General features: G+C 44.0%; 1 protein-coding gene across 1 annotated transcript; it reads left to right on the forward strand.

Annotated features, from left to right (window-relative positions):
• Nucleotides 1–33,846: 33,846 nt before the first annotated feature.
• Nucleotides 33,847–58,345, forward strand: MANSC4 (MANSC domain containing 4). The gene is made up of 3 exons (XM_086952805.1): nt 33,847–34,336; nt 49,616–49,750; nt 57,080–58,345. Exons 1-3 carry the CDS (start codon nt 34,081–34,083, stop codon nt 57,769–57,771), a joined length of 1,083 nt encoding a protein of 360 aa, XP_086808931.1. The 5' UTR covers nt 33,847–34,080; the 3' UTR covers nt 57,772–58,345.
• The last annotated feature ends 13,744 nt before the right edge of the window (nt 58,346–72,089 follow it).

The following is a 72,089-nucleotide window of genomic DNA, read 5'->3' on the forward strand; positions in this document are numbered from 1 at the left end:
GCCGGTCCGCAAAAAAACATGCATCAGATATAGCTGACCTCATCCTGAACAAGGAAATTGATGTAACAATCCTGACAGAAACGTGGCTAACGGAATCATCATCACCTTGTATGGACCTACTTGTACCCCCGCAGTACAATATAGTGAGACTGGATAGACCAAAAAAGAAAGGTGGTGGGATAGCATGCATCTATAGATCGGAGTTAGAGGTAATCCAAGAACTAACAGATCCACGCGGATATTGCGAACACCTAAATCTCAAAATTAGATCAGCAGAGAATCAAAGATGCAACCTGCATGCGATCTACCACCCTCCAGGCAATAATACATCCTTCATAGATCAGCTAATGGAAATCACTACCAACTTCAATCCCGAAGCTAACAACATTGTTCTAGGAGACTTTAATTTACACTGGAACGATAGTGATGACAAACAGGTCAATGCTCTTAAAGATCTTCTAGTGGAGCTAAACCTTAACCAAGCATGCACACAACCGACACACGAGAAGGGAGCCACGTTAGACTGGATAATTTCAAAGACGAACAATACCTCAATAACAGCAATTGAGCCATGCGACTGGTCAGATCACCATGTCATAACCTTCCTGATAAACACTATGAAGAATACCAGAACCAGTCAACCTACCAGACACAAGAAATGGATGCGAGATACCAAAGAGCTGAATATGAAATTACTAAGAAAAAGCTGTGAGAAGAACCTAAACCCACCAAACAAGATGCTGAAAGTAGAGGAACTTACGAATCATTATACTACAACAGTATCAAACATTGTCAATACCACGATGCCATTAAAGCTGAAAAGAACAACAGAGAAGATCAAAAATCCATGGTTTAGTGGAACATTGAATGAAGAAAGGCGGAAGCTCAGACAGGCGGAAAGAAAATGGAGACAACACCCATCAACGCACGAACTGAATACCCTTAGGAGAATCCGGAGCGGGTACAATAAAAAGGTCCTAAACTCAAAAAAGGAATTTATTAGATCGGAACTAGATAATGCCAAAAATAGGCCGCGGAAACTATTCGAGATTTTAAAACAGCAATCTAATAAAGTGGCCAAAACTGCCCAAGAAACGACAAAAACTCAACTAAGTTGTGAAGAGTTCGCATCTTTCTTCACTAACAAGGCTAATACTCTGGAAAGAGAGCTTAGGAACAATGAAGCTGACAATATTGATAATACAGACAACCGTACACCGCAAACAGTTATTATCACCTCGGAAATCACCCATAACACAAAAAACATGGCGCATTGGGATAACTTCGAGATACTGGACCAAAACACCATCGCCAAAACACTATCGGACATCAAACCCAACAACCACTATAACGATCCACTCCCATCAAAGTGCATCAAAGAAATAAATCATATTGTGATTCCCATATGGACGAAAATAATAAACGCCTCCCTATCCCAAGGAACCCTGCCTGATTGCCTAAAAACGGGTCAAGTGGTTCCCATCATCAAAAAACCCACAGCGGACCCAGCAGATCCAAATAACTTTCGCCCTGTGACCAACATCCCTATTCTTGCCAAAATAATTGAAAAATGTGTTCAAAACCAATTAAGCCAACACATCACGAACTTCTCACTACTAGACGATTGTCAGTCAGGATTCAGAACAGGACATAGCACAGAGACAGCGATCCTACATATTGTCGATGATGCACTACAGGCGTTAGACCTTAATCAGACATGTCTTCTTATCCTCCTAGACCTATCATCAGCATTTGATACGGTAAATCATGAAAAATTATTGAACAGGCTTCATAACAGGATGGGATTGGCAGGAAATGTGCTAAAATGGTTTGAATCTTTCCTTCAGAATAGAACACAAAGATTCCTGGTCAATCAGTCACTCTCAACATCAAGTCCTAATTCAATTGGAGTACCGCAAGGCTCTACGCTATCTCCATCACTATTTAACCTATACATTGAACCTCTCACAGAAATCCTTCGAAATTCAAAGATATCCTACCACATGTATGCGGATGATACGCAGATTTACATCAAGATAACATCCATGGAGGACGTCAAGAGAATGAATGAAGCCTTAAAAATATCGTTACAATGGCTAGCAGACAATCATTTGAAGCTGAACGCACAAAAAACAGAATTTCTATTAATCACACCACCAAATAAACACACAGAAGGGAAAGAATGGTGCAATATGATCACAGCATTAAACTGCACCCCTACACTTGTTGGATCTGCAAAATCATTAGGAATCACACTTGATGAGAACCTAAACATGAAAGGCCACATCAAAGCTATGGCAAAAAGCGCACGCTATCACCTGAACTACATCAGAAAAATGAAACCATTCATATCCACGACGGATCTCAAAATGGCAGTACAATCACTTGTCATTTCAAGGATTGAATATGGATGTACAACGCTAGCAGGGCTCCCAAAAATTTCAACAGCACCACTAAAGGCATGTCTCAATGCAGCTGCAAGACTGATAACAGGATCGAGAAAATTTGACCACATATCACCACACCTGAAAGCATTAAACTGGCTACCTTACGAAGCCAGAATCCAGCTAAAAATGGCATGCATAACCCACAAAGCGCTACACCACAACACACCTAAGTATCTGGCTCAGAAAATTAAAATCTCCGGAGGAAGCAGACCGGCCAGGAGTGCAAAGGAGCTGCTACTGAGACCAGCCATCTTCAAGAAGAAGAAATCGTACGACAGAGCATTCTCAGGAGCAGCACCAAGTATCTGGAATTCACTTCCGCCAAGCATAAGAAAAATTACAGACACTACATCCTTCAAGAGGGAAATAAATAGGTTCCTTCCATAGGTCGGACCGAGGTCAAAAGAACACTTGATAAAGGAGTGAAAACAAAAGCTACACAAACCATAAGCATTTGGGTATCATTGATTCTAGACCATTCATTTCAGCCATATTCAAACATATATACTATCTATTATATATTACATATATAAGTATTAATGTAAACATCGGAATATGACATACCATGTATATACTTACTATATGACGTCTAATGTATAATGTCTATCTATTGCTTTTGTTTGTACCTACCTCTTTACATTGAACGATTTTACAAACTTTTGTCTATAGCTACCTCACATAATGTAAAGCGCTCTGATACCTAAGGGTCTTGTTCGCGCTATAGAAAACTTTAAATAAATAAATAAATAAATAGATTCACTCAGGACCTCCGAGAATTGAACAAAATAGTCTTGCCATCTTTCCCAGTGGTCCCAAACCCAGCGACAATATTATCTAATATACCTGTGTGGGCTACGACTTTCACTGTGATGGATCTTAGCTCTGCCTTCTTCACCATCCCCTTGCACCCTGACAGCCAACACTTCTTCTCCTTCAGTTTCAGACAAAAAAGATTTTGTTGGACACGGCTGGTTCAGGGCTATACAGAGTCACCATCCATTTTCACACATGCCTTAAAAACAGATTTAGACTCCCTGGTACTAAAGGAGGGGTCCGCACTTATCCAGTACATTGACGATTTGCTATTGGCCTCACCTTCAAAGGAGGCTTGTGTAAAGGACACCATCGCTGTCCTATGCCACTTAGCATTAAAGGGATACAAAGTCTCCCCAAAGAAGTTACAGTTTTGCCTCACCTCTGTGAAATACTTAGGCCATGAGTTAACAGAAGGAACAAGAAAACTGTTGCCAGACAGAATCTCGACAATAACACATTTTCCCAGACCCCGCACTCAGAAGGAAGTTAGAGCTTTCTTAGGAGTTGCAGGATACTGTCGCCATTGGATACCAAACTTCTCTCTCATTGCAAAACCTCTACAGGCACTGACACACAAAGGCATACCTGACACTGTGCCCTGGTCACAAGAATGCGAGGCAGCCTTCAATGCGCTAAAAAGGGAATTAGAAGAAGCACCAGCATTAGGCATACCAGACTATGGGAAAGACTTTCATTTGTTCTGCCACGAGAAGGGGGGGTGCTCAACGGGGGTCTTGGCTCAGAAACATGGAGCTTTCTACCGCCCCGTGGCATACTATTCTGCCACACTAGACCCAGTGGCTGCAGGGCTCCCACCGTGTCTGAAAGCAGTAGCTGCTGCATCACTCGCCGTGGAACAGTCAGACAACTTAGTGCTAGGACACACACTAGTGCTACATGTGCCCCACGCCGTGGACACACTTCTGACATCCACTAAGACACAGCACCTCACAAATGCACGCCTCACCAGGTATGAGTTGGTACTCCTGACACCACACATTATCATCAAGAGGTGTACCACTTTGAACCCTGCGTGCTTGCTACCCACGCAGCATGAGCTGGAGGACTTTGATTCAGATGATTCCTTTCATGATTGCGCATTGGCAATAGACAGGCACACTAAGATACGACCAGACCTGAAAGACACACCGCTCCCAGATGCTCAAGGAGATCTATTTGTAGATGGGTCATGTTTAAGGGATGACACAGGAGTACTACAAGCATCCTATGCGGTGGGCACAGCAACTAAATTGTTGGAAGGAGGGAGACTGACAGCAGCAAAAAGTGCACAAGCAGCTGAACTTGTGGCACTCACCAGAGCATGTGCATGGGCTGAAGGGAAGAAAGTAAATATATACACGGACAGTCAGTACGCATTTGGGGTGGTCCACGATTTTGGCCAGTTATGGGCAATAAGGGGGTTCCTTACATCAGCAGGCCAGCAAATACAGCATGCACAATTGATTTGTGACCTCCTCCAAGCACTGCTATTACCTTGCAAGGTTGCCATAATAAAATGTGCTGCCCACACTTCATCAAAAGACCCCATCTCCAGAGGCAATGCTTTCATTGACCAAGAAGCAAAGAGAATAGCGCTTACAGGTTGCGAGCGAGCTATGGTACAACTAGTAGGCAACAAGGCAGACATAGAAGAGGGTAAGGGTTCACTGCATTTTGATCCAATACGTATTCAGAGGGAGGCAGCTGACAGTGAAAGAGAGGAGTGGAAACAACAGAGATGCAAACAAACTGAAGAGGGGCTATGGGTAGGACCTAATGGCAGGATATGCTTGCCTTCAACCATGCTCCCTTCAATGAGTAGGTTGTTCCATGGACCCTCACACGTGGGGCGTGATGGCATGGTCAGGTTATTCTCCCAGTGTTGGTACAACACGAAATTCCGCCAGACAGCAGAGAGGCTGTGCAAGCAGTGTGCTGTCTGTGCGCAGTACAACACTGGAAAAGGTATCCCAACTGCGCCTCGCCACTTTCCACCCCCCCATGGACCATTTGAAAGCCTTCAGCTTGATTTTATAGACATGCCCCCCACCCAGTCATATAAGTTCGTTTTGGTAATCGTTTGTATGTTTAGCAAATGGGTAGAGGCCTATCCCACCAAAAATTGTGATGCCCAGAGCGTGGCAAAGTGTTTACTTAAAGAGCTATTACCCAGATTCGGGGTACCTTCCGTCCTGGCATCCGACAATGGTCCTGCATTCATTTCCAACGTCATAAAGGGGCTGTGCAAGGGACTGGCCATAAAACAAAGGCTACACTGCGCCTATCACCCGCCAGCGGCAGGGGCTGTCGAGCGCAGAAATGGAATTTTGAAAAATAAAATTGCAAAGATCTGTGCGTCAACTGACCTTTCGTGGGTAGACGCGCTGCCTCTCGCACTTTTAGCAATGAGATGTACGCCAGACAGAATAACAAAGTTAAGCCCCCATGAGATCATATTTGGCCGACCCATGCAAATACCAGGGCATATGTCAACAGCCCCCCTGTCAGTAATGGACGACTTATTGCTATGTTACTGTAAAGAGTTAACACATGTCTTACGTTACCTCCACTGCCAGGTGCTGACGTCCCTTCCAGATGCAGTGACACCGCCACCCCATGACCTAAAGGCTGGTGACTGGATTTGGATCAAAGCCCACACACGGAGGAACTGCTTGCAGCCGAGGTGGAAGGGGCCAAGGCAGGTCATCCTCACGACGGCCACAGCTGTGAAGTGTGAAGGCGTAGCTTCGTGGATTCATGCATCACACACGAAGAAAGTAACGGACGGAGAAAGGACGCAACCGATTCAGGTAGCAGCCGCCGAGCCCAGCAAGGGATACCACCTTCGCTCCCACAGCAAACAGAAACATGATCAAGGAAGTTAATGATCAACGGACTGCTGGCTAAATGCAATGCTCCTGACAAATAGACTTCGATCTGTGTCAATACAAGCCTGCGGACAACGGTCCAGGATACAATTAACTATTTTATGTCCGGGAAAAGACATAACTGCAACTCTGACCCTCCTGGTGCCGAGGCCTCTATTGCTTAGTGAGCTAATACGTTTGATTTTCAATGACATTTCCTTTCCGGCGAGCCAAGAGCAAATTCCTGAGCAAGAGTTAACAGACCTACGTTTTGACATTCTCAATAGTTCTATTTTTGCGATACAGAGTTCTGGTTCTAGCATTATTCAAAACCTTGAACACCATCCATTGTGCCGCTTTTGCAACAGAAATCACTGGTCCTAGACCTGTTTGAGACATTGAAAACTGAGAGAAGAGCAGTGGGTAAATGCTTGACTCTAAGGGCAAGCCAGCATAGCGCCAAGTGGACCAAGAATAAATTTAGGGCCTATTCACAAGACCGAGTGGACCAAGAATAAATTCAGGGCCTATTCACAAGAAGATTGCATAGCATAGGAAAGGGAGAGATTTGTACAGAGTCATGCAGTCCACTGAGAGACATACATGTAATTGGAGAGCAGTGATTCTTGCAATATTGTTACCAGTTCCAGCGGTTATAGTGACAGCAATTATAATAACATATTCTAATGAGCTTGAAATACCACACCTCAATGGAAGGGTGGGGGATGGTAGTGATGGAACTGAGCCAACAAAAACACCAAGGGACTATGAACAAAATATAACAATGAACATTAATGGTGTGGGGTGGATGTGAATAAAGGGGACAAAGAAGGATTGTGGGATACCTACGAAGGGAACCAATATGTGGAAATGTTGAAACTGTATGTGACAATTTTGAATATATCTGACTGCTATGTTTGCACACACCTGCCCACAGACACCACACATAGTTTAAAGTACAACGTCCTGCCATTATCCAAATATGTAGGCTGTGTCCTCTTGCGAGACATGTTACAAAGTCAACACGGCATGTTTGCGTCAGTATCGATAGGTACACCCTCATCTGAGATACTGACTGTTGATCCCAGCGGCAGCAATGGCTATAGCTATAGCAGGAGGACAACAGACCCCCCTCCCAGACCTAAGAGGATCCCTTGTATGAATATGCAGCCAACTAAAGGAGACTTAGAGATGCTAAAGGGATTTGACAGGGCGTCCAGAAACAAGGAATGGAAGGGCAGAGCAGGTTGGGATGACATAGAAACAGGCCACTTGAAAATACCAAGGTTCAGGGTAGGGAAAGTTCCAGCCCCCTCCTGCATCCTCAAGGAAGAAGTAGTAACACCCAAGAGAGTGCCGGTTCTTCCAAAGGGGGCTACCAGAACATGCACCCTTTCAGAACTGCTGTCCAAAGACAATTGGAAGGAGTGCATCTCATTTGGATGTACCTTCGAGGAGGTCGCTCAAGGAGAGCAGGCCCTATTTGATTGTGAGGACAGGATAAACAAGATAAAAGGCATACCACCCATAAAGACAGTTCCCCAGATTTACATGGGAATGAGCAGCTGTAACCACACAACCAGACTAACTTGAGTTAGGAGTTGTGACGAGCCGTCACCAGGTCTGGTAGGTTACAAAGGCCTTTTCTTTGTTTGTGGTCCATGGGCATACTTCTACCTGCCCCCAGGATGGTATGGAAGTTGCTACTTAGCCTCCATCATCCCAAAAATGACCCACTTCACAAAATTAGTGCCAGCAGAAAAACCAAAGATGACACTGGTGAGGGCCAAGAGAACGGCCGCTTGAGTAGACCACGTGTTAACAGGTGTTGGGGCAATGGTTCCAATACTAGGCAATGTCTATACTTCAGAACGGATACACCAGTTGTCCAGGATGATTGAAGATCTAGCAGACTCTACCACTGACGCCTTAGGAAATATAACAGAAGAGCTCACCTCCATGAGGGCTGTCGTAATTCAAAACCGGATTGCTCTCGATATGATTCTGGCCAAGGAGGGAGGAGTCTGTTCCGTCCTCCATGAGGCATCTTCCCCAGCATCTTCCCTGGCTCAGAGCCAATGCTGTGTATTTATTCCGGATAACAGTGGGAATATAATAAAAGCCATTAAAAAAATTAAAGATATAAGAGATGAGGCCCACGGGATACACACAGGTAGTCTATGGGAAGATGTGATTAAGTGGTTCACAGGCTGCGGCTCATGGATACTTGAGGCAGTTATAATAGTGATAGCAGCTCTTTTGACACTGTGCCTTCTGATAAGAATATGCCCATCTTGTTGTGCAGCAATTTTTAGGTCCTGCGCCAACTGCATATTCAGGAAAGGTGATTCACCACACCACACTCACAAGGATGAGGATGAGGATGAGGAACAGGAGATGATAAAGATGAATGACTTCTGAGTAACATATGATTTAGTATCAGATTTGGGGATGACGAAGCAGACATTTATATGATACCAAATACATATGTTTTCAGGCCTATAGTCTTCTTTGAACCACTAAAGAAAGACACCAGCAGAAATCCACAGAGTGGTCGCACGCTCCATTCTGTGTGTCAGTCAGCTGCAACGTGCAGAGCGAACGCAAGGCTTCCGAGAAATGACATGCCAGCTTCCAGCTTTTAGCTTGCTATTGCCAAACCTCATATCTTTCAGTAAAAGATGTCGACATGACCTGCCCTAGCTGGTCAAATACGTGCAAAACCCACGTACACTAGAAACGCAGATTTCACCTTTATGGAAAAACCCAATTCTGCTCCCGTAGATGACACGTGGGTAATGTAGGCACACTTTAGAGCCTTAAAAGGGTATCACACCATATGTGCACTTCACTGATTGGTCTAGCAGGTCATAGCCTGATCCAGATTACGTATGCTATGATGCCCATCCTGTGGGGGCATATACCTATAAAATGTCTCTGCACTGTCATACCAATTGGGCATTCAGTGAGCTTTGCTGAGGTCTCCGTGTGCACGTATCTTGCATTGTGATTACTTTCTAATTGGGTTCCCAATAAATCTTGCATACTCAAACATGCTGAGAGCGAATTGTTTATTTTATTGTTGTCATTGATCTTTTATTCTTGCAGTTAAACATTGAGGCTTCTACAGAACTAGGAGAAGCCGTCCAGCGGAGTGGCGGGAACGAGGGCGGAGTTCCTTTGACACTACGCGTAGTTTTGGGTTGTTTGATCACGTGTCCGAAATACCATAAAGAGTGAAGAAATACTTGACCCTTCGCAACGATCATGTATTGGCCTTAGATTGTCAACAATACAATTTTGTCGGAGTGTAAATGTTAATTCAAGGAAGAAGTATTAAACCCCGTATGTCCAACCTAATTAAGAAAAGGAATATTGGATGAATCCTAGTCCAAGCCATAGTCGTGCAACACTCAGCCATGAGGTTGTAGACGATTTTAGTTATGCACAAATGTAGTCAGGTTTACAAAGGGTGTGTGTGTATCAATATTTTATACATTCAGTTAAAAACTAAGTAAGAGGCCATCAAGGCACTCCATGTAATTCAAAATCAAATGAAATCCGATCACTTTAAACTAAGCTTTTTGGGAAGAACCGTGCAATTCTCAAAACATGAGATTGTAGATGGATTATATCCAAAAAGTGGATTACATTAACACAAGATATCTTACAGGTGACAAGGAATAAATATTAATTACTTATTTGTTGACAGTAAGTGACCTGTTGAGTGAAAAGGTCGAGCATAGATTTGGGCACTTCTCGGGCACGAGAGTGAAGCCGAGGAACAGTATCTTAGTTCATACACAGTAATCTCAAAGGAAGATACTACAGAAGTTACATTATTAGCCAAGTGCTGCCAATTGAGACAGAACCCCGGAGGCTGGGAGGGCAACAGAGGGAAGTCCCAGAAACTGGTAACATTCCGTCCCGAAGCACACGGAGAGATATCAACCCGAAGGAACACCTACAGATGGTGAACCCAGTTGCCATCCCACAAACAATCCCAGGACCAGATGGACCACACCCCAACTTGCCCGTAACCAACCCTGTGATTAACATCTCCAGCTATGACCTAAAAGAAGAGGAAGAGAAAGTTCTGGGCAGAGGCCTTTCGTTTGTCCCGACAGCTCCAGTCAATAAATTCCTACTAAAGACGGAACTATATCGTTTCTTCAGGAAAATAAGACTCAAGTTCTTCTTCCGTAATCAAACTACTCGACAGCCTAGTTCCACCACTGGATTACGGGAACCCTCTACTTTCTTCCCCCCTACCTACGCGATGAGCCACAAAATATTGGCTTTTGAAGAGATTGTGACCTCTGCAGTAGAAAAAACTTTGGACTTGCGCAAATTTTCCAAGTTTAATCTAAGTCAAGGGGAGAAAAGGGCCCTAACTGGACTTAGTACTAACAAAGAGGTTGTCATCAAACCCGCCGATAAGGGCGGGGCAATTGTTATCCAAAATCTCACCCAATACAAACAGGAGATATACAAACAATTGACTGACGGAGTTAGCTATCGCAAACTCACTAGTGATCCTTCCCGTGACCTTGCCAACAACATCTTATCTATAACACAGAAAGGTCTGGAGTCTGTCTTCTTGAGCGAACAAGAATTTAGATTTCTGAATCAGAAATTTCCAAGATTAGCGACGATATATGCACTTCCAAAAGTACATAAAAACCTAGAAAATCCCCCGGGTAGGCCAATCGTCTCAGGTTGTGGGTCAATGCTCGAACCGTTGTGCAAGTATGTTGACTTCTTCCTGAAGCCTATTGCACTCCAAACTAGAACTTATCTACGAGACACCACCCAAACCATTAACCTCATTGATGAGAGACCTTTTGATCCCATAAAAGAACTTTTGGTAACCTGCGATATAGTGTCGCTGTACACCAGCATACCACAAATGGACGCACTAGAAGTCATGCGGTTAGCCTTGGATAAAAGACCAGCCCCTGTTGCGGTGCCCACGGACTTCATCATTGAACTGTTGAGCATTGCTATGATGAAAAATTTCTTCATTTCTTCATTTTTCAGGATAAATTCTTCTTACAAACAAAGGGAGTGGCTATGGGGGCTACTTTTGCCCCGAATCTGGCAATTATCTTCATGGACCACTTTGAGCGACAATTTATTTTTGCCAGTAACAACCCATTCCAGAAGATTCTTACTCTTTGGGTAAGATACATTGACGACGTCCTGTGTATCTGGGATGGTAACGAAGAACAGTTGTGTGCTTTCCATACATGGTTGAATTTGTGCAACCCCAACATCCAGTTCACCCTGGAATCCAGCAATGTGAGCATCCCCTACTTAGACATCACTATATATGTCAATGATGATCGACTACAGACAACCCTGTACAGGAAGCCCACTGAGCGAAATTCTCTCCTGCAATATGGTAGCCCCCACCCTAGGGGCCTAAAAGACAATTTACCTATTGGCCAATTCCTTAGGGTTAGGAGAAATTGTTCAACTAGAAGCAACTACATCCAAGAATCCGAGGTTTTGTGTGATCGCCTTATCACTCGCGGATACCTGGCTCGGATGGTCAAACGAGCCAGAAAACGTGCCTGGTACAACCCACGGGATATCCTGCTGAATCCAGAGATAACCAACAAAGGGGAGATGGACCGCATAGTCTGCGTCACTACCTTCTCTACCCGCAGTAATGAGATTAAGCAAATCATCAATAGGAACTGGCATCTTGTGGCAGAAGAGATAGAACACTTGAACCCACCTCTCCATTCTTTCAAAAGGGCCAAGAACATACGAGATATGGTAGTTCACTCTTATTTGGAACCTGCAAGTCAACCCACCATTACTACCTTATGGAACTTACCCAATCTGGTAGGGCACTATAGATGTGGGACATGTACCGCCTGTGACACAACTATTCAGACAAAAAGTTTTGAACATGGACAACGCACATTTCACCTGAAACATTACACCAATTGTAACACGGCCAGTGTAATTTACATCATTCTGTGCCCTTGTAAACAGATATATGTCGGCCAGACTCAGCAAAAGGTGAAAGCGAGGATCTCATCCCATAGCAGCAGAATAAGATGCAAGGTGACAGGGGCACCCTTGGTGGACCACTGGCAAAAAAGTGGAGACCTAGTAAGTGATCTGAGGTGGCTGGTTGTGGAAAAGTAACCGTAGGTAGGAGGGGGGGGCAATGTAATGACCATACTGAACACACGCGAAGCAAAATGGATGTCACTTTTGGATACCATTAAAAATGGCCTCAATGAACAAGACAGTAGCCTGTCTCAATTGGCAGCACTTGGCTAATAATGTAACTTCTGTAGTATCTTCCTTTGAGATTACTGTGTATGAACTAAGATACTGTTCCTCGGCTTCACTCTCGTGCCAGAGAAGTGCCCGAGTCTATGTTCGACCTTTTCACTCAACAGGTCACTTACTGTCAACAAATAAGTAATTAATATTTATTCCTTGTCACCTGTAAGATATCTTGTGTTAATGTAATCCACTTTTTGGATATAATCCATCTACAATCTCATGTTTTGAGAATTGCACGGTTCTTCCCAAAAAGCTTCGTTTAAAGTGATCGGATTTCATTTGATTTTGAATTACATGGAGTGCCTTGATGGCCTCTTACTTAGTTTTTAACTGAATGTATAAAATATTGATACACACACACACTTTGTAAACCTGACTACATTTGTGCATAACTAAAATCGTCTACAACCTCATGGCTGAGTGTTGCACGACTATGGCTTAGACTAGGATTCATCCAATATTCCTTTTCTTAATTAGGTTGGACATACGGGGTTTAATACTTCTTCCTTGAATTAACATTTACACTCCGACAAAATTGTATTGTTGACAATCTAAGGCCAATACATGATCGTTGCGAAGGGTGAAGTATTTCTTCACTCTTTATGGTATTTCGGACACGTGATCAAACAACCCAAAACTACGCGTAATGTCAAAGGAACTCCGCCCTCGTTCCCGCCACTCTGCTGGACGGCTTCTCCTAGTTCGACTAACCATAAGTCTCCCCCTCCCTTGCTGATCAGGAAGCATGGTCTGGATTGTTGTAAGAAGCCGATTCCGGCTATGAGTAACGGATCTGCTTTCCGTTTTTGTTTTCCCACACAGCGACTAACGTTCGAGACATGTTAAGCAGCTTTACCCCGTCCGGTCCTTTCTATTTTTAGGATTACGTAAGTGGTTTCCCGTTTTATTCGAGGTCCATTGTAGACTAATTTCTGAATGAGCCAGTCCAATAAGTAATTAAAACCTTCTTTACCCTGTTTTGCAGTACCGCACGCAACTATCTGAAACCAGTTTATCCATCCTTCCCAATCCATATTAGTAAGTGCTGACAACTCTCAGAATATAAGGTTTGGTACGTTACTCTAGCACACCATTCCATTGGCCAGTCTCACTATCTTTTGCCCACAGTGTTTTTTCGCTTGAACTGATATCTCCTGGTAATTTGATGTAGCCATTGGTTTAATATAACCCCTGAGGACCATGTTTAGGATATGTGCCATTCGTTTCTACAGTTTGTTTCTGTAGATATCCCAGGCTTTCTTTGCTTTTAACAAAGGTGAGCATAACGGACATGTGTGTGCCGGTTTGAATCATTTAACCATCATTTATCCAGCCTGACCTTGTAGAAAAAGAGAGCGACATGCTAGTGTCAATGCCCGGATGGCTAGCGCAAGTCGCCTATTAGTTTCCATTCTGAATAATTACCAAAAAAAGAGACGGGCGCTGGGAGCAGGAATCACAAGAACAGAGTTTATTTCTCATGAGGAGAGCCAGTCATTTCAGACACGAAACAAGGTGTCATCGGGAGGTGCTCTAACAAGTGAGCTGAGACTCGGTCTTTTATACCTTACAAAACACTTGGCATTACAATCAGGGCATTGTGACACAAAGAAAAGACATCCCTATAATCCTCGTGTCAATCCTACCCCACATATGTTATCAATAGAGACCCTTGAACTGTAGATAAGAGAGGGGGCAATGACGCAGCTGAATGTTCCGCTGATTATTAGGATGTGTGCGCCTGATCGTAGCCCAGGGGGTGGGAAAGCCAGGATCAATAGTGGGTCCTTTGAAGGGGAGTGACTTCATACAATAAAGTGCAGTAAATGATATCCTCTGGCTCAGGCGATGGCCTCGGACATGTGTGGTCAGTCGGACTCGGGGAAGGGGTCATCAAAGGAGTGGCATTCATGCCGCGTGGACAATCGAGCGCGGAGGGAGTGCTTTGTCAATAGAGGGGCATTCATGGAGGGAAAGGAGGTGTTGGTCAGGCGCGGCCGTGACTCCCAAGGACAGGGTCTTGCAGAAGAAGGTTTATGACTTGTCCATGTGAGGGAGAAGGAGGGGGTCAGGGTGCGCGCAGGGACAGAGTCGCACAGAGAGAGAGAGAGGTCTTATGACCCGTACATGAGAGAACGGGGACAGTCAGATACAGCTGGGGTGGGGGTTATGTCAGCTGAGGCGAAGGATGCTTTTTCAAGAGGGAAATGGGGGGTTTTGCGTGGGTCAAGCAGAAGGGCTGCCATTCGGGGCAGGGTCGCGCAAAAGGGAGAGGGTTTCATGGTTTGTGCACGAGAGAGAGTTCGAATACACGCAGAAGGGAAGCCGGTGAGCCTAATCTTAGGCGGGCAAAAGGCCAGGGTGCCTAAAATGGCTGTCATGTACACAGGAGTACAGGCCTTTGCTGGCAGTGGGATGTAGTTAATGCTTTACGGTATTCATGGTACGTGCAGGGAGAGGAGTGGGAAAAAGGGAAATGAATGCTGTTTATGTACATCAAGTTCTTCAATTTCCACAGTCGCCCCTTTTTACATTACAGCGTTCATTTTCGTAATCGATGATGGTACATATAAACAGGTGCCGTCAAAGAATTAGCAGTTGTCAATACTAACATATGGCAAATAATCATGGACAGTTGAGGTGTTTGGCAGAATGCGGCACATAGGAGATTGCATTTCGTCGAGTTCCTATCATTTTCAAAGCACTACATAGCATAAATGTTTCTGACTAAAAAATGTGACCAATGAACATCTCGACCAAGCAGTCGAGGGCGGAATTCAGTTCAATATACAAGATCTCTTCGTCACAGTGTCTTTTAGCAGTGAGCCATCACTGGTAGGCTCTAGTCCGTGTACTTTCGTTGGTGCTGTGGAGCACCGGCGGTGGAGCTATAGGTCCAGCTCGGGTCTATCCTTACGCGTTGCAGGGTGCGGTCAGTCCTCTGCTGTTAGACCACAGTCCTGTTCCCTAAACATTCCTTTCAGCGGTGCCTTATGCTCGGCACCCATATTTCCGTGGCAACACCCTATTCCCAGTTGAATGCAGTTCTTCCTTTTGGCTTTCCTTTTGGCAATAAGTCACGTGGAAAAGAGTGGGTGTGTGGTTCAAATAGTCGATAGGAGAGAGAGTGGAGTTGGGTCAGAGTTCCTGGGACACACAAAAGGGACCAAGGGAGCAAAGGATAACAAGCAGGCAGGCCCATTAATCGGGCCCAAAGAAGGGGGACGGAGACTCCAGGCACACGTGGTTTAGCAGACGGAGGGCTTCAGGGCAGCCCATCAAGCTTCATTTTCCACGTTTGAAATTGCTGTCTCGTCCCGTATCTTGTTGCTCTGCGGCTCCACCCTTGGTTGAGGTCACACGTGTCTCAAGATCTGCAGCTAGGCTGTACGCCACGTCCGACCCTCCTCCTCCGGTGATCGTGAATCTTTGAATAGGTACAAAACAAGCTTTTAGAGAACTGACAGACGAAGACATTTATGCATGTGAATTCCTCCCTTAATTCTACGCGTTTGGGAGATACGCTCATCGGTCACAGTCAGAGGCCTATTACCAAGTAGTGCATATGTCGGCATTCCTACTGAGTTCATGCCAAGTTTATTCATCGTCCCATTTATAATTCAAGTGAGGACAAAATAATATTCCCATCAACTGTGCATTTCATCATGTTCGACATTTTCGGAACATTTCCCCTCAGGGCTGGCTAACCTTATCAAACAGGGCGGGGGCGCTATCATCGAGAGTCAGGTAAAACAAGTCTTTCTCGAGGGACTCATGGTCATCATGTTTATACCTGGGACAGCAGCTGGGGTCTATCAATGGGGCGGGGACGCTTCGGGCATTCGCGCTTGGGTGCAAAAGGGGTGGGGTAATCTGGGCATTGGGGGTCAAGCTGGACGTTGGCGTTCGTCTCTGATGAACAGAAAAATAAGGTGCCATTGACATACAGTTCCCCTATAAAGGCCGGATTGGGGGACCTTAGTCGTCTTACCTGTCCTTTCTTTCTCAGCCAATTCGAGTTCATTTATTTTGCAGAAAGGAGAGGTAGTAATATGGCGAGGTACAATCATTTTAGTTTTGGTCAATTTCGCTGAACACCTTCGTGTTCAATAATTACCCAATCAGACTGGTGCCTGTGAGGCACGATTTTACCATAAGAAGGAAGATGAAATAAGGAGACTCTCCTAGAGTGAGAGTTGTCCGCAATCTAAACGAGCCATTTGGTACACGCAGGACATGTAGTGAGAGAGAGAGAGAGAGAGAGAGAGAGAGAGAGAGAGAGAGAGAGAGAGAGGGGGAGAGAGAGAGAGAGAGAGAGAGAGAGAGGGGGGGAGAGAGTGAGGGAGAGGGATAGAGGAAGGGAGAGACGTGTACAAAAATAGGTCATTTGGTGCGTTCACAACACAGAACAGTAGGGGGTTAGGTAACGGAGGGACGTAAACAAAGAAAGAACACAAATCCCTACAGTACACACACACACACACTCAGACGAAGGAAGACAGTACATGTATTACATACATAAGACATTCACAACAAAAACATAAAACAATAGTTGGCCAACGAGATCTATATGTTTTTATATCCTACTTATCTTTTACTATCCTATTTACCTACGTGCTTAGCTCTGTCTACCTTTCCCTCCCTTTTCCCTCTCGCCTGTTATCTTTTCGAGCGTTCTCAATTGCCAATACTTACACCTCGATCAGTCGATCAGAAATTAACCTGGTTGCGCTATTTACCCATGGTTGGATCTTAAACCATTTTTCAGTTCCTTCCTTTGGTGGGAAGTACTCCGGGCTGAGGCAACGGCAAGTATTGATCGGGAGAACAGTCGGACAGCTTGGCTAGATCTATAAGAGTATGAGAAGGGGGAAGCAGTACATTTTTGAACATCAGCAACATTTCTAATTCCCCAGATTGGTGCAGTCTTGGTAACCCTTACCCGTGCACTTCTCTTTCGTCCTTTCCCTACCTAGTCAAACGTCTAGTTACATTCTTTAACGTGTTATTTCGAGTCAATTTTCGTCATACAGTACCCGTCAAGTCTCTATGTCAGTCCATCCTCCCAGTTGCTATGTTCTGAGGAGATACAGTCATGTCAAGTCTACGTCTTTTTAAGAACTTATTGTCATAAGGACCATGCTCATATTCCCTTCTTCCCTTTCTCATCGGTGGTTCGGTCATCGTCCTTCCATACTTCAGCCAAGGTTCCGACGTGACCTGCAGAAGGGAGGAGAAGAAGGAGGGGGGGGGGTGCAGCATTCAAACCACATCAGCGCGCACAAATCCGGAAATGTTTTTACCTACCACATACTCGACCTATCTCCACATAGTGCATTTCTTTACCATCTCGGCGTTTAAGCCCAGAGGGACCAGTAAGGTCAGATAGATAATTATTGACGATCTGCGTATCTACATGAGTTACTTGGTCGCAACCCCTTTCGCAAGGGTGGCGGTCAGGTGGCATTTCTGTGGTGTCGCTTCAAGTGCGTCTAAAACATTTTTCCAGCTGCCTGTGACGCATAATGTAGCTTGCTATTTTTTACCTTCAGCTTTCATCATACTTATTCTTCGCTCACAGTAGAAAAAGATCCAAAACTCATTAATGCAACCGCTACAACTATGCTTTCTTTTTCAAAATACTTTTAATAAAAAAAGTGTTGATGTATAAATACAGGCCTACAACCCAGTGGACCGGCCACGGAGCAGATTGGAACTGTACATAGGAAGAACAAAGTTGGTGGCAGTTCATTGCATAAAGTGCGGCAGTGCAATAAAATCGTATAAAACTTTACCACAGAGCAAGCATGATGCATGTCGAGTATTCAGTCAAAAAATAAATTAATTCATTATCCAGATGCTCGTTCACTGTCTAAATTACACCAATTCATTGTTCCCATTCATAATCAGTACCCACCCTAAATCAGTTCATTGTCCAAACACGTGATCAATATCGGTATTGCTTTTCTTCTATAAGCACATAATCACTATCCATCTTATCGACTTTCATTCGCAAAAAATGCATACATATCTCAGAGCATCAATATTCGAGCAATCCGGGTGAACAGGGAGTTCGAAAGTTCCGTTTCGTGTATCGGCGCCATTTTGGGCGAGGTCAGGCAGGTTTCGGTATAGTCAGAATGTCTCCAATGACTCATGGTTGGACCAGAACCTTCCGTTGGCAGTTCAAAATGTTTTTCGCAATGTGGTAACAGTCTAACAAATAGACCATCAGTCAAAGAGTGGGGAGGGCAACAACAAGTTTCCTACCGGGTCATTCTGGTGTTCCACCGGAACTGAACAAGTCTGTACTTTGGCTGTGTTTTAGCCATTTCCAAACTGAGGCTGGCGCCGGCAGGAGTGTGTCGATGTCGCGGGTCCCAATGAGGGGGGACGGGGGCACCCATGCAGAGGGGTCGGGGGCCCCCCGGCTCTTATAGAATCTTCAAGGTTGAGGAGTGACAGCATGGGGCATGTGCCCGCCCGGGCAAAAGACCGCTTTTCGATGTGGACCCTCTTTAAGTAAGAGCGTTGGGGTGTCGCTGGAAGCCTCCACCTGGAGGGAGGTGGGGGAGGCTCGTTCGCGCCACCTCCCCCTTCCAGCGACCCCTCGCCGATCCTCGGCTCCGCCGTTTCGATATTGGCCGTGCCGGCTATTGAAGACGGGGGGGGGGTGGTCGGTGGCTGAGGCAAGACAGCCCCCCCCCTTCTTGACATGTGGCGGGACTACCTTCAACTCTCCAGGAATTTGACATGTGGCGGGACTACCTGTAACTATCCAGGCGTCGGCATGTGGCGGGACTACTTGCACTTGTCCAGGCGTTGACATGTGGCGGGACTACATGTAAGCGCCGCCGTTCTTGTTCTTGGCTTCGGCCTTCTTCGCGGGCCGGACCAGGCGAGAGACAGAGGGGGGGGGTGGTCGGTGGCTGAGGCAAGACAGCCCCCCCCCCCGTGGCCTGCAGGGCAGCAGAAGAGGAGAGAAGGAGAGGCCATCACCGTTTTCTGGGCCGTCCGCCCCACAGCCTCCCCTTCCGACTGCGTCCAGGCGAGCCCCGCATGCCTCGAGGCCTCGCCTACCGGATGGGCGTATCCGCGGACCTGTGGCACTTCGGGAGTTTCCGGAATGGGGGTAGGTACCTATTGATTTGTATCTATTTCATGTGACCGTTATTTGGGCGTGATGGGCAATGAGGCAGACATGTTTAGGGCAGGAATAGGCAACGGAACCTAGTTACCTCGTGGCTTGCCTGCTGTCAAACTTGTCTTCCCTCGCCATTTTTATGTTTCTTATTACGGGTTATTTCCAACGTTTCTTATTTTATTTTTAGCGAAGTTGATAACTCCTCAGTGGCCTACTGATTTCGCTCAACTCCTTTTCTTGTATTTTTATGCCATAACCTATTATAAGCTATAGCGACTAGTCCACACTTAATGAACAGGTCCTTATTAGGTGTGCCTTCCAGTGGAGCTGGATGGTTCGACTCTAATAAATGGTCCGGGCTAAACAGGCTACCAACCAATGGGGAGAAGATAGGCATGACGGATTACAACGGGGACAAAAGTCTGCAATACCTATCTTATCACGGCGGGCAAAGACTAGGCAGAATATTTCTATTCTCCGTTGTTTGCAGGCGGTGAATACCTCAAACGAACCAATACCGAACAATCAATGTTCGGCCAATCAAGCAATCAGTGGGGAGAATAAGTGGGCACGAAAAGTTATCGTTACCTACTCTTTCTCTACCTGCAAAGAGAGACCTTGTTCCTCCCCGTTTGCAGACAGAGAATCTCCAGACAATAATCCACGAACGGTAGTTCGGGAAACAGTGGGGGAGGAAGATAAGCACGACGGATTACAATGGGGACAAAAGTCTGCGTTACCTATCCTTCACTGCTTGCAGAGAGAGAGCCTGTTGTTTTCTCCGTTTGCAGACAGTGAATCTCCAGAGGGTTTCAACAAAGCGTAATACTAGTATTATCCAAAACAATCATTTCGCAATTTGTCGCATTTACGCGACCTTACCCGGACCGGACCGTGTGGGCAGTTCTTCGCCTTCCTCCTTCCAGCGCCCGATCGTTCTCTTACTCCATGATTTTACCGCAGCAGTCCTGTGGGATTCCAGTCAGGACAGTAGGTCACTCGAGAGAGGTCCGTTCGGAATTGGTGAAGTTCATTCAATCGGCAGCCGGACGAGGGCCCTCTCAAGGCAGGTATACTCCGATCATTTAGATGTTCACCTCATCGTCTGGATCTCTCTCATTGGACCCTATGTCACTGATGGACCCCGCGTTGGGACGCCAATTGTAGAAAAAGAGAGCGACATGCTAGTGTCAATGCCCGGATGGCTAGCGCAAGTCGCCTATTAGTTTCCATTCTGAATAATTACCAAAAAAAGAGACGGGCGCTGGGAGCAGGAATCACAAGAACAGAGTTTATTTCTCATGAGGAGAGCCAGTCATTTCAGACACGAAACAAGGTGTCATCGGGAGGTGCTCTAACAAGTGAGCTGAGACTCGGTCTTTTATACCTTACAAAACACTTGGCATTACAATCAGGGCATTGTGACACAAAGAAAAGACATCCCTATAATCCTCGTGTCAATCCTACCCCACATATGTTATCAATAGAGACCCTTGAACTGTAGATAAGAGAGGGGGCAATGACGCAGCTGAATGTTCCGCTGATTATTAGGATGTGTGCGCCTGATCGTAGCCCAGGGGGTGGGGAAGCCAGGATCAATAGTGGGTCCTTTGAAGGGGAGTGACTTCATACAATAAAGTGCAGTAAATGATATCCTCTGGCTCAGGCGATGGCCTCGGACATGTGTGGTCAGTCGGACTCGGGGAAGGGGTCATCAAAGGAGTGGCATTCATGCCGCGTGGACAATTGAGCGCGGAGGGAGTGCTTTGTCAATAGAGGGGCATTCATGGAGGGAAAGGAGGTGTTGGTCAGGCGCGGCCGTGACTCCCAAGGACAGGGTCTTGCAGAAGAAGGTTTATGACTTGTCCATGTGAGGGAGAAGGAGGGGGTCAGGGTGCGCGCAGGGACAGAGTCGCACAGAGAGAGAGAGGTCTTATGACCCGTACATGAGAGAACGGGGACAGTCAGATACAGCTGGGGTGGGGGTTATGTCAGCTGAGGCGAAGGATGCTTTTTCAAGAGGGAAATGGGGGGTTTTGCGTGGGTCAAGCAGAAGGGCTGCCTTTCGGGGCAGGGTCGCGCAAAAGGGAGAGGGTTTCATGGTTTATGCACGAGAGAGAGTTCGAATACACGCAGAAGGGAAGCCGGTGAGCCTAATCTTAGGCGGGCAAAAGGCCAGGGTGCCTAAAATGGCTGTCATGTACACAGGAGTACAGGCCTTTGCTGGCAGTGGGATGTAGTTAATGCTTTACGGTATTCATGGTACGCGCAGGGAGAGGAGTGGGGAAAAAGGGAAATGAATGCTGTTTATGTACATCAAGTTCTTCAATTTCCACAACCTCTCTATCTGGAATTGATCATGAGTTATCTTTTACCATAACGATGGGAACCATATTAAGTGTAGACTATGAACCTTTCTTCCCCATTTCTCTGAAATGACCATGGGCCCCCACGCCATCAGAAAACTTTAACTATCTGATGTACGAGGTAGTCTTCTATGACCTGATTTACATCTTGAAAGACCACAGTGTGTCTAATAATGATCTTTCTTTTCTGATTTTAATTCCTCTGTAGTTTGCGATTTTGGTATCGCGGCAGATATTCCCCTATGATTGAGTGGTGTACCCGAGTTCCTTCAGCAGAGCCCTTTGGGGCCTGTTGCCCATGGTAAATTGTTATTAATAACCACCTTGGCGCCATTGTCACGACGTCTTAAGTTAATGTGTAACAGTAGTTGTACCCCTTTTGAATGTCTCACTCCCCCCTTTTTTCTAAATTTCAGATATTGTTGCCCCATCCCCTCCATTCCCGTTTTTGTCCTGATGAAGACCCCGTCTAAGGACCTAACTTGACCTACAATACAGGGGTCGAAACGTCGACGGCTTGTGTTCCTTTGACATCCGGTTCAAGTCCCTGACAATTCCATTGATAGGTTGTTACCGTAGAATGTCTTCCTTAAAAGTTGTATCAATTTTGTCCATAAATTTCGGTTGTTGCATTTGAAATGCCTAATTTTTGTATGTCATTATCTGATTGATCCGATTTAATATGACTATTTCTTTTTCTACTTCACTCCCTTCATCACCCTCCTTTCTTTTTTCCTTTCTCCCCCTCTTGGGGCTTCTTAATTGCTCAATTAATATTCAGTCATTGTTATCATTTGAGGTGTCCAGTGTTGTTAATAAATCACAATATTGTGCAAAGTTTCATAAATACGTGCATTTGATTGGATTTTTGAATTTTGCTCAAGGTCCAAGTATATCTGGTACTGTATACCTTCTTGCGGGGACCCCCTGTTTCATATGTACCACATAGCGTCCAGGTCCCCGTGACTGCATGGGTCAAACCCCCTTTTGTGTAATGCCTGCTGCCCTAAGGTCATGGACGCCGTACTCTGGTGGGACTCGATGTCCCAGGGTACATCACTTTTCATCACCCGCATTGGTTGCAGCTGCAGCTGGGGGAGGCGTGGAGATCGGGCTGCAAAGCGATGCCTTCACCCCTATGGCACTGGACTTGCGTGGGTGATGCCCGGGCAAAACCCAGGCCAAGGGCAGGCCCGTCAGAGACCGACAAGAGGCCGGGCCGGGCCACCCCCCTAAGCCTTCAAGCGGAGATGGACATACAGCGACAAACACATACGTAAGCACCCATAAACAATATGCTACTGTATTATTACTCGAGGGGATGAAAGAAAATATAAAAACAAGGAAAATGTCTAAAAGAAAGCTGGAAAAGGTGGTCTATGCACTCCTTATTTCTGAACGTTATTCCCTGTTAGTGAATCTATCTTTCGATCTTGGTGCTGTGTCTGAATGAGTGTAGCTAACACACTCTAAATATAAACAAAATAGGGGCTAGTAGGCTAAATAGCCTGCTAGACTCAGACACGCACTTCTCTTGCTGATATACTTAACTTTATGCAAATTGAAACATACAATTTGTGATCAAGTTCTTCAAAAATGTTTCAATTTATTTAAACAGCATTCTATTGAAAACAATACTTTGATTTAAGTTTGATCATGTTATAATGATACAAAAAATTATTGTGTTATTCCACACAAATACAAAAGCTGTTTTTGAAGGCAAACAACATTCTTTTCACTTTAAACGACATAGATGTTGGTAGCCCAATGCATTTTCGTGACTTTTCATTGTCCCTTCGTCAGGGGCAACATTGAAATTAAATAGACAGTATCAATAAACCATGATTGTTTGCTTATGGGCAATACTACAATCATATGCAAATACAAATATGTAACAAGCAAAAAGCAACTGTTTTAGTAATGCTCTGCCTCAAGTGATAAAGTCAAAAAGCAAAAAACCACCACGGCAGTGAAGGAAAGACTGTTCCAAGATAAAACACATAGTTACTCAGTGAAAAGATAAAGAACAACTATCCTCCAATGAAACAACTCCGCGGTTCAAATCTTCAGACAGTTCTGATCAATAGAAGTAATGTATCAAATTACTGCCACGACATCTGTTGGTCATGAATATGCAATAAACTGAGTAAGAAATGAGAATCACGCTTGCTTCACTTAAGTGAAAACGCTGACACTTAGCTATGTTCAGTATACATCACATCAGTTAAATCACTACAGATTCTGAGATCAGTGCTTCACGGGCATTATATATCCAAAAAACAAAAGATTACACATTTATTCAGTTTCTCTTATTATTACTGATACTACGGATCAACACATACCTCTTGCAAGCTCTCCAAGACGCCTCTGAGCACGTCACCATGACCACCCTTCTCCTCTAAATATTGTGGTTGCGTCCAAGTACTGACGATTCCTTAAATATAAATGAGATTACTGGTATAACTCAGCTTCCCCGTATAGCTGTAAAAGCTCACAAAGAAGACTCAAAGTTCGCCTGTTCAACACGTACCTTACGACGCCTCCCTGTGCACCGCCATAGTCGCCCGTATCGCCAAGTCACGTGTTAGAACGCTACATGATGACATGTCATCCAGTCCTGACTTTTAATTGGACTGTGAGCTAACGTGGTTGTCATGGATACCTTGCTAACAACCGACAGTAACTTTATTGATTATTCTCCATGAACACGCATTCAGTGATACCGAAATTTCTCAATAGTAAACCGCATTGGTTCTACTTATACCACTTGAAATGCCACTTCGCCAAGTCACGTGTTAGAACGCTACATGATGACATGTCATCCAGTCCTGACTTTTAATTGGACTGTGAGCTAACGTGGTTGTCATGGATACCTTGCTAACAACCGACAGTAACTTTATTGATTATTCTCCATGAACACGCATTCAGTGATACCGAAATTTCTCAATAGTAAACCGCATTGGTTCTACTTATACCACTTGAAATGCCACTATGTTGAAAGGGATACGCCATGCTTAAAAATTGTGGAGTAATACCAAACCTGCATTAACCAACAATCAAACCGTCTGAGAATGTGCAGTGTTCTACTCCATGTTTTTCAGTTCAAATAAAGATGTAGGTGACAGTAGAATCAAGATTACGTATTATGAAGATGAAAACGAAAGGGAATAAAATAAAATAAAGTAAAACCAAAATGAAATAGTGCTCAATTGAAAGAAAATTGATAAAAATACAGAGCTTATCACCAGCTATCATCAAAAATTATTTACAAGAAATGTACATTCACAGAAAACAGCTGAGTTCCATCCGTTCATTAAGGCCCCTCGGGAACATTGTACCCAAATGTTTAATCCAAAAAGTCTCCCTTTGGAGCAATCTTTTGTTTGTATCTGTGTCTACACTAACATGGACTATCTCTATGATTTGTAATCTTAATGTGCTATTGAGTATTTTTCATCTAACCAATGTGTGGCTAGAGATGAAGAGAGATTTATATTCCGTATTCTGCTCTTATGTTCTGAGATTCGTGTTTTAAGTTTTCTTTCAGTTTTACCTATACAAAGTAAGCCACACTGGCACTTTATGGCGTAAATAACATTATTCGTATTGCAATCTCCTTTAAAGCATAGTTTGATTTTTTCACCACTGTGAGAATGAGAGATGCATTTACTCAGAATAACATTATTGCAGTGTTCGCAATTGGAGCATCGTTTCATTCCAGTTGTTTCTCTTTTTGGTGTTTACTGTTTTGAACTCAGTAGCTCTTTTAGGTTCTTCATTCTGGTGTAAGCAAATAAGGGTCGTTCCAAATAGATGTTCTGAAAGTCAGGTTCCGATTGTAAAAGTTCCCGTCGATTAATGATAATGTTCTTGAGAAGTGTGGCTCACTGGTTAGAGCAGGCAGACCCTGAAGTAGATGTCAGACCCGGGACCAGGGTTCGATTCCCAATGCGGCAGGGTGTTGAGCTCAAATGTCCACGGACTCGATAATTCTCTCTTCGGTGCCTGACCTAATCATGGGTTCACACTATGCAACTCTGGGCATTAAGCTTGCTTAATCTCCACAATGGCCCCCCGCGGCGGGATGCCTGGCTTTCACCTTGGGGATGCCCTATAGGGGCTATCTCACAGGGAAAAACCAGGACGGGTTCCCAAGGCAAGAGCGGGGATACCCCTTCGGGGGTCGATTCTGGCGCTATATAAGAAATGCAATAATAATAATAATAATATGTGAATTGACTGAAAAGAGGTCAATTCGCATTGGTAGAGGTAAAGGATGCACATGTGGGCGCCCAGGAGGTCGAGGGTGTCGAAGCTGCGGGCTGAGAAGTCACCCTCCGCGAGGATGCCTTGCACAAGGAAAACCGTGCCTGAGGTGTACAAAGTGGGACACTTTGCAAAGGTGTGCATGAGTGCGGCGAGGATGCCCACACCAGGGGGCAAGACGAAAAAGTTCGGGCCTAACATGCAAGTGGTCCAAATGGCAGATACCACAGACGACATGGAGAGTCTGTGCCAGCGAATGAAAGTCACGGATGACAACGAGGTGTTCGTCATTTCATACACCGGACGAATGAATCTGAGGATGAGACCACCACCAATGTGCCAGATATGCATAAGTGAGAACAAGGTGATGGCACTAATAGACAAAGGAGCATCGGCTAACCTCCTGGATGCAGAGCACTACAGGCAGCTCAAACCCAGACCACCACTACTCAGCACGAAAGTGAGACTCTTTACATATGGGGGAGACACACCCATTCCACTACAGGGAGTGATTGAAGTGGAGGTGACCCATGGGGAGATGTCAGCGACAGCGAGATTTCATGTGACACAGGAGAGTGTGGGAAACCTACCGGGCTGTCATTCAGCGGAAGATCTAGGGTTAGTCATGTTAGCCTGATAGATACACCAATCGCATGCAAAAGAAATCATGGCTGAATTTCCAGGGCTGTTCGAAGGGCTGGGTTGCCTGAAGGGCGTAACGGTCAATCTACACATCGAAAAAACCAATCAAGCCAGTAGCCCTGCACCAAAAAAGAGTGTACTTCCATTGGCGGCCGCTGGTCGAGGCAGAGCTGGAAAAGCTGGGGTGATCGAGAAAGTTTTGGGGCCTACCCCGTGTGTATCACCGCTAGTTATCGCACCGAAGCCCAAACAGCCAGGTGCCATACGCCTGTGCATGGATATGCGATTGCTGAACAAGGCCATCCGGAGAGAAAGGCACATAACTCCCACGATAGATGAGATTGTAGCTGGCATTAATGTAGCAAAGGGGTTCTCAAAAGTGGACCTTAATTTGGGATACCACCAGCTGCTCCTTGACAAAGATAGCCGCTACATCACCACGTTGTACACACACGTAGGATTGTGGAGATTCAAGCGGCTCAGCTTCGGGGTGTCATCGGTAGCCAAGGTCTTTCAGGACGCCATCCGCAAGGCCTTGTTGGGGCTGTTGGGGTCATAAATGTCAGCGATGATGTGCTGATCTTTTCAAATTTGCTGAAAGAATACCATGAATGCCTGAGAGCGACACTGCAAAGGCTGGTAGACCAAGAGTTAACATTGCACAAGGAGAAGTGTGCGTTCTATACAAATGAAGTGGTGTTCTTCGGGTACAAGTTCTACAAGGAGGGACTACAATTAGATCTAACGAAAGTGTGGCCATTCTAACTGCAACTATAACACAGAACCAGATGGAAATGCTGAGTTTTCTGGGTATGGTGAACTATTGCAGCCGTTTCATTCCCAACCTGGCAACTATCTCAGAGCTACTGAGAGCGCTCACCAAGAAAGATGCGCAATGGCAATGGACCTGTGAGGCCGCAAGGGCATTTCAAGATTTTAAAGGAGCACTATTACAGGGGAAGTCTGTCTCGTACTTTAAATTGGGGAACCCCATGGAACTGGTAGTGGACGCCAACCAGGTTGGCCTCGGGCATTTCTCCTTCAGCAGGGCACCTGGGAGGAGTGGGTGCCCATATCGTATGCCAGCAGAGCGCTAACTGCGGTGGAGACAAGGTACACGCAAATTGAGAGAGGCATTGGCCATCCGATGGGCATGTCAGCACTTCGACATATACCTCTGTGGGCACATGTTCAGAGTGGTAATGGACCACAAGCCGCTGGTACCACTGTTAGGAGGGACTGCAAGAAGTGGGCCACCCCGCATTGAAAGATGGACTGTACAGCTCCAACATTACAATTTTGACGTAGTGTACAGACCAGGTGTCAACAATGCAGCCGAACACTTGTCTCGTCATCCCCTGGCAGCGGATCCGGATCATCAGCAAAAGGTGGATAGCGGTGCAGAGTAAATCACGGATTGCCGCTTGTCCTCGAGCATTGTCACTGGAAGACATTGTAGTGGCAACGAGAGAAGATGCGTGCCTGTCGGCAGTCAAAGAGGCTCTACACAACCACCAATGGAGGAATTTCCTGAATGGTGTGATTGGGCTGACGAAGGAGGAGAAGGGGGTGCATGCAGGTGCCAGGAGGAGTTCAGCAAGAGCACTGAGGGACTGGTCCTCAGAGGCCAAGATAGTAATGCCAGCAAGTCTGTGGAAGAAGACGGTCGATCTAGCGCACCAGGGGCCTTATTTATGAAGGCCTTGCGCCGCCGGTGCGTCACTTTTAACATGGGAAAAAGTGACGCACCGGTGGCGCAAGGCCTTCATAAATAAGGCCCCAGGGTATCAGGGAATTGAAAAAAGCAAAGCTTGTCTGAGAACCAAAGTATGGTTTCCTGGTGTAGACCGCATGATCGAAGACAACGTGAGGAGTTGTTGTACCGACAGGATTTTCGGACCAGATGGGATCAGCTCCTGAGAGCCCCTCTAACCCAGTCGGAACGTAACCACATCCCTCCTCAGGACCATCTATCCAGGCACCTGGGTACCTACCTGAGGATCTGGAACTCGCAATATACAAGCTCATATTATCAGAAACACCACTAAATCTATAGGGATACTAAGAATACTCACTGATTACTAAGGACATCCATGCCCTACACCACACTCATACCTTATAGTCTCGCAACCACATGGGTCCAGACTAATCTACCCTGGGGCAGTTCTGATTATCTACCATTACACACTGATCACTTTCAGTGCTCACTCGACACGCAATCCAGCTACACACATGGGCCTGCAGTCCCAGTGCTCTCATTTATACCCGGTCTGCAATCCGGCAGACCTACACACCTCTCTACCTTAGGTGCTCTCACTTACACACGACCCGCAATCCGGCAGGCCTCCACACCGTCTCCTTCCGGTACTCTCACTATCTCATACAAACAAAAGCCACAATCCTGTGGGTATACACACTGACCACAATCAGTGCTCTCACTAACGCCACTTACCAATGACGACCACTTTCCTATGAATACCTTCAGCTCTCTGTCTCTCTATGTTGGGAAGTCTCTCTCTCTATTCACTAAGGGTTTGCTATTACAATAATATTATGGGATGGCCAAATTAATTAATACAATCTTTATCCCTTAGTTGCAGGTCTCCTATCTCCCTAATTATTCAACTATCACTTACCTGATCAGGGTTAACATCTGTTCAAACAGTAATACCTGACTAGGAGACAAGGTTACCTCCACTGTATGGGGACAAAAGATATACACCACACTAGTTCACTAAGAACTGGGGAAGTTTTATTATAACAATGATGAAGTACACATATATAAATCTATAGGGTCTCTATGACTGACAGTAGTTTTAACACACTGCTGAAAGAAAAGGATTAGACATACAATTTATCTGCAGGGTAACAGGAATTTTTAACACACCGCTGAAAGGAAAAAGATTAGACATACAATAGCCTAGGGAATAAGTACAAGATTAAAGGAACGAGGTCACCTTGGGAGTGTGAAGTCTTGCTCTAGCTGTCATCTGGGCTCCTCTCTCGTCTGTGTCTTGGCTCATCTCAGACTCTCTCTCTCCTGCACTCTTGGATACACCTCTGCGCTGATCACTTTGCACTGGATTTCTCTCCCCCACGGACTCTCTCCACCTTCCAACTTCAATCTAATGGTTTCTGCCGCTCTGATAACTGTTCATTCCACTAGCTTATTCACTCTGGATACGGTCTCTGTGCCAATGTCCAATTAACTCCAGCTGCTCCCACAGGTTAATCCACAATATAACTTCAGTCTCTTCTAAAAGGCATTACTTCATACTCCAGCTTTTCACAACTCCTCCTGATAAGTAACTGCTTCTGACTGCTTCCTTCAGTTCCAGCTCACTGACTGTCTGTTTGTCTTCTCTCTGTTCCAAGCATTTTCTGTCTCTTCTCCTCTTGCAATTCCACTCCTCCAACTCTACCAACACTCTCTGCTCCTCAAATTCAACTAACTGCAACTTCAGCTCAGCTCTCTCTAGCTCAGCTCTCTCTAGCTCGAACTCTCTCTCTGCAACTCCAACAACTCTCTCTTCTACCACTCCAGCTCAACTAACTGACTCCGCCTCTGCACTTCACTAATATAGAATGCTGTCTCCTCATGGAAAGTTCCAGCCAGCAGCTTCCTCCCACCAATCCCATGCACCAGGCTCCTTGCGCTAGACGCACCCACGCATGTTTCGTCTAGAGACCTGAGCCCAGGAACACTTCCTGATTAGATTCAGCTCTGGCCGGTTCTCTCCGGTTCGATTAGGGCGAACAACAGCTCAAAACCAAAATATTACCTTGAAGCCTCTCAGCTCCATCAAGATGGAGTCCCTCTAGTTCTGGGCCTGTACGCCTGAGAAGGATGAAATAACCCTTAGCTCTGTCAGAGTACCTACATAAACCATACCAATGTGTAATATAAAGTCAGGACCACAGGATCCAACCTCTACTATAAGCAAAAATGACAGGCCAAAGCCAATAGGCAATAGATGGCTTCTTCTAGGTCTGGAAGAAAGGGCTTAAAAGGGCCAACACAAGCTAGGAATACATATCCTAGATGTGAGCAAGATTAAAGTCTATATCACTGCCCACTAGGGCCAAAGGCCTGTCTGTACAGTTGTCATGCATGCTTAATCACCGGAGGAGAAGCCCCTGTGCCAACGGTAATCACGGAAACACCTAGCACAAAGCTGTGCGCAACAATAAGCATGGACTTTGGGAGATTCCCTGACGGGAGATCAATGGTGGTTATGGTGGACAGCTGTTCCAAGTTTTCGGTTGTCGAGGTTGTGAGATCCACAGCGTTTGATGCCATAACCGGTGATGGAGAAAATATTTGCTCTACTGGGGACACCGGAAGAAATACAGACTGACAATAGGCCGCCATTTCATGGACAAGAGATCAGAGAATATATAGAGCAGTACAACATCCATCATAGGAAGGTGACTCCACAATGGCCTCAAGCCAACGGCGAGGTAGAGTGGTTTATGTGTACGATTAACACAGGACTGCGAATCGGTGATGATCAACGCGAAGATCTAGAGGGGTGTTTATAGCAATTCCTGAGGGCATACAGGCAAACGCCTCATAGCATGATGGGATGCTCTCCCAGTGACTTAATCATGAAAAGAGCAGTAAGAGACATTGTGCTAGTGAGTGAACACTGGACACCCGGTGAACTGGACATCGCGGCTGCAAAATCTAAGAGAAAAAAAAAAACAATGATCAAGCCACTAAGAGGAGAAGAGCCAAAGTGGTAGAACTCTGCAGAGGAGACAGAAAGGTGGTAAAAGACAGACATCTGTGATGGAAATGTAGAACTCCGTTTGAAAAGGAGCCCTGGGAAGTAATCAGTGTGCAGGGAACCAAAGTAACAGTGCAGAGACGGGAGAGGAGATTAGCGAGAAATGTATCATGGTTTAAGAAACTAGTGTTTCCCACTGAAGCGAGTAGCGAGGAAGTGAAACAAAGGAACTCACAGAACTAAATGAACGATATGAACGAGGCAGTCACCAACGGGTTACCAAGGCTGGAAGAACAAACAATGGAGGGAGAAAGAGAAGAAGAGAGAGAACGACAGGAACTGGACACTCCAAGGAGAGCGGAGACAAGACTGTCCCAGAGGGGATATCCATACGGACTGAGAGATAATCCACAGACAAGCCAAAAGCTGAGAGACTTTCTGTGTTAAGAAACAGACTGGCGAGAATGAACACTCGGGGACAGCTTGTTTGCATGGTGTTATTTTATTTTGTTTTGTTAATATTTTATTTTATTTTTTTGGGAGGGATGTAGTGAGCCATCCGCCTGATCCTGACATTGTATCAACCAGCAACTTCCTGGGCCCTGCATGGACCAAGGGAGTATAAAATAAAGGTGACGTCATCGCTGGTGGCTGACGGATGTACCATGTTACAACGCATACCATTACAACTACCTACTGTTACAACGCGACCATTACAACGCATACCATTACAACGCATAGCGCTTTGAGGTGCTGGATAGTGGTAAGTATAATTTACTATTCTAACTCCAGTCCCCGTGGACCCTAGGGAAGGTGTTGGATAGTAAATTATACTTATTCCCTATCCTAGAGCGCCCCCCAGCGCAATGCGTTGTAATGGTATGCGTTGTAAAAGTTGCGTTGTAACAGTAGGTAGTTGTAAAAGTTGCGTTGTAACAGGTGTATACCGTGGCTGACTGCACAGAGACAGCACAACGTGCGGTGTGTAATTCTTATAGTATATCCCTTAAGTTAAGCCTCACCCCCAAACCTTAGCCTGCATCAGCCCCGGTTAATGCACCACTACAGTTCCCAGCAACAACACCGCCCCCACCCTGCCAGTTCACCGGAGAAACTCTGCGTTCATTCACTACTTGCTCTATGGGGCTGTTCAGGCAAAATTTACCAGAGCTGATTTTGGTGGCCAGTCCGGTCCTGTTGCCCTGTTAGGTCAGTCCGACCGAAAGTATTCTTTCAGGACGTGGATGGCGAGGCAATGGGCCGGGGATTGGTCTGTACTGTAGACGGAACAACGACTGGCCCATACCTGTGGTCTTGACTGAAGAAAAACATCCTTTCTTTGGAAGTACCAAAAAAGCCTTTCTGAAAGGAAAGAGGGGGGGGGAGGTCCCCACAGGCTGATGCTTGTCAGGAAGTCTTTGTGTCCACTGCCTGTCGGGGAGTCTCCAGTTACCACAGCTCTCGAATATCCCTGCCCCTCCCTCACCGTCAGGGTCTTCGAGGGGCCTGGGGGGCGGAGGAAGGGGAAGTAAAAAAGAAAAAAAGCCATAAAAGAAAAGTTGTTAACTCTCTCGGTTGTCCTAAAAATAGCGCAGACTTGTTGTGCAGAGCTCCCGGGTGAATGCACCTGCTGCTGATACAAGTGACATGTTATATGCCAACTCAACCTATCAAGTTTGTCAAAACGAGTACAGCCGAGTTTAGTCATAGTGAGAAAAAAACACTATTATCCACAGCACTGCCAATTGGTAAAATTGTAGCAGGAAACGTCACGTTAATAAATTGTTATTATTAGGTGCATAATAACATGGGCAATGTCTCTAAAAGGGCGCATATAAAAAATAAAAGAAAAAAAGGCTGCCACAAAGGAGTGGGTATATATAAAATAGGTTTGAAAATCTGTTGTGCACCCTTGTGTATCACCCCTCCGACGTTGGGACGTTGGCAGGGGGTAGGGTAACTTCACAGGGAGCCCACAGAAGTTGGTCTGCCACGGAAAAGGAACACAGGACTAATACCCCCCCCCCTCCCCACCCCCCAATAACCCCTGAGTCCTCCGCATTAAAAAGCCTCCCGGCCGGAGAAGTGTATTGTTTTGCTCTCTTGGGATTCGCATTCCTGGTGCTTTCTTTTATGCGAAATTATAAAGCGTGGATGGTCCTTCCTGTAGCTGGGACGTAAGTGGGAGGGGGGGGGGGGGGGGGAGATCATGAGATACGAGCCGTGACTCGGAACGTGCAGGTAAGGGGTGGGACATACGGTGGAGAAGGAAGGGGGGCCCAGACTGGATGCCCGGGCAGAGAGCCTCGCTAGATTTAAAAGTAAAATGCAGCTCACCGAGCGAGGCACACGGCCCAGCAGCATCCCGGCCAGGCGCAGCCAGCGTTTCTCCTCCTCGGCACTATGGCGGGGGTGACCCTCACACCGCCGTGAGTTCTGCCCCTCGAACCTGTTGTCACCTCGGGGTACCCGGCCCTCCCTGCGGCAGCGTCCATGAGGGCAGTGCAGCCGCAGCACGCCGGGGACGTGCTCCTGCCCGTGGCCGCCCTGCTGGGGGCGCTGAGCCTGGTGTGGCGGTCGGACTGCCTCTGCTCCCCCACCGCCTTCTACCACAACTGCTGGATCCGGCGCTTCCCGGGCCTCCTCCTCGACCTGCAGGAGTCGCAGCGCAGGGGCGCGCAGGTGCTGCGGCTGTACTGGGAGAGCACGGCCCAGCAGTGCGGCCGGGCCTGCTGCCTCCTGCGGAACGGTGAGTCCGCTCCGCCAGGCTCCTGCTCTTTCCTTTTACTCCTGGGAGTTGTATTTATGCTTTCTTTGCTGCTTTAACAGAGATAGAGTAGTACCCGCAGAGTTCTCAGCATTCCCGGCTCCAGTATTCTCAGTCTGGGAAGGACATGAAAGCATCTAGGTGGGCCATAAAGATGCACGGGGGAAGCACCTGTTATGTAAATAGGCATTGGCACAGACAGTAGGTCTCGCCTTTGCGAACTGTTGTCTTTGCCAATGTTTTGTAACCGTGCAACATGCACACACAAGGTTACAAAAGATGAGCAGGGTTGGGAGAGTTTGGACGATGAAACAACAAAGAGAAACATATGGGCAAAAGAGAGCAACAAGAGTGAGGATAGAGAAGCAGGTGGGTGAGAGAGAGAGCAACTTGGAGGGGGAAGAACATCACACAAGGGAGACAGCTGGAAACACATGCACACTCATTGAGTGCTTAACAAAAATAAAAAAGTAGTTCCCTAAAAGCAAGCAGAGGAACCATAGAAGCCTGTCAGTCAAAGAGATGGTAAATAGTCTATGCTCCATGGTAGGGACAAACTCAGGATGGACAGGCTGAAACCAAGAAAGCCGTCCAGTAGAAAGCAAGCAAAAATGGGTGACAGTAAAGCCAACCAAAAGTAAGCAAAGGTTGGGCTGCAAGTCCTTGTATTTTCTTGTTAAGGCGACAATATGTCTTTTGCAACCAGACAGCTTATACTGTCTGGTAAATTCAACCAAATAAGGCCCTCTTACAGACCCAACAAAACTACTGATTAATTGCTCTACTTGATGCTGAAGCGAAATATTACATAAGCATCTTAGTGCATGAACTAGAAATTTTGGTTGCACATCAAAATCTTTTGCCATTCTTTCAAATCGGATTCCACAAAAGGTATATCCGACAAAATTCTAGCACATTCTTTGTTCATCCACAAATATGTTAATTCTGGAGAGCTGTTGCATGACTACATGAGATGGAGCTGATAAGAACTTATTGTGGAATAAATTGGGTAGGTGGGAAATACCATACTGTTACGAGGTATCCAACAGCTGTAACATCTAACCTGGGTTCAAATAAAGCTTAGTGGCACCTCTGCTTTATCCCCTAGGATCTATACTAAACGGAGGTTGGCACAAGGCTGTGTGCTCACCCCTCTCTTGCTCAGCCTCTATATAAAAGTCATAAAAGTTGTTTTGGCTCATCACAGAACTTGATCCCCAAAACAAGAAGAAACCTGCTACTAATATTACAGTACACAGATGACATCTTATTGAATGGAATTAGTATCTTTCTGCAGGCTCAATTAAGTGTCCCGCAGCCCTGCGAAAAAGATGACGATTGCAGAAATTTCAAGAAACCAGGGTGATGGTGTGAGTGGTCAAGAGTTGCCAAATTACTTGCATTCAGATACCTTGATCTGGTTGAATGGGAAAGGAAGTCACCTTGATTTAGCATGCTACAATTGAAAGCTGCTTCTTAAATGTATATGTTGTACAAGCTCTTTTCTCACCTTTGAGACCCGGTGCCATAGCCAATCCTAGAAGCAGGAAGGACCATAGGTCTGCACTTTGGCCTACGGTGTAGAGGTGTATTCAGGGAAAATCTTAAAGTGTTTGCACTCTGACCCATGTGGCTTGTTTAGAATCTTATTCAGATCAGTGAACTCCACCTCACAAGAGCAGATACGTTAGAGTTTAGCCTGACCAAGCAAACCTTGGGAATTAAGCTTGCTTTGCTTAGACCTGGCAACAAAGTAGAAAATAAAAGAAAGCCAAACAAAAATCTCTGCTTTTTGGTGTAGCTTGCTTTGAGGGCTTCACCCACATTCCTGTGGTTTTCATACTAACATCATTGGATATTCAGGAGGTATGGCCAATTGGATTGGCACATAGTGTAATTCAAAGGGTAACAACGAAAACACCTTAAAGACAAGCTTTACTGTCTAAAACTAACTGGTTTTGCTCAAACAAAATATATTGAGCTAGTGCTCACCACCTACTCCTGCAATGAGCGGTAGGACTTTAGTAATACTAACTGTTTATGGTAAAGTTTTGAGCTTTTCTCATTGGCAGAACTGGAAGGATATAAGAAAGGCAAGAAAAGGTTTACATTTTTCTCTGAAAATGAGGCAGTCCTATTAATTGGTACTGAATCGATTAACGTCTGAGACAGGGCGATCTGCCCTTTGATGACCTTGAGAGTGTCCCATCCTTGTGAGTAGATAAATAAAACATGGAATATGTTCCATGCTCTCTGGCAAATGAGGTGATATGCACAGACCACAAGTTGAAGGCCCACGCAAAACATAAAAAAATATATAAAACAATTCTATTCTTCTGAATTGGATTTTGGGATGGCCGGGGGCGCGAGGGCCATGGAGCCCCTTTGGGTTAGCCTTGCTCTCCAGGCCCCCATTCTAGAACCAGGCGAGGTTCTTAAGTTTCCTAGGTCAATGCATGATTAGCCCATCCAGTCCAGGTTTTAGCTTTGCATTCTGGCACTCATGCAGTGGTGTAACAAAAGCCCCCACAGCCCCGCAGTCTGGGGGGAGCAGAGCTCCTGGTCCCCCCTCCGGCACTGGCAGGTTCCTAGCCTGAGAGCTCCAGGCTGGGTCTGGAGTGTGGGAGGCCTCCTCAAGTTTCGTTACTGCACTTATGCCATTAAATAATTGCAAATCCCGGCATGTAGAGCAAGTAGATGATCTGGATGAACTATTCACTAGGCCGGCGCTAGGCACGGTCAGGCATGGATCTGGGAAATGTAGCTCTTTACTAGATTACAAGCAATTGGACTGGAGCATTCTTGTTTGGGGACAGGGAATCAGTATGGATACATGTTTGATAATATGAAGGGGAGTTAAAGCAAGAGGTCAAATCACATTTCCTGTTTTCTGAAAAAAGAAGGTGTCTATATATTTATTTAAGAGTTTTATTATGTATTGTGTGTTAAAATGAATTACCCTGGTGCGTTGGTTCCAAGTGGACCCATGTCACCTTCAGCATGCAATGCCTTTTTAGCAAACAGTGTCTTTTTTTAGTCCACATCATTTTGCGTGCTGGGATTTTTAATCTTGTAGATATATATTAAAAGAGGCATCACAAGCCGTGGCATACAAAGCGATGTTGGCTTACATGACCCTGGCCAGCTGGGGGCTATGCATATATGCACAACACTTCAACACTAACTGATCAGACTTCTTGCCACTCTAGTGCCCACTCTGAGAAAAATAAACCAGCGGTGTTGATTGTCCTCTCAATAAGGCAAGCCTGAAACCCTCATTCTGAAGTGTAGGCTATTGCCTGGTCAAATATCAAGATTTGTGTCTGTGGTATTTGGTACTTGAGATCCTACATTCTTTAGAGGGAAAAGCAGGGATCCATATGAACGTCAGTCTTGCCAAAGTACATATTGATACCTGTTCATTTGATACCCTTAGATCTACTGTATCCGTTGTGTAGTGTGCCTACATGTTTTAGGGCCTATGAGTCCGATTAGTAAAGACAGGTGTAAATAAGCATCAATATAAATAGCATTTGTATAACAGGGCACAATGCATGCACAGAAACTGTATTGACACATGCTATTAAGTCATCATCATCAACAAATACTTTTATTCGGCAAATCACCATAAAGATTATCACACAAAAACAACAGTATACAAGAAAAAAGAATAAAAAACACGGAACAGATCCAATATATCACTAAATAAAAACGTACTGGATTATTATCAGCAGTTTTTATTTAGTAATTTATTGGATTTGTACTTTGTTTTATATTCTTTTCTCTTGTGTACTGTTGTTTTTATGTGATAATCTTTTTATGGCTATTTGCCGAATAAAAGTCTTTGATGATGCTATTAAGTCATTTTGCATATTGCCAATCTGCGACCAAGCGCGATTTGTTCTCAACTCCTCAGAGATGATAGTATTAAAATGGGTGTATTACTGTTTGAGATCATTATACCCTCTCCACGTGTTTCCGAATGAGCCTGCAATTGAGTGGAAATCTTCTATTTCAGTTTCCCTTGAGAACAGTTTGTATACTATTGCTCCATTTTAAATCTCAGTTATGCATTTGTGTTGGTATTTACAACACAGACAAGCAAAGCATACCAACAGTGGTACAAGTAGAAAAATATGTTTAGGTTAGAGTGTGCTAAATGTGAGGTTCACTTACTCTCCTATTGCCTGTGCACAGCAAAAAGATGTGTGTTCCAATAATTTGAGTAGATTGGTTTTTGATTGAAGTGAAATAGGAGATGCAAAAGGGATTTAAGGGCACCTTTGGCTTTGCCCACTGAAAAGAGTCCAGTTTGTAGATTAACCGACACAATTCAGGGTAACATTTGTTTCGAATCTAAAACTTTACATTTAAAACAATTTCGAATCAGCTAAGTTTGGATGCCATAATCTTACAGATCTAAGTAATATAAGTAGGTTTTTAGGGTATGGATATATATATTTTGAGTGGAAAAAACAAAGGTTAAAGTGACATTATATTTAGGTGGAAATGTCAATGAAAACATTACATTTTAAAGTCAACTAAAACTACTGAAATTCATCAGTTATAGTTACCCGAAGTAACTATAACAGCGCTGCCGTAAGGCACAGTGTAGTCATCAAGGATGTAATTTCAGATATAATCAGTGACGTTATCATTGATGCAGTATAACATGTCATGAGTAATGTAATATGTGAAGTCATAATCAGTGCATGGCTTGGATGTGAGTTGTAGTTATTTCAGTTAACTATACCTGGTGAATTTCTAAGTTCTTTTTTCCATTTAAAATGTAAAGTTTTATCTGACTTTTTCCCCCAACCTATATCGTCACTTTAACGTTTGATTTATTTTCAGTGAATTTCTAGGGTTTTTCTAACGTAAAATAATATTTTATTACCATACCAACTAGGCCTACCATGTGGCACACCTGGCCTTCGATGTGCAGGTTTGTCTGCAGGGTCTGACCTGCAACCAGGTTTCCAGGCCCTGTGTCCAACCCCCCATAATGCACAACCCTCGTGGGCTTTCAACTCCTCGCCATGCACGGCCTTTGGTTCCCAATTCATAAAATGATGGCTGCAACTTTCATTCCATGTTGGTACCAGCCAATACGATTGCCTGTTGTGAGCTTGCAGTACAGCTGTAGTACCCCAAACTTACTAGAGTCTAAATCTCTGTAATTTTTAAGCCTTAATTTCTCAAAACCTACTGAACATATTAACACCAAATCCCCAAAAACTTACTTTTTGGATCAAGATCTAGCTTTCTGCCAAATGTTTTATGTAATTTCATTCAGTATCGCTGTTCAAAAATCCTATTAGAAATTGCATGGGGAAAAAGTGTTCTGGGACCTCATGTTTTTCTCCGGCCTAACTTCACGAATCACCCTGAAATCTTCTGGGAAGGAGTTGAGGTGGATGAACCTTTTTTGGAAAGTTTCATGAAGATTTGTCAAACTGCACCACAGTTATTAATAAATCACAATGAAGGTTGTCATTATTTTTTACATTTGACGAAAACTCTGGTCTTCATGGACATATCTTCATAAAATGTGGCATAGCATATGTAGCTGTCCATGCCAGTTCTCACATGGCTTCTGACTAACGTTCACAGAACCGTCCTTCAAGCCGTCATTAACAGCAAGCTGGACTACTACAACACACTGTGCTGGAATCAATGCTCAACTGACTAGAAGACTCCAGAATTTTCAAAACGTAGCAGCCAGGCTCACCCTCAACCTCACACCCTGCACTCACATCACCCCACACTCAAAGGGCTTTACTGACTCCCAATCCACAAACGCTCTTAAAATTCCTCATGCACACAAATACTAGGCTGTGCAGAACATAGGCCCCACATACCTTGTAAGAAATACCTTGTTATTGGTTAAGGGGACTACTAACCCAACTCAGCAATAACCACAATCTATCAGGGTGATCCACAAAAGTCACTAAATTAACCTGTGCTTAAACCTCTGGTAGCTTGGCACAAAAGCAGTCAGATTTAACTTAGAAGCAATGTGTGTAGTATTTATGCAGCCCCCAAACCGTAATAGATTGAAAACATGACACCATTAAAATACCAACCAAATTTAGAAAAATAGAGTACATTTTAATTAACCCTGGGCATAACTAGTCGTTACTAGATGTCCCTCACGAGTCAAATGCAAAACCATTGAAACCCTTTCATCAAGCATTTGCATTTGATTCGTGAGGGACATATAGTAACCACCAGTTGAACTGCAGCTCTTTGTAGAATTATTTTTATATTGGATACTATATATTATTCACTGCCCACTGCTAATCTCATCCCATAATGCTTTGCAGGGCCTTTAGTTGGGAATGTTTTTTTGGCAGTAACTGTGCTTGGGGTGGTCCTAAGAGGATGGGACCACCACCATATTGTTCAATAAGATGTGCTTTTTTGTTTTCAAGGCATCTGTTTGGTACTCCCGCTAGGTTAGGGAGGATCCCAAAATCATCACCTCTCTTACTGCTTAATAATTTATCTGTGTCACTTTTGTGAAAGTAATATATGTACTTTAGCATATAAAGATAGAGATACTACTTTTATCATAACTGGCACTGTGCAGGATGCCATTTGCAATTATTTTGTCATCACTACGCAAACTACGCCCAGGCCTAATTTTAATAAATACAATTATTCCAGAATGACAAAAATCTAAGCAGTTTTTAAGTAGATACGGTGCCTTAAAGCACCAAACACCACTGGCGGTCATCTGGTCCTACTAGACCAGGGAAAAGTCACAAGTTCAGGCCTACCGTGATGGAGCATAGCTTGGATACAGGGACCAGGTTTGTCCCACTAAAAAAGTGACCTTCTCAAAGTCCTGTGCAAAGAGTCTAGTTTGCAGTGGAGGAGGCCATGAGGAGAAGGGAGAACTCAGTGGCAGTCATTGCTGGAGCTTAGTGCTGGCGGTCATCGCAGGCTGTCATTGCTGTAGTGCAAAGTGCAGAGCTTGCATTGCCAGTCATCACTGGTGGTCGCTGTAGCGTGAAGAGTGGGTTTCACCTGAGCTTCGTGTTGGCAGTCATCTTGGGTGGCAACGCCTCAGCTCGAATGGGCCCAGTCTCAGTCGCGAAGAGCCGAAAATATCAAGAGTTTACCTTTCCTCACAGAGGAGTGCTCTTGGAAGCCAGCCAAGGGTTCAGGACCTGGGGAGGCACCTCTTGGGAATTAGGGATTCACTCTAGCAGAGGCAAGGTGCAGGGTTCAAGGTCTCTGGAGCTTTTTATGTCATTGTAGCTTACACATGATGCCAGTCAGCTAGTCATTGAAGTCACTCTGGTAGTCCTGGGTTCAAGGAGATGGTCCTTTTCCCTTAAGCAACAAGGCAGGCCGCAAGTGGCAGGGGAGTCCTCTGAAGAAGTGAAGAGCAAGGAAGCCAGCAGCAGGGGATTCCTCTTGTAGCTACGACAGTCCTCTGTGTTACAAGGCAGGCCTCAAGCAGCAGGGCAGTCCTTTGGAGGACAAGGCAGTCATTCTGAAGTCGTCCACTGGTCCAGGAGTGTACTGAAGAGGTGTTTCAGGAGGTCCAATAGTTAGCGAGCCTTTGAAAAGGGGGTGACATCCTGGCTAGCCCCACATCTGGTTCTGAAGAGCTCTTCTACCCCCTCCCAAAGATCCAAGAAGTTGTGGGTGGCAGATGACTGGTGTCTGGTTCATTTGTGTGTGTGCTGGAGGCATCCCTTTTAAATGAAGTTGGGAACCCTTCCGCCCCACCCATCCTGGCAGAATGCCCCATCCTGCCAACAACTAGTCCCTCTTTGTCTCACTGTCTAGAAGTAATACGCAAAGGCCAATTGCCATGCTATTCACAGTCCTATGGCACAGCAGCAGACACAGAAAAAGTGCCAACTTTCTAAAAGCGTAATTTGCAGAATTGTGACTTAAGTTCTGACTTTTCCATTAAAGAGGAATTTTAATTACAATTAATTTGATTCCAAACTTGACATTCCAATTGACTCCCAATTAAAAGTTAGCATTTATTAAATGTAATAAGGTAACTCAATGTTATCCAGTGGGAGAGATAGACCTTACAGTTGTGAAAAACTAATTTAGGAGTTTTTCACTACCGGGATATGTAAAACTTAAAAACATACATCCCACGATTTTAGATATAATGCGACCTGCCCTTCGAGCTGTTTAGCGCCTACCTTTGGGGTGATCTAACACCCAGATTCATCAAAGTCCTGTTTTGCGAGTCCTTAATAGCGAATTTTAAGGATTCACTATTAAAGACTCGCAAAACGTGATGCATGTAGAAATCGCAATAATTTTAGCGATTTCTACAGCTTTCTTATTTGCGATTCGCTAATTGCAAATCGCAAATAAGGATTGGCTTTCTCATTCATTCCTATGGGCCTAAAGGCCCATAGGAATAAATGGGGAGTCATTCCTTGTTTGCGATTAGCAATTAGCGAATCGCAAATAAGAAAGCAATTCCAAGGGTGCCAGGGTGTCCGAAGGACACCCTGTTGCACCCCTGAAATGGTAATGTCCACTGGTGTTGCGCACACACATGTCCGAAGGACATGTGTGTGTGTAACATACAACTTAGAAAAATGCACTAAAGTGCATTTTTCTAAGTTTTTGCTATTTACCACGTAGTTAAACTTCGCGGTAAATAGCGGCCCCAGATAGCGATTTCGCAATTTAAAAATGGTTCATGAATTGCATTTAAGGAATCTCAAATTGAGATTCCTTAAATTGAGATTCCTTAAATGCAATCAATCGCAATTTAGCGATTTCTAGATTTGCGATTTTTGCATTTGGGATGATGCATCCCAGATGCAAAAATAGCGCTTGCAAAGGGCCAGATGCTCAGAATCTGGCCCTTTGCGAGCCGATTCTGGTTTAATGAATCTGGCTGTAAGTGTTTTAATAAAGAAGGTTTAGGCCTGACAAAAGGTATATTTTGCCAGGTTAAATTGGCAGTTTAAAACTGCACTAGAGGGGAAGTAGCAGGCCTGAGATCTGTTTTAAAATGCAACTTAAGTGCTTATCACAATGCTGCAGGCCCACTAGTACCATTCCATTTACAGGCCCTGGGTATAAGTACTACCATTTACTAGGGACTAATAAGTATATTAAATATGCCAATCAGGTTTAAGCCAATTGGGAGAGACCACAAGCACTTTAGTAGTGGTTAGCAGTGCTACAGTGCACAAAGTCCTAATGCCAACAAAAACGAAACTCAGAAAACAGGCGGGGTGAAGGCAAAAAGTTTGGGTGAAGACCACACCAAGGAAAACATGTCCAATATACCTCAACAACCATATAAACTTCTACACACCTATCAGACATCTGCGCTTAGGCGAACCCCTATGCGCGACCCCTCCCACATACTCAGAACAATGTCTAGTGGTCATGCCTTCTTCTAACTTGCTCCTAAAGCCTAGAATGACTAGCCCTGCACATGAGAGCTACTTCCTCAGTTCATGAATTACACAAGAAATTGACGACCTGGTTTCCTCACTTAGCCCTGACCCTGCTCGGCCAGGACAGCTCCTGCATCAGCGCCTGGATACCCTTCCGGGTGAGCCTCCCCAAAGCTAGGCAGCATGTCTAAAGAAAAAAAGGCTTTAGACACTGCCGCCTGCATCATTTTGCAGGCGTGAGCACCATAAATGCATGCACCTACAGAATGAAGCGGGCGCTTGTTTTTTAGGTCGAGGTACTATCCGGTTCGTCAGAACCGGAAGTAGCGAGATCTTATGTTTCTTAGAGGGGCTCTTCATCCCGCCTCTAATTTTGGCTCTCTCCCATTGGCTGGCTTCCTAAATGGAGGCCAGCCATTGGAGGAGAGAGCCATCACTCCAAATAGGCTCCGTCCTTTTCGGATTTGGAGGTGTGTTCGGTGTTCTTCTTTCCACTTTTTGGCCACGCCCCTTTTTGAACACCGAACACGCCCCCAAATCCGGAAAATCTCAGAGCTTTATGCCGCCATTTTGTTTTCTTCCTCGCTGTCCTCTCCTCGCTGTCCTCTTGTTCTTGTCTTGCCTTCTGCCCGCGCCGAGTCTATTTCCCGCCCCCTCCCGCTGTCCGTGTCTTTTTTCCGCCCCCTCCCACTGATGAGGTCGCAGCTCTCACAAGAGCCGGGCACCGGCCTTCTGCTTCATGTGCGCCTGCTCGCATGCCTTCCGGAGGTAAGGGGCGACGGATGCGGGGACCGCCGTGTGGTGTTCTGCGGTTTAATGATGTCTTCTCCTAAGGTAAAACGATTTTCCTGTCTATGTATGCCATTTAATTTCTTACGAGTGGTGACACGCCCACACTGCCTGCTCTGTCCATGCGGCGCTGGAAGCCCCTTGCAGCAGGCGGAGGCAGTCCGAGCCTTGCCCCCTCCATCTGGTTGCCCTTGTATGAGTTTGGGGTCTGGGTGACTTTAGGTCTTTGTGTACCTTTGATTTGGGCCTTTGTCTCACGTGCTAAATGGAAGTTAAGGCCGTGCCTTGACTGAGGAGCGCGAGGCGGAATACAGAGCAGCCGCCGCCCGTAATGGGATTGAGAGCAGCATGTGCGAGTGTTTCAGAGTCAGAAGCGAACAGATGTTGGTATAAATTACCTCGGTGTCTGACGTGTTGCAAATTAAAAGCGCGGCTGGCATCGGTAAACTCTGTCCCCAAGTTAGGGGGGACGAGGGCTGTGAGTACTGTCCCGCTCCGAGGAATGTTTAAGCTGCAGCGGAAGCCGGGTAAGGCAATGAGCAAGAAAATGATTCTTTGAATTAATCAGTGCCTTTGCGTGTTTCCCACTTCACCAAGTGTGTGTCTATTTGTTTTGTGCTCGTCTCTCTCTTCGTCTCCCTCTCCTCCACTGCAGGCTCAGCATAAGATAATGCGCCACACTGCTCGGCTGCGCTGTGCCGTTCTAAGCTCCCCCCTCTCACCCCCGCCCCCTTACAGCAGGGCTGTGATTACTGTCCCGCTCTGAAGAATGTTTAAGCTGCAGCGGAAGCTGGGTAAGGCAATGAGAAAGAAAATGATTCTTTGAAATTAATCAGTGGCTCTGACAAGTCCAATGACTGGTGAAGGAGAAATGCGCACCCCGTGGGCGTCTGATGTGGCAGGGACTAGTACATTGATCCTACCTCCCTCGGCTTTCGGCCTCTGAATATACACTGACCTCTGGGACCCACCTTGACTACAGGGTGCAGTCAGTACTGCACTGTAAGGTGCGCTGTCCTGTGAATCACACCCTTTGCTCAACCTCAGAACAACTCGCACTGTCCTATCAGGACCATGACCGACGCCTCCATCAGACAAGAGAAGGCCGCAGCTGTTCACCACACAGACAAAGGCCCGAAAAATTCCCATATTGTTAGTTGATGGGAAATGCTGCAGAGGTGAAACGTTGTTCTGCCTGAAGCTGCAAACATACAAGCAAAGCTCCTGCCTCTGAAGAGCATGCCTTGCTTATAGAAAAGGCTCTAAACTCTGGGGCGGACGCAAGGGGCTACCTTACCCTAAAGAGCGCAGCTTGACACATCCTTATCCAGTGCACTCTTTCGGACTTTTGCAGAATTCACCCTAATTGGCGCTTAATTTGAGCCGGTGGTGTCTACCAACACTCATTTTTGGGGACCAGCACATACTTTTCCTTACCAGACATCGACCGAGAGTAAAAGAGGCAAGAGAGGGAAAAACAAGCTCATAAAATAGAAGAAGGAAGATGGGAAAATTGTCACAAAAAGAGAAAGCAGGGGGTGAGATAAAAGGGCATGGAGTGTTTCATAGCAGATTGGACATGAGGTGGTTTCTGAGCCGAGCTGTGGGCACCGGCACTCATTCTTTCACAAATGAATCACTGCCCTAACTTATTGGAGTAAACTTCAGCCTTGGCTGATATTCGCCTGAAATGGAGATATTCAGATTTGGCTGCCTAGTTTGCTGAGCCAGTGTCTGTCATGCTTCTGCTGTAATGGACACTATAGAGAGAGAAAAGGTAAAGAATCATTGGTAGAGATAAATTTGATCATACTGCGATAAAAAAAGCACATCTGATTTCCTGGGTGAAACACATAGAAATCAATTGTAAGATATATAGAAGGAAATGAGGAAAAAACGTTTGAAGTTCTCGAAAAAGACAAGATTTCTCCCCCCCAAAAAATAGATGTCTATGCTATTAACACAGTTTGCTGTCGGACTAACAAGGAGCAGTTCTCGGGTTCCTGGGTTCACAGTGAGGAGAGGGCAACGAAGGACAGGCAAGCAGTGAGAAGGGACCGGGGCAGGCAGTGAGAAGGGACCAGGGCAGGCAGTGATAAGGGACCGGGGCAGGCAGTGAGAAGGGACGGAGGCATGCAGTGAGAAGGGACGGAGGCAGGCTGGGCTGAGGCAGGGAAGCAGCACGCAGGGTTCATGTGTGCAGGGAGGCTGCACCGCTGGCAGGCAGAGATAGTGCAGGCACTAGTGTGAGGATGCAGACAGGCATGTATCGAGGCACCAGGGCTAGGATGGAGGCGCGGGTGGGCGCAGAGATGGGAGCTGGGAGGCTTGCACGGATGTAGCAGGCAGGAATCCGTGTCAGGATACAGAGAAGAAGCAGCATGCAAGGAGGCAGGAGTGCAGGGAGGCACACGTGCAGGAAGGGGTGGGGGCGCAATCTGCCCCGCATTTTATCACTTGCCTCGTGATGTTTGCATCCGTCCTGCCACTGCTGTGTGCTGTTGAGTGCAGAGTGCTGTGTGCTGTTGAGTGCAGAGTGCTGTGTATTGGCAATGTAAATGACAATGCCATTTATTTATGATTTAAAGAAAAAAAAAAGAAATGTCATGAGCAATGCCAATAGCTCTACCTTTAATGATGCCGAGACCATTGCATTGTAAATGCTTGTCATGTTTAGTTACCGATTTGAGTTGGAGTGGTAACTAAAAAGAAAAACAAACGTGTCAAAGCATTTGTTTTATAAAAGCTGGTGTGGAGGTAGCAATGTTGAGAGAAGTCAGAAGGAATTAGGGGGCCACGGTAGCAACCCAGGGGGTGTTAAAGCAACATGGAGGGATTCGCCCTCCATGTTGCTTTAACCCCCCCCGGGGGAGTAGAAATAACAGGCAAGAGAGCAATGTGGAGAGGGTGGAGGAAAAGCATTTGACTGAGCAGGCAACAAGGGATGTACAGGGATGGGGAGGTGAATCAACAAGCAAGTGAGGAGAGCACGGATGGAGAAAACAACATGGAGGGTGGCGAAGCACACATGCCAAAAAGCAACGGGGAGGAGTACAGAAGGGCAAATTCAATATGGAGGGGGCTGGAAGAAGCACAAGGACAACAGAGCAACATGGAGTGCATCGGGAGAGAAGCATGTGAAGGAGCGAGCCGGAAAATCTCATGAAGTGCTTAACCGAAAAGAAAATAGTAGTGCTTCAAAATCAAGAAAAGAAGCATAGAAGCCAGCAAATCAAAAGTGATGGTAAAGAGGCAATGCTCTGTGGGTGGGACAAGCACAAGATTGGCTAGCTGGGAGGCGAATAAGAAACAGGCAAATGGGAGTGGCAGGAACACCAACGAATGGTAAGCAACAACTGGGCTCCAAGCCCCTGTATGTTCTTGGTATGCCCACAATAGGTCAACATGACAGCGCATGTGTTATCTAGTATGTGAGACCTAAAATGGACTAGTTTCTCTTTTTATGAAGGATTGGGCAAGCTTCATGGCCAAAATTGTGTAGGTGCAACTAGAAAACTGGATACATTTGTTTGGGAATATCCTCCTTTACCAACAGTACCAAATAACCAATCTACTCAATTCCTTGGCACATACTGCCAACATTTTGCTGAAGTAAAGGCATAGAATAGTAACTGAAAAGTGGATATGAACCCAACATTTGGCACACTGTAGGGGAAAGGTTTAAAATATTGAAATATAGGTTAATACTTAAATAACATTAATTAAATTAACTATATAAAATCATTTAAAAAAGTTACTATGAAATAATTTAAAATTAATGTAGGCAAATTAATTATTTAAGCACGAACGAGGTGGACAATAACGTAATCCAAAAAGCAGAGATCCAGAAATCTAAACAAAATGTAATCCTAAATTATGGAGGTGGAACTTGTAACATACCCAATTCCCAGCATTACTGGTTGTTATTTCTCGGGGTTTGACTTTTTCAGTCTTATAATCTATATAAGCTATTACATTTTCATGATTTTTTTTTAAGCATAGCTAGTTGGGCAGTGCCCTGGTGGCCGATGAGAGATTGTGCTACTCTTTTGGACCCTGTACTCTCAGGGTCAGCTCTTTCTTTTGATCCTTTCCAACTTTGGTTGGCAGATGGACAGAATATAGGTTGAACGGAGGTCTGTGGTCAGGATGTATTCTATGTCCCACCTATGCATGTTGCCTGTACTCCTACTCCTGAACACTTTGTACTTTAGGCATGGAACTTAGGTCTTGATTCAGGTCTTCACTGTGAGCCACATCAATGGACCTGAAATTGCTGCCTGTCAGTGCGCTTCTTCAATAGGTCTGTGCAGAACACATTACAAATGTCTTGCTGGACAATAACCTGTGATCTAGTAAACATCCCTCTGTGTTCTGTTTTCTAACAAAAATAATAGTAATTGTGTTGTGGGGGGCTGGTGCATATATTTTTATGATTCACAGACATTTATGTGACTATTCCAACCCATAGGGTAATTTAAATATTTCAACCCATACTTCTAATTAAGACTCATATGCACCCTTGTGCCATTGTTAGTTAGGGAGCAATAGTATCCATGGCCTGGAGGTAGATAGGCTGCCTTTTATGTGATTAAGTTAAACATGTGGTAGGATCTTGCAGCATAGTGAGAATTGAAAACTGGTTCCCTTTACCACAGAGTTTTAATTTGGAGTTGGGAAAAAGATTGCAATGACTTGGTCAGTCGCCATTTGCAGATTGGATTGCCTCATAATAGTAGGAAAGAGCAAGATGGCGTGGAGCTGCACTCAGTGGCATAGCTAGACCTGCTGCCGCCCGGTGCAGGTAAGAGTGTGGGGATAGGGCGGCGGGGTGGTTTTGTTCGCCAGACATCTTGCTCAGAGGGGGGGTCTGGCGGCCTATGGACGACTTGTTGTTGGGGCAGGGGATGGTGTTAGTCAACAGGCATGACTTGCTCACCTCCATCCCCCCCCCCAAAAAACAGTGAACGGCCGAGCCCCCCCAACCCCAGCTGCGTCACTGGCTGCACTGTACTCAGAGTTGCAGCACCTGTGGACTTAAGCATGTAAATTTCTTTTTGTTTTATTCTAGTGTCCTGCAACCTGGCTGTTTTCTATTATGAAACAACCCATTTCTCCAATAACTGCCTGCACGTCCACTGCCCAACTCTAGAGAGCTGCATCATAAGAAACAAGATCAATGTCATTTTGTACAACATCACCATAGGTGAGATACTTGATTATTATTTATGACTAATCACAATGTTATGTATTTACTCGTGTTTGTATTTGTATTTATATTTGTATAGCGCATGACTCACCCGTAGGTCTCAAAGCGCTACTCGTGTATTTGATGCAAACTGCGAACCCGGATCAGTGTTTTCAAGGCCACATAATCTGAACAATTTATTTGGTAAATCCCCCTTGATATGCTTCTTGGTGTAGAAAGTTGCAAACGGTTTGAAAATGTCACTAGATATTTTCTTTTGGGTTCTCTTGTTGACTGTGTAATGCAGTGCATTGCAAACAACCAAAGGGCACATCGAATTCTTCTAGAGATGGCCCATGAGAATTGTTCTGTGGTTATACTCGATGTGCATTCTGCATTTGCAAATGTCCTGCTTGACTGTTGCACCATACCTTGGCCACATTTAATTGATGGTTCAGTTGTTGTCCTTCTGTCTTGTGAAAAGTGTCATGGGAATAACCATTACATCCCAGGGACACCAAACCACACACTTCACTGCATCCAGGGGATATTAACCCAATACATTGTTTTTTTAGAGACACTTGCCCACCATGCTGCAATCCATCAACCACGGTACATTGCATACTAGGATGTTGAACCATTGGTCCTTTATCTTATGATTAATGGTTTGCCACCACACTGCAATTTGAAACCACTTATCCACACTGCACGCATTTCAAGTATGCTACCACACTACACTGCAATGCATTGTAAGGACCCTAACCCACCACGGTGCACTGTGTTGTAGGAACACTAAACTACCACATTGGACTTCATCCGTGGGACACATTCCCACAACACTCTAGTACGTTCTAGGAATACTAATCAACAGCAATTAACCACAAGCCAATGACACTATTCCACGACAATTCACCACATGCCAGTGTTGCTAAACTGACACCCTCTACCTTATCTTAAGGGTCCTTGTTCTCCTTTCAATTGAGGCATACATACATAATGCAGGCAGTTTATAGTTGTAATGGTAAGATTGTATTCATAGTGTTGATTTGGTGAATGCAAGAAGCATTCTTTTTTTTTTATATATGAAGAAAGATTAGCTGCCTATTGTGGCTCTGGGTGCCACCCTACATTTTCTTGAAGGGTTTTTGTAAACTTTAGGCTGCGTGCTTTTGAACATTTTTCAGGCAGAGGTGGACAATGCAAAGATTCCTGAAAGCCTAAGTCAGTTCATCTTCTCCCTTGCCATTGGTGGGTCATATTTAATATTGAGCTCAGATGAAGATTCAATAAGTTCCAGAAGGGGCCTTCCTTCACTCTCATAGTTGTCCTATGCGTCTTTGTCTTGTATGTTGAGGGTTGGATTGGGCAAATAAAATTGCGTTGTTGGATCTCAGGGTTTGATCTGGGTTCTTGGTGAGGAGGATCACAGCTTGGAAGTATTTCGAAAATTTTTCCCAACAGGATTTAAAAAACGAAATTATTTTTAAGTTTCAAAAGAGATTGTATTAGGAATGTAATACAATGCATCAGTAAAAAACAAGTGTTACATCATCAAAAGAAAATATTATTTAACATTCCAACAATGGCATCAAGGCAAATGAATGTATAGTATCAAAAGATCGTTGGCATAGACAATGGGAATAAGAATCAAAAATAAAGAAATATGCACATAAATCAAGGTTATATTAAATAAATTAAATTAACAATTGAGTATATCAAGGAGGAAGAGCACCTTCTTGAATGGAGGGTAATGGAGCAAAGGAACTTTTGGCACACTTATCTAAAAATGTCATAACAGGGGACCATAGAAGTAATCATTTGGGTTTCAAGGACATGGGAAAGACAAAAGTTGTATCCAGTCTGTGATTGTGACAGACAGAGTACCACCAAGCTAAGTATGAGAGTTTGGAGAAATCCTTCCAGTTTTTTGTTATTTGCTTAAAAGCAGTAGCAATTAGTAAATCAATGATTCGCGTTTGTGGTTTCGGTTTGTTCAAACAATTAGTTATGTTGCCTAGGATGATATTAGCGAAAACCAGGGGGACGTTAGTTTTAAAGATAGAGTTAATTTGGGACCAGACTGCTTTCCAGAATAGCAAAACTTGGGGACATGAAAAAAGTACATGTTGAAGATCGGCTTGTGGGGACGAACAGGACCAACAGATGTCAGGAGAAGTAGGATGCATTTTGTGTAAGGAAACAGGTGTCAACAGTAATCTATTGTAGATAAAAAAAAATAGAGTTTGCGTGGTGCTGGCTGCTCTGGAGGATTCCCTAATTTTCGTCCAAATCTTATTCCAAATGGATATGGACCATTGTACACCTAAATCAGTTTCCCAGGAAAGGTCAACCTAAGTTTTGGATCTTTGTAAGAGCGGGGATAATAAACAGGAGTATAAGGAGGAGGCCTTTGGTGATTTGGAAACTATGTTCAACCAGGCGTGATCTAATGGTACAGGGGCAGTGGGCGAGGAATGAAAATGTGAATAAAAGACTAGTATGGCAGAGCGTAAGGCTAAAAATGTGTTTAAGAATGATAGTGGTATGTGGTATAAGGAGCGTATAGTGGAGGAAGGGAGGAAGGAGTTCTTCTCAAATAACTGATGTACCCATATAATGCCGTTATCTCGCCAAGTCTTCCAATAAACCGGTTTCCCTTTGATACAGATGAGTTTATTATGCCATACGGAAGAATTTAGAAATGTATGCAGATTATGTGGTTCAATATGAAGAAATGTATTCAAGGTATTACAAGAAAATGTAATAATAGGTGAGTGTAAGTTTTGCGGTTTCCTCGTAAAGGATAGGTATTCTTGAAAAGAGAACAGGAAGAGAAAGGAACTCTCCAAATCAACCCAGAGAGGCAGGTCTGTTGATGGAGTTGAGAACCATCTGGATAGATGCTTCATTAAGAATGCTTTGTGATATTTAGAGAAATCAGGAAATCGAACATCTCCTTCAGACTTCGGACGCGACAACTTTAGTAAGGACATTCTAGGTTTTTTATTTAACCAGAGAAAAGAAATAATAGTGGAGTTTATTTTATGGAACCATTTTGTGGGGATTATAATTGGTATATTAGAAAGGAGATAAAGAATAATAGGTGTCAACATCATTTTAATGGTTTCAAGACGACCCCACCACGATAGATATAGAGGGTGCGACTTGGTCGTAAGGGAAGTGATTTACTCAATACATTTATTAAAATTAAGCGGAATGGATGATTTAAGGGAAGAAGTAAACCAAACACCAAGGTATTTTATACAATGTGGACTCCAAGTAAAATTAGACAAGGAGAAATCTTCTTTAAAAGTGTATTTGGAAAGGGGCAAAATTTTACATTTGTCGTTATTTAACTTGTAACTTGAGTATAATTCAACTTCATTCAAAAAGGCCGGCACCGAATTATGAGGTTGGGAGAGAAATAAAAGAATATAATCTGCATATGCAGCTAGTTTAATCTGTACAGATTGAGAATAAAATCCTCTGATAGAGTGATTCTATCTAACTTTAGACAAGAAAGGTTCAAGGGCTAAGTTAAAAAGGAAAGGGGACAGAGGACAGCCTTGTCTTACACCTCTACGTAAAGTAAAATAAGAGGATGTGAGACCATTAGCAAAGATGGAAGCCTTAGGGTTGGAGTATAATAAAAAAAATCAAGGAAATGATTTTGGAGCCAAATCCAAACCATTTTAAAATATGAAAGACCATGAGACTCTATCAAAAGCCTTCTCGGCATCTAGAGTTATGGCAGCTAAGGGTTCTGTAAGCTTTGATGACTTAGAGATGATATAAAAAAACAAACGTGTGTTGTCATTTATAGATCGACCCTTAACAAAACCCGTTTGTTCTTTACCTAAGAGCTGGGGCAAAAAGGATTCTAATTGGAGAGCTAAAGACTTTGAAAACATTTTTTAATCTATGTTAACTAGTGAGATGGGTCTGTAATTTTTGCAATAGTGTAGGTCTTTCCCCTCTTTGGGAAAAAGAAAAATGAAGGCTCCTAAGAAAGTCCCTAGTGTAAGAAGAATTCAACAGTGAAACCATCTGGACGAGGGGCCTTCTCTTTTTTAAGGGTTTTGAGCGCATTAAGCAAATCAGTCGAAGTCAGGTCTGTTTCTAGGAAGTCAAATTGTGGAAGAGGATTCGGATTTTTGTGGATTGAAGAAAGATATAAGGAAATATCATCTTCAGAGGGGTGCATTTCAGGGGTATAAAGGTGGTCATAGAAGTGAACAAATTCTTGCAAGATGTCAGCATCCTTGTGTTTGGAAATGTTGTTATCCGACAATATGGATTCAATATTCATTTTATTTTGTTTAGTTTTTAAATAGTTGGCTAGTAATTTACCGGATTTATTTTGTCCTCCATAAAACTTAGCACTGGCTTTTAAGAGAAACAATGAAGCAGCATCGGTCGTATCTTTATTATATTGAATTTTAACTTTAATGAGGTCTGATAAGCATTGCTTTGATTTGGAAGTGAAGTGTGTTCTACTTTCCTTATCTTCGAGAGGAGTTCTTTAACCTCTTCGCCGCTAATGACAAGGGTAACTCGTCATGGACTTTCCATTGATTTCAATGGAAAGTGAATGGAACTAAAAATAATGCCTTAGCAGTAAAGGGGTTTTTAACGCTCGGGCTGATTTCATTTTGTTAGAAGTGTATTGAATAATAAAATCTCGAGCAGAAGCCTTAAAAACGCACCAAATTATGTGAAAGGGCATAGTATCATCATTGTTAAAAAATAAATATTCATTGAAAAAAGAAATAAAGGAGGAGTTCAAATGAGGGTCCAAAAGCAAAGTGTTATTGAATCTCCATCTTCTGGGATATGATGAGTGAGGCAGTAAATCTAACAAGACAGAGACAGGAGCATGATCGGAGATGAGGACGGGACCTATTTCTGACGAAAGTAGTGATCGAGAGATGTTATGTGATGTAACAATATAGTCAATTCTTGATTGTGTCTGATGAGGTAAAAAAAACAAAATTCTGAACTTTTAATTTTATCTATTAAGTATAACAAATTTTAAATGAGTTGGGCTAGATCGCGGAGCACTGAAGAATTCTGTCAGTTGCTATTCAACAAAGTGTTGAACCTCCAGCTTTTTTCACAGCTGTGTGTGAAGAAGGAAAATAACAGAAATGCATCAATCTAGTGAAACTAAAAGGAAATATAGTAGTTATTTACAATAGCTGTCTCAGCTGCTGAGCAAAACAAAGACGGGCAAGAACACAAATGAATTAGTTTCTAATCAGTTTTTAAAGTGCCAGATGCATTGGCATTACACCGTCAAAGTAGTTACAACTTAGCAATGGTCACATCTTTGTATTTGAGGATATTTGTATTAGGCTGGTATGCACTGCCCTAGTCGCCCTCATCCACCACCATTAGCTAATTATTTTCAGATCCTTGAAGTGACTCATTGTGTGTATGGTGTTTGTAAAGCAAGAGCCCATTTGAAAGGCAGCAGAGCACTGAATGGAATCAAAGGCAAAGATAGCAGTCCGAGGGACGTTGGTTTCTAAGAGAAAACGTGGATTGCTTCAGTGTCATGATGTAGTGGTCTTCAAAGATCTTTGTATTCTGCTGTTCCCCCATTGGAGCAGTGGTGAAGGATATGGAGATGTCCTTCCAGACCCTTGTTGTATAAATGGGGAAGAATTATTTTTTTAGGGTTTTTTCCACTTCACGGTCTCCAGTCTGATGCTGTATTTACTGCAGAAATGCTGAGAGCCTCTGCAAGTGATGAACTTGATAGGCAGGGCAGAGTTGGCAGCCATGACAGCTTTCTAGTTGATGATGCTGGCTTTAAAGATTGTGTGGCAAGGTAAGGCGAGCAAATAGAATTCTCTCAGGGTGGGGTGATGTGGTCATATTTCTTCAGAGCCTCCATGAAGTGTTCTGCAGCAATTGGTGGTGTTTGGCTAGGTAGGACGAGAAGCAGTGAAGGATGTTGCCAGTGAATGCCACTGAAACCTTCCAGATGCATCTGAGGATGTGGGCACAAACTGTGTTGCAGATGATAGGTCCAGCGGTATCCAAAGGTATGTGTTGCCTATGTGTAGGGTTAGGCAACACAGTGTATTTGATTTGTGATGTAGCTGTATTCATGCTTCAGCATGACCTGAGCCAGAATTGGTAGTCATGCAGAAGATGGTTGGCGAAGGTGTGATCTTGGAATTGCAGGTAGGCCGATTTATCAATGCTCTTGCCAAGGGTAGGTGAGTGTAGGGCTGGTCATTAGCAAGGAGGTCTAGTGTGAGTTACTTACAGAGAGAAAGATATGGAGTAACCAGGTAGCAAAAAGGATTATTGTTACCTGCTTGCTCTTTTTCAAAGTTTACATTTGCAACAATTAAAACTCTCCCTTTTGATCTATTTCGTTTCTTGGCATTCATTATTCTATTTTAAAGATATTTTATGCTATAAAGTTTGCAACACTCACTAATCTCCATTAGACGTATGAGTACATCTTTTCCAGCTTTGTACTCTTAGGTGCACATTGCCATCACTGAATGTACTTTTCCGTTCTACTTCAGTCTGGACTGAACAAACAAGCTAGCGGGTTTTCTTCTACTGTGGGCTTTTTGGCCGTTTGGACTGGACTTACATAACATCATTTAACTGTACTTTTACATAGGGTGTCAATTGCACGCAGGATAAATTGGGTCTTTATTTCCTTTAGGTGTCTTTACCCCACTGATGGGGGAGACAGCAGAATTGAGATGGAAGAATTATTTGACAATTCAGCCAGAGCTCTCAATCGTGCTTCAACTTCTGTACCTGAAATGTACTCACCTCAACCCTTTAACCAGGGATTTTTTAACATATGAAATAATTAATACTGTATTTTGTAATTGAGAGAACAGGCAATATCCATAAAAAAAGTTGAAAAGATAGCTTGCCTCCTACCCCACATATAGGAAATGCAATGGTTATTTTTATTTTGATGGCTGTAATTTTGTCCTTGCATGCTGTGGAAACTAGGATGATGCTGAAATTGTACTGTTTGTACTTTATTTTTTCCCTCTTCATTTGGTTCTACGGTCATGGGCTGATGTGAAGGACTATCCCTTCGAGTCGATTTTGTTTCTATCTCTCAAATTTCTGTCTTTGTCAAATCGTATATGGCCTCTATTATCGTGTAAATTTAATATTCAAAGTTTAAAAAAAGATATCTTGAAAAAAGAGCACATTTATGAGGGAGGTGGGGAATCAAGAAGACTCTGAAGATTAGAGTTTCATGGTAGAAATACAGGACAGTAGAGATTTCATTACCTTTCCTGTCATGCATGACTTCTGTTGCCAATGCTGCTTTTCACTGTTTGTTTTGTTTTCTAGGGGTTGATCCAGACCTGCTTGTGTTTGAAAGGATGTCCTTCAAGGACCTAAATCCTCGCTCATCTTTTCATAAATGGGAACGGCAGAACACTTCAAAGACGGCAGAGTCTGAAAAATGCCAACATACTCCGCTCACGTCCATGACAATCTCTTCGCAGACTTCTCCCCTAAGTCCAACCAGGGAGACAGACCTCAGTCTTAATCGTGATGGCAGCGGAACGGTCCAAAAGACACTGCTCACTACAAACTCATGGCAGAAGTCTTTTCCCTATAGGCATGTTGCTGAACCGACCCTTGTCACTTCAGAAAGTAGCAAGAGGACTACAAGTCCTGTTAACCCTTTTCCTTTCTCCACATTGAAATCATCAGACAACAAATCACTGTCTCAAATACCAAACCTTGCCCATCTTAACAGCAGCAAGCAACACCTTAATGAAACCAAAGGGTACAGTGGCAGAAACCAGTCGACTGACAGTGAGCACGGAGGTCAGAGGCCTGTTTGGGTAGGCTTTTCAGGCAAATGGCTGGTGCCTGTGGTCCTCTGCTGTTCTATTTCGTTCATCTGTTGCTGTTGTCTTCTTCTGGCTGTAGGCCACCGAAGGAAAAGAACAGGCCACTATAGGCCAGTGAAAAAGGTAGAACTTAGGTCAAGGCAGATGACAAAGTACTCCATTATAAAAGACCACCTATAAGATGTGAACAAGATACTATGTAGTTCTAGGATACCAGGGACCGATGTGTCATAGTTGTCGGAGGCAAGAAAAAACTGTTTGCGGTGCCGGGTCACAATGGTCATACTTGCCATATCTGAAGCATGGTATGGTATGGCAGTATTTAGAATTTCTTTTTCAATTTTACCGAATCTACAGTATTTGAATGTAATTCTTCGGAAAACTATCCTTTTGAGTCACATGCCTAAGTGGTGCACTTCAGTTGGCGTGATAGAGGTCATGATGGGAAAGTTCATTCCTTATATAGGTTAATATTCCGAATAATCAAGTTCTCAGATGCAGGCGACCTTCCATATTAACTAGTAAGAAAGATGGTCTCGATGTTGCACCCAATCTTAGTCTGCTGCTTTCTATTAAGTGTGTCAAGTTTAATTATTTTGCAAGTGCTGTGACTGAGCTTCAGTGTTGAACACTGCTGTATGGGGGATGCCTAAAAAACTTGTTACAGAGGTGCAGAAAAATTATCAGTCTTGTTTTAGTATGCTCATTTCCATGCCTACTTAAGCACATGAAAATACAATTAAGCTTGCGACAAGACTCTTTGTATGCCCTAATTCTTAAAACCCTTGTAGAGTCGTGGGCATATTTATTTAGAGCCTACCAGATGTCTGTTTGCAAAACGCCTATTGTTGGCTTACCAAGATCTTACAGTGGGCTTAAAGCCATTGGTTGACTTTGTCAGTTTCATATTCTTGCTGCTTATTCGTTGGCTTGCCTTGCCCATCTTGTTTGTCTCTCCCTTGAGCATAGCCTCTTTACTTGTATCCTTCCACTGTTCACAAGTGGGGACAGATTCTTTTATTGAGAGTGCATGTTTCCCAACTGTCTTCCTTGTGTACTGCTCTCTCCCCCTGTACTTCGTCTTGCTCTTGCCAGTGTGCTTCTCCCTTCACCCTTTTGTTCTCTTCCTCCCGTCCATCCCCCCACTCTCCTTGTTGCACCCTCCCTCATGTGTTTCTTTTCCCTTACTCTCCTACACGCTACACTGACCTGCTCCTCCATTGTCCCCCTCCTCTGCAATCGCATTTTTTTGTCTCATATTTTTTTGGGTGAGGGCTAGGAAACAAATTGCTGCTGGCCCTTCTAAAAGCGCGTTGCACTTTTTTATTTTCATATTCTTTTTACTTGGCAATCCATCTTGGCTAGGTAAATAAAAAAAATGTCAACCTCGTCTCATGCATACTTTTAAGCCACTGCTATAGAGCTCAAACAAAAGTCATTAGCAGAGCCAGTGGGTCTCAAAGGTGTGACCTAATGGCTTTGACACTGCTGGTTAAGTCTGGCTTCACAGCGTTGCTACCTGCATGACTTATTGTTTCCAATTATTTAAAATATACATAGCGTGGGCTTTGGCTCCACTCAGAGGAGTAGTTCTCGCACCTCAAATTGTTGGCTGTTAGGTGCGTCATTCTGCTTCCCATTGAGTGCCTGCATTGTAATGCATGAAGAATTATTTCACAACTGAAAAGAACACTAAATTATCACACATTAAATTATTTTTCTCATAGGTGTATCTTATACCGAAAACAATTGTTTTTATATTATTTTACTACAGGAGGCTCTTTAAAATGTTTTAGTTGTGTCTCAAAATGCAAGTCAGACCTATTGGCTTTACCAGTGCTTGCTTTTGTGCCCACTACGTTTACAGCATCCCTATTTTGCTCTTAACATCAACATGTTCCCTTGTGTTTCTTTTCGTGCAGTGAGAGGTTCAAACTTGAAAAGAAGTTATGCTTTGAGCCCTGTTCGTGAATCATAAATGTAGCACGGCTCCTATTGGGAAAGCTGCCTCCAATAACCAGTGCCACAGCTTGAGGAGTGAGGAGGGTTTCAGTGTGGTTCAAAATTACTATAAGTGAACTATTGTTTCCATGCCACAGCTCAGTGGGTTAAGCAAGAGGCATGAAACATGCCTGCCATTTTTTTTGCGGGCTTCGTAGTTCATTGTTGCCCACCAATGTGTAGTAATGACAGTCCACACGTGGTAAGATTCAAGAACCTTTATTTAGTTCTATTCAACATAGGTGCTCCCAGCTTGGCAGGATCGTGACAAACTCAACGTTCTACTGCTGCCTTCAGGTGACAGCTAGGGTCATACCAAGTGGGAAGGAGACAAGGGGGGAACAGGGCGGAGTGGGAGGAACCAAGGGGTAGGTTACAACACATCATCCTCCCTAGGGAGACCACAAAGGAAAAAGGGAAAGGGCAGGAGACAACTAAGGAGGAGCGGGGGAGAGGGAAAGGAACGAGAAGGAGGAGAAAAAGAGAGAGATATGAGAGAGAGAAAAATTAGGTGTACACGGAAGGAATAATTGACAACAGATGCGCCGGGGATACAACAGTGAGTCCTGCACGGAAGACCCGGGCCCCGGTTGAACTCCTGGATCTACCTAGAAGGGTAAACCCCTAACCTCTACCTAAACTGGCAGGGCGCCCCCTTAATACCTGCCCAGAAGTCTATGTCAGGGCGGGGTGATGAGTAAGGTGACAAGGGGGTTGTCTCCGGGGTCTCTCTCATCTATGCCCCTCCTTTCCTACCAACCATAGCCGGACTCAATATCCCCATGACAATCCAGGGGGGGGGAGCTTCAAGTGACGGGTGATGCCTATTCTGGGCACCCCAACTACCCGCCTACCCCGACCACCCCAAAATTCTAAACAGTAATAGTAAAACAACAAGTTCCTAGTAAAACAAAAGCTTGTCTTCAAGGTATAATGTAGACACTGGACACCAAGGTTCTCCTCCTTTCTCAGCTCATCCGTGGGGTTACCTTGAACAGTGTTCCTTTGGTCCCTGAGGGTCCATCCCAAGGTGCGTCCCTTCCCACACGCGGAGGAGAGAACGTATCAAACGGGAAAAATGGGGCCTACCGATAACCTGAACTTGAGCTGCCCTACATTTCCAAAATCCCACAGGGCCCCCACCCCCTAAGAATACTTCATGGTGGGAGCATGTGTGGGAAGAGATGCCGAGTTAGTCTCTTCCTCTAATTCCTCAGTGTGCCCCCGGCAACAGCGAACCTTTTCACAATTTTGCTCTAGTCCCCCATAACTTGTTCCACTTCTCCCCACCTGCGGATTCTCACTCTTAGAATCTTTCTTCTTGGGAAATTTCCTGGACCATGTAACACTGCGTCTACACCTACTCAAATATCCCGTTACCTTCTCATCGTAATGATCAGCATTCGGTCTAACGTAAGTTCTCTTGTAGCACTTTGTTCCATTGGTAAAATCTTCGATACGTGCCTTCCCAAAGACCAGTCTTTCCACCGATTCCTTCAACCCGTTCTACTGGAAAATGTGGCTGTCTCCTCTATGTCTATGAACACATATCCTCTCCCGCCTTCTGTAAGCATCCTGTTCCCTCTTAAAGGTCCTTTGGGGTGCGGGTAGCGTACGTTAGTGTGAGCCTTTTCACTTTCCGTCTCATTATCTTCACTATATAGCCAGTCCAAGTACTCTCCTTGCTTGTTGCCCATTGATTCAAACAGACTCTGACTATGAACTCCGCCTCGGTCAATGTCCACAGAACATTTCACCCTTGCAATGGATTTGGACTCGGCCATCGCAGTAGAGCACCACGCTTCCTCGGCGTTGTAGCAGGTGGGCTTTCCCAGGTTTTCCTCCGTCCTCATGGGTTGTGTTACCACACATGTTCCCTTATCAACAAGTTCTTTAGTTCTCCAAACAACACCATCCTCACTGATCTTTTCGCCGCCACTTTTCCTTTTGTTTCTTTCCACTTTTTCCCTCCAGGAATTATTTTGATCTCTTTTGAATTTGCCGACTGCTGCTTCTCTTATCACCTCTTTTCTCCCTACAGCCCTCGTCCATCCAACACCTTCCATGGATAATGGTGTTCTCAACCTCATCATTTCCAACTTAGTAATTTGTCTGTTTTTGATTATAGTCAGCCTACCCATTGTTTCTGCACTTTTGGGGCTTTGCGTTACTCTTAATTTAATTTCCTCATCCCCTCCAAGCACGGAGAACTCTTCATCTGAAATATACCTTTTACTCCATGTGCTTCTCTCCCTGCAACTCACACTCCTCTCTCTGCTTCCAGTCCAAATAATGCTTTTACCAGAGCATGTTTCCTGAGACGTGTCAACTTCTTCCCCTTTATTTCCTAATGTTACAGCCAATTCACTTTTCCATGTCCTTTTGCTTCTTACTGTACTATGTGACCCTGAGTCACCGTTAATGTCAGAATCTGCTCCACCTATATTGATGGTATACACATGTTCCATTTCACACTTGTACCATACCATTTTGATATCTCCTTCATCTCTGAGTATTTTGTTCCTTTGTGCCTCACCATTCTTTACTAGCTTATAATGTTCATCTAGATCTTGCTTGGCATCCTTCAATGTAATCCTGTCAGTTCCCATATAGATTTTTTTTTCATGACATAGTACACCTTCCATCCACCAGCTCCTAAACTGTTTAACAGTATTTCTACTTTTTCCTCTGGTTTCCAATGTACATCCCCCACATCAAAAATGTATGTATAGCTGTAAAAAAAGAATTTCCACACTACCCATTCTGCACTATTATCATCTTCCCCTTTCATAAAAGGCTTAGGTGACAGTAATTTAAACATCATATTCTTAACCATATTGACTACGAGATACCCATAACTCATGCAGTTATGTTTTCCTCTAAGTTTTCTCTGCACACTAATATCTTCCTGTTTTAAATATAAGGTAAGCATAAAGGATACAAACTTGGCACTCTTTAATTTCCGTATGGCTGGCTGTGGATGCTTAGCTTAGTTCAATTGTTCCATCTCACCTTATTAAGCGCAGATCAAATTCTTCTCCCCTAGCTCATGCAGATTATTCTCCTCGAAATATAACTTTTGAAATGGGCGTACAGTCTATTTTCTTACTCGGTTGAATTTTCGTTGAGATTTCCTTCGATATGCCCAATTTTTTTTTTTCCGAAGTGCTGTTCCTGAGTTCCACCCTCTAAGGTACTAATTTCACCCACTCTAGTATTCTCTAAACTCGTGTTAATTAGATCATCCTTTGTTGAGCCTCTCGATATATCAATACCCGGAATTCATGTGAAGAGGTGCAATTGCGGCCAACTACAGTAAGGTGGAGCCCTTACGTGGAGAGCGTCTCTCTCCCTTTCGCGCCACCTCTCTGAGGAGAAACTCCGATCGTTGTGCGCCGCCGGAAACTGTTAACCAAGTAGCTTCCAGTTCCCGAAGCTGCTGCTTCCAGGTAATCCCCTTATCTCTTTTAAATAATTCAGAAGACGTAATCCAAAAGCAGCAGTTGACTTGAGCTGGAAGTAGATTTATTACTCTGATGTAGTTGTGTCACTTCGCTTCACGCTGAGGGGAGTTAAACTTCTACATGCAGGCAGTTTGCACATCCGAGGAATTCTGCCGCTCTACCTGCGTCACACTCTCCTCACAAGCGCGGCTGAATTGTCTCATTAATCCAAGAATATTCGCTGTGGAGAATTCCCCTTTGCTCGCAAAAGTACTTTATACATCACAGACAAGGTCACCAGTGTCAACCCTTTGTCAATATCCCTTCCTCCTATATCAGCGATTATTTCACCTTGCTCAAGTCTTTTAAATTGCTTATTTTTCTTTTTCTTTTCCACTTTACTTGAAGAAATGTAAATCTTAATGATCACCGCCACCTTCTATTTCTCCCCCTGCCATAAAATTCTAAATACGACCTTATCCCTCCTTACCGGAGTAGTTTCATGTGGTCACTTTGCCATAGTGGTAGCAAGGCGGCAGTGGGTTGTCACGTTTGCTGATGGGTTTGCGCAGTAAGTATGAAGGGAATCTCACCTCACACGCATGAACCTTAATGTTTTCCTTGTTTGCACACTAGAGATGTGAGGAAAAGTTTCATTTCAAACGCCAATTTTGCGCTGATTCACCTCCCTTTCACTTGTAGTTACAGGAAACTCCACGCTCCCTTCCTCGCTCACTTCTCCTATAATTAATCACCATGGCTTACTGAGTGGAAGTTTCACTTTAAACGCCGTTTGCGCTGATTCATATCCCTTTCAATTGTAGTTACCGAGGACACTCCGTCCCCTTCCTCGCTTCCTTCAGTATTGAGCAACACAGATTCCTTATCTTCACCTGTGATTTTCACTCGATAAATCCAAGTCCACTTTTTTTTTCACTGGTCACGTCCCTCATGCAGCACTTGCAAGGCTCAAAACATCAACTTCAAAACGCGGTGACAGAAAGTTAAATTCGTTCCCTGCTCCGCTCAAATTTCTTCACTCTGCTTAAGCTGCTCACCTCAAGGACTTGCGTTTCTTTCACTGTTCATCAACTTGGGGCTTACTTCTCTATAATGTCTCCATTTCCTTACAATGCCCAAGGTACTTCATAAATTTCATTTCCTCTTATTTCCCTTTTTCTTGTCCAAGCTCATATCATTCCAGGGGAGAGACACCACACTGACCCTGGCTCAGCTCCTTTTCCTCCGTCGCCAAAATTGTAGTAATGACAGTCCACACGTGGTAAGATTCAAGAACCTTTATTTAGTTCTATTCAACATAGGTGCTCCCAGCTTGGCAGGATCGTGACAAACTCAACTTTCTACTGCTGCCTTCAGGTGACAGCTAGGGTCATACCAAGTGGGAATGAGACAAGGGGGGAACAGGGCGGAGTGGGAGGAACCAAGGGGTAGGTTACAACACAATGTTTATTGATATGTATGCTGAGTGACTGGGAAATACCATCTGCGCTTAAGATCCTACAGTGTCATGATATACTGATTGCATCAGCAATTACTTCTCTTTTGCAGTGTAACTAACCTGCAGGTGTGACTGAGAGTCATTTGCAGATAAATGGAGTTGTCAATGTAAACGTAACATCAAACTAATCATTATGGTTTCTAAGAGGTGTCTACATTTGATTGATACCCACTTTAATGAATAAACTGCACCCACAATTTGTAACATCCATTATTGGTATATGAACTGTGCAACCTTTGCTTGACTTAAACATATGCCTTGTACACAGAGAGAATGCATAGAATTATAACCATGCTTTTTTGGTGAACTCTACCTGTTCTTTGTCCTGGGACCTCAAAGATCTCCCAGTAATATAACATTTTACTCTGGACCTCCAATTAGCCCACCAAGAACGAGATTCGACCCCGTAGTAAAGGTACATAATTTTACTTCTTTGGCAATTGGAAACCAGTAGATTATCAGTAATGTGGACTGGTGTGGCCCTGATGATTTAGAACAGCTACACGTATAATTGATTAAATCTTTTGAGGAACTCTAAGGTATTTTTGAAGCACCCACAAAGATAGGGCTACGGTAATCTGGTCTTTCTTTTTCAATGGATCTGCCTAACATAGCCCTGCCTTCTTCTGGAGCTTAGACAGCAGTCTCGTATTGTATTAGCATGATTCAGTAAACTGATTTACCTAGCCCTGCATAGTTAAACTAAAAACAAGAACTAACTGGCAACGTCAGTAGGTCCTGCCAGGCAATTGGCACTTTCAATCCTTATTTTGTTTTTTAATTTAGATGGCCACTCTGCGCCTGTCTTGTCTTTGCCAATGGTTGTTAAACAACTATGCAATTATTAGCACAGTTCATGATGCAGCTGGTTGCCATCTTAAAATGGTATCTTTCCTATACTTGTGTAATTCCAAGATAGCCGTCACATTGCGTGTATCTGCTGCATTTAGATACAATGGGGTAGCCATCTTTGAGTGGTGCAAGCAATAAAGGGGCAATCCATTGTAAAGAAAAAACAGTTTGGTATACCCAGATCTTCAGCTCTAACAATTCATTAGTAACAGAATGTTATTTTTTGTTGATGACGTGTGCATTCTTCAGTACAATTTCACGAAAATTGTCTGAAGGTCATATCAGAAAATGCTATTTCACATGGGAAGCATTTTTCATAATATTTATCTACACATCTACATTTCAGACCTTTTCATTTGCACATTTATGCTCTAGCAAGTAGATTCTCAATCATGTTACGCACATCAATCTCCTTTGGAAGTGTGGGATGAAAAAATATAGAAGAATCAACAAATTTTGCTATATAGTACACAGTATTTCCCATCATCCATGTGCACAGGAATTTCCTGTCAAAACCATCTTTAAAGAAGAAGCCAAGCAAGAGGATTTAATTTTTCCTCATCCACCTGCGCCGATATTGGCATCACTGGATTTGTTCTCGTCCACTTGCACATGAAATGGCAACAATGGATTTCCTATTATCCATCGCCACAGAAATTGGCATCACTGGATTTCCCAACATCCATCTGCCCACGAAGTGACATCACTGGTTTCCCACCAAAACCATCTTTGAATTACAAAGCCAAACAAGAGGATTACATTTCCCATCATCCATCTCCACAGGAATTGGTATCACTGGATTTCCTATTATCCAGATGCACTTGAAGTGGCATCCCTGGATTTGCCATCACCGATCTGCACATGAAATGACTTAGTTTCATGTCTTCTCCCACCTTCAATCAACTCTTCAGAGCATCCCATTGCCTGAGTGTCCACACAGAAAATGGCATTGCCTATTTGTAACTTATGTATGTAGGCGTGTTGAACTATTTATCATTAATTCCTCATATGTATTTGAAATGCTTAATCAACACGTGTTTTGCAAAGACCAAACCTTCAGAGACTTCTCCATTGATAACCCAGTGAGTGAATTCATCGCTCACCATCAATTCCATGTCCGTTACCAACACTATTCTAAACAACTTCAACAAGATTTTGTAAATCTATGTGATCACCCATTACAACATGCACTCTGGTACTCTATGGGCTATGCTGACAATAAGCGATTCATCTACAGATCAAGAAGATGGAGAAAAAAACAAAACTCCCAAGTTCCTCGGCACATCACGCAAGTAGGCCTTCATGAATCAACACAAAGTACTATACTATCAACATCAACTACGCCCCATCATCACATTTTTAGGTTAATCAAGGAGCAATTTCAAGGAATTGCCTTCTAAGCTTTCCGATCAGACCCGCCTACCCATTGCCTTACACCTCTGCATTTTACTACTGGTGGGCACCATCAATTGTTTAATGGAGGACTACACAATTCCAAGTTCAGCTGGTGCAAATGAGCAACCCACTATCTACTGTGCCCCATGCTGACATCACCCACCACCCAGCCATTCATGGCTGTCTCTTTATTTACCCATGACCTACAACCTCAGATTTGACACTTCGTGCTTCTCAAAATATAGCTAGTGACAGACCACCTCAGAAGCAATGCCTGTCTACTCACCTGTAGCCCTTTCAGTTACAGCCAACCAATCCATTCCCAGTAGCTTGCCAACTCCAAGGGCAACCACCCCCCTACAAAAGCCAGACTCTGACAAGGGTGTCTCTTGTTTGAGCCTGAGACCAAAAGTCTAGCTCTTCCACTAAGCCATGATGTACTTCCCACAACTTGACACTGGACTTGCACAACCAACTCCAAGAATCTCATCCATATTCCACTCAACATTACACATATATAACCAACAACTCAAACTCTATAACTAATGCTCATCAATACACACCCTGCTGTTGTCCAGGGACCCAACATCACAGGTATAATCATGCAACACAACCTGGATGCCCAACTTTATCACAGAATCATGGCTCCCACTTACCTCAATACGTCCTCACAGTTTAAAGCATCCAAGGAATTAACAGCGGAAAAAAAACAGGTGGCAGACTCACTGTCATCCACAAATCTACCTGGCCTTGCATCTCCAATGACCAAACAACAGCCACATCAATCAAACTCCATATCTGCCACATCACCTCGACTTCATTCAATCTAATCAGTAGCCTCCCAGTTCCCAACTAGGCCTTCACAGGGAAATCTCGGACCTCCTGTTTTTCGGCCTCCATTCGGCTGACCCACACTATATAACTCAACCTCCCCAGTGATTGTAGCACTAAAACATTTCAAGAGTCAATCTTCTTATGCCTTGATACTCTGGATATGAAGCAGCACATCACTGCCCCAACCCTCTATAAAGGCACATTACCCATAACCTTACCATGACAGCCTCTCCCTCTATTCCGTTAAAGGCTGCAATACGCTTGGACTGGACTGACCGCTTTCCCTTTCCCAACCTTTATTCTACATTGACATCAGGGCCAACTAAAAACAGTAAAATGTGCATTCTGCTCCTTCAAAGACTTTACTGTGGCCACCCCAAAAAATAACTGCTTGATTGTACACGCTCCCTTCTGATGTCAATATGCTACTCTCCGTGCTTAAAACACAAACCTGCAAATCAACGTTCAACTCCATGTATGCTTGAAAAGACAATCCTCTACACACTACGGGCCCAATTCACAGAACTAACTTAAGACAAAATCCTAAACTTACTACTTTTGGTATTCACAGAATGCACTTACTACTTTTGGTATTCACAGAATGCACTTACTACTTTTGGTATTCACAGAATGGATTTACGACTACTAACTTTACGTCCGCACTTGGGCCGGAAATTCCGGCCCGGAGGCAAAGCTTCCGGCCCAGAGGCGGAGCTCCCGGCATGGAGGCAGAGCTTGCGGCCCGGAGGAGGAGTTTCTGGTCTGGAGGCGGACCTTCCGGCCCAGCTGTGGAGATTTTGGCTAAATCCCCACCTCCGAGCAGGAAGCTCCGCCTCTGGGCCGGAAGCTCCACCTCTGGGCCGCAAGCTCCGCCTCCGGGCTGGAAATTCCGGCTCGAGTGCCGGATGTAAAGTTAGTAGTCGTAATTCCATTCTGTGAATACCAAAAGTAGTAAGTGCATTCTGTGAATACCAAAAGTAGTAAGTGAATTCTGTGAATACCAAAAGTAGTAAGTTTAGGATTTTGTCTTAAGTTAATTCTGAGAATCGGGCCCTACGTACTTTGCACACCCAGAACTTGCAGAGTACAAGTGTTCCATATGTAGGTAAGAAAGGAAATGGATGGGAACCCAGGCTTTCAAAAGTGTCTCCCAAATCAATTCACTTTGATCAGCCTGCGGATTCCTGATCAACTCAAATCAAAGGCAGTTTCTAGTAACTACTAGACAACCATCAATAAAAAGCTTAACAGAAGTAAAGATTTTTTGAAGGCTAGCAAGCACTGCATCGACCCTTTTCCATACCTCTAATCCTTCAAACATGCACCAACCGTACCAACAATTCCAGCTGCACCATCCCAAGTGGACCACATTCCATCCCATCTCATGCTAAAACAACATCTTCAATTCTCTGAAGACAACATTCTACGAGCATGACATTCTTCTATCATCCATTGTGAAACTTTTTCAATGAGACTCTCTCACACCCTTCCTTAACATCTATGGCTACCTCTGTCAAGGAACTTTCCCAGAACCCCTTAACATAGGACAGCATCTCTGTCTGCTCATGAACTCTTCCCTAGACCTACATAGTCAGCTGTGCATCACCTACCTACCTTTCATTTTAAAAAACATTGAGGAAGCAGGATTCATACCACTGAGCAGATGAACAAGAACAATTTTCTGAATCACCTCCAATTTGGCCTTGGACCATACTACAGTACAGAGGCAGACAGTCTTCAAGTAGTTGGGAATGTTCTCCTCATTATTGACAATAACAGCCTACCTCGTAGTCCTCTTCATATTTCTCTGCAACCTTCGATACTGTTTACCACCTTACTCAGATTGACATACTGAAAATGTTGGATGGGCTTCTTGTACTCTGTCTTGCAATGGTTCATTTTTTTACTTGCCCACCACAAGCTTTTCCAAATGAAAGTTTTTCAATCCCAGAAACCCCAGTCTCCTGCAGAGTCCCCCAAGGATCAATCATGTCCTCCCCCAATATCTACATGGAATCCTCAAACTATACTCACTGGAAACTTCAATCTCATCAACAGGCCAATGATGTAGCTCTGTCCCAAGTCATCTCAGCTAATGACATCCAATGGTTCAAAACCTACATTAACATTACCCCAGAAAAGATTGAATTCATTGTGTGTGCTAACAGCAAAGACAAACTCAACATCAGGAACCACTAACCAGCTTAAACCTAGATGGTGTCTCCCACCAACTGACAGATATGACTAGAATTTACCCACAGCACTGACAATGCCTCCAAAGAACACATTGCTAAGAAAACCAAAGCTAACTCTGAAAAAGGTGAAACCCTTCCTACCTGACACCGACTACAGAAGACAGTGCCAGACCATGTCCTCTCCCATTTAAATTGAAACTGTGCCCTACTCCGTGGCCTCCCCAACACCACAATGACGTCTGGTCAAGGGATTGAAGAAGTTTGGCCATATCACCAATAGAGATATGTTGGTTCCCCTTCAAGCACACATAATCTTTAAGATCACCAAAGAACGGAAGAAGACTCCACACACTCATACAGTAACATATACGCACAAAATAACAGACACGCCCCTCCAGCAGCATATAAGATTTGCTTTATACTTACCTTGCAGTGGTCTAACCTGAATGTCCCACTCCAAATGCTCACTTTTCACTTGCACTTCTCTGGCTCTCTCAACTGCTAATTAAGTCCATATGATCAGCCGTATCTCTGCTAGAGGGTCTGCCATCAGACATTCACTCCCACTCAGTCACCCTATGGGTCGGTACCTGGGCGCTGCACTTCTTAAGGCCCTCAGAGTGACAAGTGAAAAGTGTCATATTAGGTGAACTACTTCTAGGTGATATAGTCACATTTCATCAGTCATTTCTTAAGATTGTGGCATATTGACGAGAAGGGCATTGCTTCATCCTGGTGAGTAAGGCCAAGAATCTGGACCATGTTTCAGAAATCTTCTAGTGGAATATAGGATTTGATCTTTCAGTGGTATGAGAGAAGTTGCAAGTATGTATGTGCTTTCCTGGCTACATGAGTCTGACGAGGTAGTATCTAAGAATAAAAATAATGTATTAGAGGTTGCTCATTGCTTACAAGTGAAAAGAAGATTTAGAAGATCTGTGGGCCCCTTCTTGTCCTGTTCATAAAGAAAACATGCAGAATTCATGATAGATGCTAGCCGGACAGCACCAGAAACTTTAAAAAACAAGCATTTATTATCCACATTGCATTTCTAGTACAGAAGAGTTCCAGTTTTCACACACTGTGACCAGTATACAAATACTGCTCTATAATTAGAATTTAAAGAAGCATATAGATAAATATCCAAGATGGTCCTAGAATGACTAAGTTGCCGCATGTTTTCAAAATAATACCATATATATATATTTGTGTTACCGTTGACTTGTCCACACCACAATGTCTATTGAGCCAACATGTTCAGTTAACATTAGCCTCTTTACTGTAACCTCTGAAACTCAGCAATGTTAAGAGAGTAACAATCTATTGTGTCATAGTCACATCATTTAGCCTTGTGGAGAACATCTAGACCTTTCAAAAGCATGTAGCACTTTAAGCGCAGAGCACAGATATATAATCAGTTCATTATTGTAGTTGCGAGACTCCTTGGTCTAGCTGCTATATATTTTGAGAAGATTCATCCTTTGCACATTGATACCATAGGATGCTCAAAGCTGCAGTAGTTAGATATATTGTATTGACAGAAGACTACGGTGGTCATGATGCAATGCATTTCTGTTGTAAATGAACCTTAGACTTAGAAACTCTCTAGGCCTGAAGGGAGGGATGGGAACAGCTTTTGTTTTGATAATGTGCTAAGTTGGATAGAATTAATTCCTCCATAAGGCAAAAAGAAAGGACTTCGAACATGTTACATACCCTAGTAGGATTCCAGTTGTTAATGAGAAAATGTGCAGTATGCAATCCTTTGTTGCTGTGCTACGCATGCGCGATTTCTCTCTCCCAGTTTAATGAATCAATATTCAATACGTTTAATTCGCAAGGATGGCATGATTAATATTGGATATTAAATGTAACTGATGAATATTAAAACCATCTCGCACCACTTTCCAAATTCGAATCATGTAAAATTGCACTAGACCTGCTGAATGTTCTACGGTAAAACAATGTCTGGACAATATTCTGCAAATAAAGTATTTAATGCTTTAGATATTGTGTTGCTAGACTAATAAATATAATACTTGTGTATTAAATGTAGTGCACGTTCCTGCGTCTGCACTATAAGCCTATGCCAAATGTGGTTTTGTTCGTAGTGAGACAAAATGTGTATTAATTTTATTTATAATGTAGCTATGTTATTACGAATGGGGGATCAATCTTGGATTCCTTACCATTGTTTGTTAGAAGACCATTGTTAGGCCCGGCATTAGCCAAGATCTTTTGTTTTTGCCAAACAAAATG

This window comes from Lissotriton vulgaris, chromosome 1_2, assembly GCF_964263255.1.
Source record: "Lissotriton vulgaris chromosome 1_2, aLisVul1.2, whole genome shotgun sequence".
NCBI classification, from domain to species: Eukaryota; Metazoa; Chordata; class Amphibia; order Caudata; family Salamandridae; genus Lissotriton; species Lissotriton vulgaris.

Excerpts from the sequence above, each read along its gene's own strand:
- MANSC4 (XM_086952805.1), top strand. The coding sequence starts at position 34,081 with ATGAGGGCAGTGCAGCCGCAGCACGCCGGGGACGTGCTCCTGCCCGTG. Across the intron at positions 34,337-49,615 it reads CTGCTGCCTCCTGCGGAACG|TGTCCTGCAACCTGGCTGTT; the intron begins GTGAGTCCGCTC and ends GTTTTATTCTAG. Across the intron at positions 49,751-57,079 it reads TTTGTACAACATCACCATAG|GGGTTGATCCAGACCTGCTT; the intron begins GTGAGATACTTG and ends TTTGTTTTCTAG.